Source organism: Anser cygnoides, chromosome 6 (assembly GCF_040182565.1).
Source record: "Anser cygnoides isolate HZ-2024a breed goose chromosome 6, Taihu_goose_T2T_genome, whole genome shotgun sequence".
Lineage (NCBI taxonomy): Eukaryota > Metazoa > Chordata > Aves > Anseriformes > Anatidae > Anser > Anser cygnoides.
The window spans coordinates 31339407-31411495 of NC_089878.1; the positions used below are offsets into that span (position 1 = coordinate 31339407).

Consider the following 72089-nt stretch of genomic DNA (forward strand, 5'->3'; position numbering starts at 1 on the left):
AGTCAAGTAGCCAGAAGTATGACAAGATATAATAAAGTACGAGGTAATAGGGAATAATTAAAAAAAAAAAAAAAAGAAGAAGAAACATTTTCACAACAATCTGTGTCATTGGGAACATGTAATTCAAGGCTGGATATGTGCCTGAAGAAAAGGAAGTATTGCAAACTGGAATTAAATGAGTAGACTCCTATAGGCTGTGTTAGGACATTATTTCAATATCTCACGTAAGAAGCATTCCTATTTCCCAGAACTCCATCATGGCCTTCAACTTTCTTTGACTGCTGTCTGGCTAGATGCCAGGACAGAGGATGAAAGGAAAATTGTGTTGTTTTCTTTCACTCTAGCTAGAAATCTGGTTTTGAGGAAAATATCTGCTCTGCCTTTCATCAGGCTCAGTGTTGGGCCAGTTGATGTGTTGGGACTGGTAGCACTCCTTGTAACGTTCTCCTAGAGCACTGACCCAGCAACAAGGACATGTGCTCATTTGACTGTTTTGTGGTGTCCTCTATGCAGTTTTGAGGGAGGATCAGCTCTCAGATGACCTTGCTTGTTAGAAGACATTGCATTTTCCTTTGCAGAGGTGGAGGTATGGGTTCTCAGCCCATGGTCTCGCACAGGTTCCCTCTAAGGGGTTAGAGTCCAGGATGCTTCTCATGAACAGGCCATTCACATCTTTGCAGCAAAGTAAACAAACAGGACCTGCTCATAAACAGCTCATTATCTACTCGATATTCTGAGTCATCACATGCAGCTTGGAATGGGAATCCCAGCTGAGCTGGTTGTTTTTGGCAAATCAGATGTTCCCTTGTGACTAGAAGTGACTGGTTTCTTCCCTTTATTCCCCCACACCCTGTTGAACATAATACAAGATACTTTCCACCCTCCATTGTGGGTAAAGCCAAGAAACCAAAGGGACTGGGAACTCTCTCCAGCAGCAGCCCTGCTGCAGTATAACTCCAAGCAAAGCAACGTGGAGAAAGGACAGAAAATCTGCCCTTTGGGCAGCTTGCTTTCAAAGTGGCAACAGCAGCAGAGAAGAGGCCAACTGAAGGCGGGTTGGGGTGGGAGAGATGGGGAAAAAGTCACGATGTGGGCTGGAGTGTGTCCATTAATTGTTCAAAAAAAAAGACAGTTTCAATTGGAACTTGAAATGTACTGCAATCTAGTAAACGTGCATGTCAGGGAGAAGGCTATGAGGAATTCTGGGGATTTTCTTATTTCCTGGAGGTTTCGAGAAACAAATAAGCAATCAAAGAAAAACAGCTTACAGGTCTCTGTACAAAATGTGAGGAAAAAAAAAAACCACACACTTTGTATCAATGAATTATTTCATCTCTTTCAATATAGGCCAGCTTGTGTCATTCTTGAGTAATTCCTGAGTACTTTAAATTGTAAGAGAAACAGGCAAATTCAAAATGAAGAGCTCTTTTGAACATGAGAATCTAAATGTTTCAAAGAACGCTCATTTTTATCTTCTCAGATTCTTCACTAATACACAGTGGGCACAAGTGAGCAGTGTGGTAAAGCCAAAAGAAGACTGTAAGCTTGAAAAAAAAAAAAAAAAAAAAAAAAAGCATGTGAAAAAGGAGGATCTTCATTTCTCTGGGGAAAGAAAATTACAACACTTCCACAGTTCAAAATAAAAGAGTTGGGGACAGAGTGTTTTAATCTTTCTTTGTATATCTGGAAAAGTGGATATCAGCACAACTTTTTTTTTTTTTTTTTTTTTTTTTCCTTTTGATGGATCCCACTGGCGGTCACAAGAAGCAATTTGACTAGACATAGTGAAAGAAGATAAATTCAATGGAGGAATTTCTTCCTATATAGAGCCAGTGCTCTGTCATAACATGGCCAACACCATGGAGGTACTGAAGTACTAACAATAGGAGATTCAGGCCTGCAGATGGTTCCTGGGTCACAGCTGAGCCAAGATGGCTCAATCCCATCAGAAGCAAGTAGGAGACCTGAGTCAGTGAGGAGAGTAGAAATGAATTACTACATCAGAGCCTCCCAACTGCACATGAGGAGCCAGAGGCAACACCAGCACAACTCAGCCCTTCCCTTTGAACAGACAGAGATGCTTTCCCACTGTGCGGGGGAGATGGACTGTTCTCTGTTGGATATGGAGGAACAACATGAATGTCCAGCATAAACACGCCTCTGTCAGAGCCATCGCTGCCCACCTCCTCCCCATCACTTACTCATCCCTCCCATGGGCAAGCCTGGAGATGAAATAGCAGTGGAAAGCAGTAGACAAGCTTGCCCAAATGGAAATTGAGCAGCTGTTGAAGCCTCAAGTGACATGGAATAAAAAGATTATGTCTCTAATGACAGGAGCTTAATACAAGCAAACTCTCCAGCATGATGGATATGACAGACACTGGGGCCCTCCATGCTGTGGACATACGGAAACCAACATGTTCAATTAACCTCATGTTCCTGGAGCTGGTTGCCTTGTGTGCGGAGCAGTGCAGAGGCTGGAGGGCCCTGGGGCAACCACCAATGTCTTCAAAGGAGTACATCCAAGCCTCTTTGGAAATACTCAGGGGGGAATGTTTGCTTCAGAGATTGTCCTCCAACCCAAATTACATTTCAACATAGTCTTGGAATAGTGGATGGAAAAATGATTCTTTATTATATTGGGCTCAGACTGATGTCCTAAAAGCCAAGCCTATATTTTGGTGCAGTAGGGAACGTTCCTGCTCATCATGAGGAAGAACAGACGGGCAATGAATGGAGTAACTGCCTAAGAAATGTCCTGCTCTTGTCAAAAGTGACAATCTGGGAAAAAAGGATGCTGAGTGAGGAGGCAACACCACAAGGGAAAATTCCTGTCTTGTGATTGTGTACAACCGCCACTGGCAGCAGTGGCATTCACCCACCCTACCAGTCTAGCTTGGAGTCAGGCTGCATCATATAACCTCCTTTCTTAGTGACAGTTCCAGGGTTAAAGCCTGTAAGATTTCAGTGGACCACAACAGCATCTTCACCAATGCCTAAATACTTTTCTCAGGAGCCAGGCAATGCCCAGGCACTCAAGACTGTTGAAACACTACTGCAGTGACTGGATTTTTTGGGGATGTAGAAGAGGAATGAGGCTCATGTGCCTCAGCATCTGACGCCCAGCTGGAGACAAGGAGTTTGCTGCACAATTCTCCTCAGGTTACGGTAAACCTATGCAGCTGTGATACCCCCATTTCACTGGAGGTGAAACAGGGCTGACAGTGGAAGCGGTTATAGGAAATATATAGTGAAGGGAAGGTGGTCTGAACAGTATTTTAAACTTCTGTAGGAGAGGAAGCATTACATCCAAGCAAAACTATAAATTACACTTTCTAGGCTAGCTCTAAACAACCAGATCATCAAAGAAGCAGTAATAACAGTTAACTCACCTCTTCAGGTCTCATTACCCAGTGGCTGGCAAAGTGGAAGCCCTTTTCTGCAGCTTTGTTCCCCAGATACATTTTAAAAGCAATCTGCCTTATTAATACTAGTTTGTTTTCTGTGTAGATAACATTGAAAGGCTTGAGGCTGCTCAGCCAGGATATGCTAATTAGAAACTGAAGGGGCATTTTGCAAGGCATGATTCACTATGCTTGTATAGTGAGTGATAGTATGCATTGGCAGAATATATGCAATTTGGCAGCAAAAAGGAATTTGTGCATGTGATATCTTCCCCCAAGTATTCTCAAATTCAGGAAGGTCAGAAATGATAGAATTAGAGATCTGGAAGACCGATGATACATCATCAGACAAAGGGATACAATCCAACATTGCAGTACACTTTCATGAGGACAATATTATTTGCTAACTCAGGGACCCCTGGGTCAGAGAGCCAGGATTGTGCATCCCATACTGCGGGCTGCTTCACACTGAAGGAAGATGGGTGCACTACCCATTCAAGAGAGTGCTGAGCTAAATGGATAGACTACTGCAATGAAGACACCAAAGTCAGCAGATCTTCATAAGCCTCTTAGGATCCAGGTTTTATATAAGAACAATAGCAAGCCATATAAAAAGTCACAAGCTGTAGTGGACTCTGAGCCACTGAATAAGAAATTACAAGGTTGAAGATGAAAATACACTGAACATGCCTTGTATAAAACAAGTACCTTATTTTTCCAAGTGCAAGGAAAGACCAAAAATAATGCCCAGCCAACAGTGAAATCAGCTGGAGCTTTGCTGTAGCCATCCCTGTTGCAAGATTTTCACTCTTGCTGTGGGTCCGGACCCCTTACTTCAGCAGTTGTTTCTGATCTCCAACCCAAAACCTTTCCATGAAAACTACTCTGACAAACTTTTAATCTTTTTTTTTTTTTTTTTTTTTTTTTTTTTTTGTCCGTTGCAGGCTATTGCATTAATGACCTATCTGCTCCTTCTTCCAGTGAGCTCTGATGCTAATTCCCTGCCCATAACAGCCAGAACCTTCTCTGAACTGTCTCTCTGGGTATATATGGACAGGTTCATCCAAGCCCAGACAGGGGAGGAAAATAGTAGTGCCTCCAGACAAGATATGGTGCCCTAACACTTGGGTGGGAAGGGTGTGCTATGCTGAGTAGTATTGGTGAGAGGAGATGGAGGAGAACAGTCTTAGTTTTTCCCAGAAAATTCATGTCTAATGTATAGAGACATCTCTTGCTGACAGAGCAGTTTGTGCCGCCCCAGATAGAATAAAAGCCTCATCAAGGCTGGGACATGCTCCTCCACCCGCAGCCATCTTGGAACTGCTCTCTTTTCCTTTCTGTAGCCTCACACACCACTGGAAACAAAGAGATAATCAGGAGGACAATGTCTTCATTTAGAGATTGATAGTTCCCCCTCCTTTCTGGTAAAGGCTTAGGCTTGTGGCTGAAGGTCAGCTGGGATCCAAGGGCAGCCAAGTAGCTCTTTCAATCCACAACGGGACGGAGCAGCCATTTTAATAAAAGGGAGAAAGAACTGTTTCCTCTGTGGCTGCAAAAGCTTGTAATTGACCTGGCAGAGCATGCAAGCCCTGGTTTGCATGGGAAATGCTCTCTTTTCCCTTACACACGTGCTCCTTTGTAATACTGCTGGGGGCTGCTATGTTGCTGTCTGAAGTATCCAGCTCTTAATTAAGTGCAGCAGGGTCTGTCGACAAAGTGAGACAGAACAGGAGGCTGGTGGTAAAGCTCTCACCAAAGACAGCTCAGACAATGCAGCCAAACCTGGAGGAACAAAAAGCAGCTAAACCAAGGTCTTGTCTTCTCCCCCCCCACCAAGCATGCTAGGAGAAGACTGAGAAATCCCTGGATCAAAATTGCCCCCTCCTCTGTTTTTGCTCCCCGCATAGCCTGGAAAATGACCTAGAAGAGGCTGCAAAAGTGACATACAAAGAGCTGCAGATCAAGGTGAATGATGCCTTTAAAAAGAGGAATTGTTAGTAAGACTTTTGTGTTATGATTAGCCCTTTACTGGGCTCCCCTCCTTCTTGTTTGCTAAAGGCTGCACAGACAAAGAGGTGAGAAAAGGCATCCCATCCAAAGAGCTAAGTATTAGACACAGTGGACAGGTGTATATAGTAACAAAAGGACACAGGGATAGTTTCTTGTTCTGTAGCCCTGATTGTACTGAAATTCAACTGTAATGAAAAGTTTAAGTGCACTGAAATGGGGATGGAGGAGGGAGCATAAACTCTCAGTATGGGGAAAATGAGCATGAATTACCTGGTAAAGAGACACTCTCTGTGCCAACTCAGCATTAACTGTTTACAGACCCTTCCATGGAAGTTGTTGACTCAAAGGAGGTGAATCTGAGAAGTTTATAAATCAATGTGTTAGAATTCAGCATTCATTAAATCCTGGCTTTGCTGAGTCCTTTCATTGTGGGGAGAGGCACCACTGCTTTGATTCCAAGAACTACTCAGGAATCTAGTTTCCACCTGTTTCTTCTTCCTCATTTCTCTTTCTCTGATGCCTCACTTCCTCTTCAACTCTCCTCCTATTTATTTTCTCACCATCTGTCCCCAAACACTACTGTTGTTTGCCTGATAAAAAAAAAAAAAAGATGCAAACATTGACAATTTATGCGCATGTATCTTTTCTTCCTCTCTCTTTGTGATATACTGAGTCATGTAAAACAGAGCTGGGAGAATATGCCTGCCTCAAGGCAGGATTGCCTTTACCTAAACGATTTGTCTAACTTGCTATTAAAACTGTACAGTGATAGAGATTCCACAACTTCCCTAGGCAAATCTATTGCCTAAAAATAGACTTCTGTTTAATAAACAGGAGTCTACAAACTATAATCTGTAGCAAAGGATTATCTTATGTGCTCTACAGTATCAAGGCTGGGACAAACAAAGAGGCCAAAATAATCTTCTGCCATCATTCCAGGATCGGAAGAAGTCCTTAGAGCATAATCTTATGGGCTTAGTCACAGCAAGTCTCCTGGCAGCTCTGTGTACTGAAGTTAAACTGCTTGAGCTGGTTCTGATATGTATATGCAAGGCCTCACAGTAAACAAAAAAATCAGTATCTTATTTACTAAGATTACAGTTCTGAGTTGTGGCTACCTCCCTCCACTCTCAGACATCTGCAACCACACCCACACCTTCCTTGGAGATGATCTTGGGTTTCAGTTCCAGAGGAGCAAAATCTGGGACAAGATGAGATAGGTTTTCTGGCAGAAGACTGGATTTGGTGGGTGGTTGGGATTACTTTTACCCCAACATAGACAATTAGAGGCCTTCAGATTCTTTGGCATTTCTAAAGAAACCTATTATCTGACAGTCCAGAACACTGTGAAGGGCAGGAGGCTGAAGTCCCTGCATTTGAAGGCCTGACTCAGACAACAGGAGGCATCAATAGAAACATGGTTTTGCAGAGGCTCATGGAGCCCATCTAAACTTTTTTATCAACAAATGTTATCTGCAAATATAAGAGGAGATCTCCTCTTCTCTGGGCTGAACAAACCAAGTGACCTCAGCCGCTCCTATGTCTTGTCTTGCAGACCCTTCATCATCTTTGTAGCTCTGCTTTGGACATCTGCTTATGACTTCCTGAGTCTCCTGCTCCACAGCAGTGTCTAATTCCTGACTTGAGCTGTATTGCTCAGGTTACAAGAGGTATGACCTCCAGGCATCATGGTGGGTTAGAACCACAGTATCACTGATGATTTAGGAATAAAATATGAAGCATTTCCTGCACCCAGTGTTATGGTGAACACAGTTTTTTCGAGGTGAAAACTTTTCTAATGCCTACCCTCACACCATGCTGCTGTTTAAAAGCATCAAGTCTCCATGTGCCATTGGTCCTCGACCCTTTTAAAATTTATTTATTTATTTATTTATTTATTTCTGGCCCAAGTCAGTCAGAGCTAGTATTCTGTCCTCTTCTTCTAAAAGAAGTTAAAAACAAATTCATATTTTCTAAGAAAATGACTCCAGTTCCTATGTACATGATCCATACCTTGCTTAGCCCAGGATTGTACAGCAATTCTAGAGATGCTCAGAAACATCCCCTCATTAAGTGCCTAGGTCAAATACTTAATGTGGTAAAATGAAATCAAACCCCATCCTGTTCATTAGTCATAGCTGTGAGTCTTAGACAAAGTGTGACCAATGAGATGACAACCAGACCCTACTTTATGGGGTCTTTGTTCCCATTCCATGTGCTTCACAAAGCTGTATGACAATCTATACTGTTTATGAACATATATCCATCTACATGAAAGCCCTATGTTTATTAAAGGTAATGAACTTTGTCTTAGAAACCTTGCTTTCTTCTTTGGCAAAGCCATTTAACCGATCCTCAGTGAGGTGCAGGATTGCTTTTGGCTGACTTAGAACCATAGAATCATAGACTTTGTACCTTTGGGCTATGGAATGAAGATAGGTTTCTAGGATGAAAATGGCTGACACTTTCTCTACACATATACCACTGGCTCCATTGCTAGGATCAGTGATGGTGAAACCATTGACCTCAGTGGAGTTTTTCCCATTTTTTTCAGCAGTGAATTTGGCTCTTTCTATGCATATAGAGTTACAAACCTCAGAGTGGCCTGAATTCACCTTGACTTTCACTGCACTTAAATGAACATCCGTAAAGGGAACTTAAGAGGAGTCAGTGCATTTTCCTGTCCAGAATAAATAATTAGCTCCTTTCACCCAAAGGAACCAAAGACCTTACAAGAGCTCAACGATGTCTGCCTAGTAACAACTGTAACAGATGCTGTCAAACAGTAAGGTTATTTGGAATCACAGACTGAAGTTTCCATCCAGGTATTTCATTTTCCAAACAAAACCAAAATTCAATAGATAAATAAAAGACAAGCAAAGTTATTATTCTTATAATTATTATTATCTGTCATTCTAGATCATATCTTGCCATCAATGTTGTTAAATCTCCAGCCTCCTGTCCGAACATGAGGGAAGTGTGTTGGAATATTTATGGCAGTTGTTAAGATAAGGCAAAAGGCATCCAGCTGTGAGTCTGAATGGCTTTTTTTTTGCAGCTGCACATGGCATTGCTGAGACGGCCTTGATGTGCTGCTTAGTGTTCCCAAATTAGCTCCCAGCAAAGAAGTTAAGCCTCTAAGCTGAATGATGGTGACTGTCTCAATGTTCTAACTTTTGCTTATCCTGGGAATTGAGGTAAACACGTCTGGCTGGTTGGACTGTGAAAAATACGATTTGCCATTGAAATGTGTCTGGGCTAATTATCTTGAGGCCAACATTCCTAGTTCCAGAGTGATGTGATCCTCTAAAGGGTGTGATCTCAGACATATCCCCTTCCCCTTAAAAAGAGTACTGAGGATCTGAGCCTCATATAAATAACAGTGCAGTGTCCTATGCCTAATGCTGTTGGAAGAGGCTCTTTGGTCTCTGAGAACTTGGATCCCATGAGGAAAAGTTGTCTGTTTGGCTGATATCCAATGCCAATCAAGTTTGGACAGGCTGGGAGGAATCTGGCACAGCTCATGACTGATCCTGAAGAGGAAGATTATTGCCTAGGAAAGGGTGTTGTGTTGGGCCAATGATGCATGGCCAAGTCTGATGAATTAATAGGATGAGGAGGAGCTTAGTTGAGTCCCTCTGGAATATTTCAGTCTGCAGACTAAGGTAGTTGCTTTCCATGGTGCTCTAAGCCTGTAAATTCCTTTTGGCCTGAACATTATTATTATTTTTAAGCATGTAGACTAAACACAATCCATACATTTCAGGGCTGCCCAATGAGCTATTTTCCCTGCATTGGGAAAACTGGGCCCTTTGGATTGTTTATAGCCAACTTTGTGCTTTGGATGGCTGACTTTGCAGGACCTCTCTTGTTTTTTGGTGACACGAGAGAGGCAGCAAGGAGGTCACTGCATCCCCAACACGCTGTACTTTATTCTTAGTGACTTGAATGAGCACCACACATAAACTCTGTTGGGACAGCTAGTTTCTGAGGAGACAAACTCCTATTTTGCATGGAGTGGCACAAATCCAGAGTCAATTCACTGAAATCAGCAGAATTATTTTGGAACAGGACTGTTGTCACCAAAGAGAACGTAGCCTTAGGTCAGAATCTGAGTCAAACAATCCTCAGAAGCTGCAGAGACTAGACAGTATTTACTTGGAAAGCCAAAGCATATTTGAAGATAGTCAGACTTCAGCTGTCTGACCTGGCACAGTTGAAAGTAGCACCAGTTTTTAGCTCCTATCTGACAAGAGACATACAGGTTCTCTGGCTAATTAGCAAAAACATTGATCAATTTACCATCTACACCTAATGACTCTCTTAATGGCTCTCACAGGGTCACTAGGATCATCTGTTTTTCTGCTTTTATTACTGGGGCCAGGACAGGACATTTTCTATGACAGACATAGCCTTAGGTAGAGAGACAGGGACTGAATATGGATGAATGAATAAATGGGCATATGGGTGGTGAAGAGGAACAGAAAGAACAAGAGAGTAATCAGTCCCTTCCACAATGCTTTTAAAAGTCTCTTCTTTGCATAAAGATAACCTGTCCCTCATACATCCCTTCAAAAAACAATAAACAGACAAAGAAACAAACAAAAGAACAACCAAACCAACACATCAGAGGGAAGAATTTTCCATTTTGTTATCATATGCATGATACGCGTGGAAAAGAAATTATCTCCTTTCACCTTGGCAGTATTATTTCTTTCCAAGTACTTTTGTAATATGTCTCCTATATTTGGTTCCATGTTGTTTGTGTGACTTCTGGATATTACCCCAGCTCTGTAGCTAGAAAACCTTACATAGTCATATTGGCTTCTGCAGCAGAAGACCTAACTTGGCTTCAGACAGTTATAACTCTTACCAAGGTTTGCCCTAGTTCAGACAATGACTTCCAGAGTGTAACAAAATACTCTCCTTGATTTTTTTAATTGAATGGGCTTGAATTTTTTAATTGAGTATCAGCCACATGTCACAGAGGCTTCTAGGAAAGCATTCACTTTTACACCTTTTTGTTAGTACATTGACTGTAGGGTTGATGAAATTCTTACTTGAACCAGCTCTATCCAGGAAGAGGGTGTCTATATCACTCTCACCCAAACAACTCAGGAATCTATGGCTAAGGGTGATATCTGGGGTCCATAGTGTCCCTCGTTTGTCTTTTCATCTCTGTGTTTTGGAGTATCAAAGAGTCACGGGATGTCCATGACATTAAGCAGTGTTTGGTTCAAGATGTAACCCTGGAATGATTACCAGAGGAAATGCAGCAGAAAAGAGGAGCTGGAAGCTGATGTTGTGAATCTAAAGGACTCCAGTGGATAAAATGAGGCAGAAACAGCAAGATCTGAAAGATGTGGGGTAAGCAGAAGGAGGGATACAGAGACAAATAGACAATGGTTGGTAATCTGCTATAGTATAGCAGAATATACTGCTCCTTCTAGTGTCACTGTTTGTGGTGAACAGGGTGGAAGTAGAATGCTTTGAGCTGTCCCAATTAAATGGGTTTGTTGTGTTCAATGTGTAACCGTCTGATGGCCAAAAGCATCTCACAGTTCTAAAATCTGCTTGCTTGCAATTTCCACGTTTACTCCTAATCACAGAAGTATGGGTCAGAGGGGCAACTATAGGTCAAAGGAGCAAGAATTCTCTATGCTTTTATGGACTGTCTTCAAATACCTATGGAGAACTACAGCTGTGAGCTCAGTCACCTAACAACTTCTCTTCTGTCCTATTTATCATTTCATAACAACTGACCCCAAAGACTGGTGTCATGTAAGGTAAAGTCTCCACTGTACGTGGCACATATATGAAGAACTGTTATGAACCTGGAGTAGCATGAGTCTGTCCCTCTTCTTCACAGTGAATTGTCCTAGACTATTTGAAATTAATGGAGAAACTGATCAGTAGAAAACCATCATATGTATGCATTGCATTATTAAGTTCATACAATTACATACCCCTCCACACAATACATCCAGCTACCTACCAGCAGTTATACTACAGAACAACCGTCGCTTCTTGACAACATCAGTTCAAGCATGTTTTCTCCGGCACAGATGACTTTGTCCATTAAACTTGGCCCCAGGCTTTGAGAAATCCTACATCTGTCTCCGGCTCCACCTCAGTTTTCCTGAACAACCTCAGAAAAATCATTTTATCTGCAAGGATCTCTTTCCCCATCTGTGATACTTATTCCTAGCCTTGTGGAAGTTATGCCAGGATGCTGGATGTGTGAGAGGTGTTTAGTTTTTGCAGTGGAACAGGATGCAGAGATTATTGTGACCTGGACCTATCAGGGCTTTGCAGGTGAAACTTGGCTGTGTTTACACCTGGCCTGAAAACTGCTGAACAGGATGAGATTGGGTAAATTCTGAGTTCAGAAATGGATGGCAAAGTGTTTTTCTTCCGGTAGTCCATTATGCATCCCTCAGGGCTCAATCCTACATTTTCCAGAGCTGTTCCCAGATGTTTATAAAAATCCCATGAAGTACAAAATTGACACAGCAAAGCTGGCTGTACAACTCCCTTTAAAAACCATTTTAAAACTCTGTCACTTTAGAAACAGTCAGCAAGACAAGATTACAGAAACTTTAAAAAAGATTTTCCTCTTCTCCCTGCCCCTACAAGGAATGTCTCTTTCTCAGATATTAAATATCTCTGGTTCTGGAAGGCTTGGGCTAGAAATTTACAGGAAGGAAAAATCATGTCCTTTGGGTTATAAAGTGATTAGTAGAGACAGGCAGACATCCCTTCTCATTGGGTACCTGCTTGGCTTAAAATTAAAACAAAATATTTCAGATGATTTTTAGGTAAGATGTTTTGAATGAACAGAAACTACTCTTAAAATATTTTTCAAATAATTCAAAGTAATAATTAATAATGGATATTTATTTATTTATTTATTTATTTTTAGGAACAATGCTGACCTTTTTGTTCAAATTTTGAGTGTAATCAGAAAACCTTCATTCAAGCGAAACCTATTACTTTTCCTCATCTTCTAGTGAAGTTGATTTGAACTCTTATGGTACCACTGCAAATCCCTGATCAGATCAATGAGTATTTTTTATTGTCAAATTAGGAGCATTCTTAATGTCTTAATAAACAAAAGTATTAAAAAAATGAGTAAAAACTGTCTTAATTAGAACCTAAATATCAGGTCTTTACATTTTGTCCAAAGGTTCACAACAAAATGCTTGCAGCTTGATTTCTAGATTCATACTGAACATATTCAGTACATACATCAGTAGGTGTTGGATCTTTGTAAGTCAGGCCACCTTCTGTAGGCATTCAAATATGAACATGAATGCCTACTTGAAACACACATCTCAAAAGCTATGTACTCATGCTTAAAAACAATTCCCTAGAGTCCATGTAAAAGAAAACAAACAAACAAAACAAACAACAACAACAAAACTCCCACCAATTAGGAGAGAAAAATCAAAAAACATCCAAAAAATCAAAGCAGAGTGGTGACTAATGTCAATTCTGGAAGTGCCAACAGGTAAAGAGTGATGTCCAAGCCAGAGACTTGATATTCACTCTGTTGCAAAGGTGAAGATAAAGTTGATCCAGCTTTGCTTAAAAAATATTTTAATAAAACCCATTCACTTGCTGGCCTGTTGGCTTGGCAGCCACTACTTAATGCTGTCAACTGGAACGTCTAAGTTTGGAAATAAACTCAAGTTCCCAGGACCTAGGCTGGCAGAGGGTAAGTGCATTTGGAGATGCTGCGCTTGAGTCCCTTGAGGGGGGAAAATGCCTGTAAAGATCTTCAGGGCAAGGAGATTCATGGAGTCTTGTTACAGTAGGCTCCCTTGTGACTCATTTGTCTGCCTTTCTGGCTATGGGGAATGGCATGAGTGGATTGGGCCATGAAGGAAAATAAGGGCAAGAAACTAGGTTTTATGCTGGGCAGTAGGGATTAGGCTCTAGACGTTGGGCATTTTATGCCAGACTATGGGAGAGAAAGAATAGTTCTTAAAAGAGGGAAATGAATTAGGGCTACAGATAACTCAAGAAGGACTTGTGTGTTAACCCTGTGGATCCTGTCATCACTGGAAGCACCTAATTGAAGTGTAGGTCTTGCTCTCTGTGACTGCAGGTGTTGGAAAATTATTCTGTCGTAGTGTGACATTAATGATCCAGATTTTAAGAAATGGAGGCTGTTGAATGACACTTTGTGTCAATGTGGTTAGCCATCCCTTAGGAACCCAATCAAGATTCACTACCTCGTTATGCTGAGGACTCCCTGGAGTCCTTGGGTAGAAATGCTATTGGCTTACACTGGGCATGGGGCTAATGTGAAACATTGCATTCAATTCAGCCAGATTGCAATGAACCACTTTTCAGTAAGCTGTGAAATTCTTGCTGGATTCTTCTCATGAATGGGACTTTGGTCCAACCACAAGAAACTCTCTGAAAAGAGAGACTCTCTCTGCCTTTTTCTAGGTCATCCAGCTAATTGCATTAATTTTAAACTGTGGCCCTGTTTGTAAAGAGGCAGCAAAGACAGTGATTGTTTTTTGCCAGCAAGATTTCTCAGTTTCTCTTTTAGGAGAGCCATCTGGACTCCAGTTCATATTTTCAGTGCCACTTCCCTGGTATCTTACCTATCCCCACTGCTGGGTTTCTGCGGAAGTGAAAATCTTTGGCATGACTCATAATGTTAACATTAAACCCATCAGTGGTACTTGGGGCAACCCCTTATGTCTTTCCTTCTAATGCAAATTTTGTTTCCTCCCTTGCAGTCTGAAATATCAAAGCCAATGTACTCCAGCATTTCTTCAGAGAAATATCATTCTAAAAGGGCTGGAAACCACTCCACCTTCTAGTACTGATATTCCAGGGTCACTCATTATCTCTTTTTTTTTCTCTCTCAGTGGTCAAATAAGAGTCTGTAAAAGAGAAGGAAAGAATCCCAATATCCTTTGATGCCAACTATAAAAAATAAAGGTCAGTTGCATCCAGATATTTCCCTTCCTATCACATTCAAGGCCTCCCTTGCACAAGGACCTAGCCTTGCTCTCTCTGTTTCTGTGCTCGTAACCCACAATTACAGCCTCTGACCTCAGGCCACTCAAGAGAAATGAAGCAAGAAGGGACATCTTGCCTGAAATTTAGTAGCATTGAGGTTGGTGGCTTGGGGCCTTATCGGAATGTCTCAAAAACATCTCAGCTATTTAATAGCAGAAGCTGAGTTTCTGGGGTGGGTGTGAGAAATAAGACACTTTCCTATGAAAGTCAGCCTCTGAGGCAGAAGTCAGGAGATGGGATGGATCGTTTGTAGCATTATGCTGTAGGATTTGGTGGGGTTACCCAGAAGGAATTGGCCTCAAAACTGGCCCTGTGCTTCTCACAGAAAGATTTCACCACTAACACTTTGCAGAATTACATCTACCAGTTATTGGCTGGCATTTCCTAGCAGAAGTAATTTATACTTTTCTCCTCTTCTAAAAAAAAAAAAAAAAGAAAAGAAAGAAAGAAAAACCACTGCCTTTCTGAAGGAACATCGGAGTGTTTAACCAATAAAGCATTTTCTTTCCTTCAGGGGAAAAAATCACCCTTCTATTTCATATAGATTTTACATGCATTTTTAACCTTTCCAGGCTTACATTACAGGGCCTGCAGTCCTACTATGATAAAGCTGACTTGTATCGTGGAGTAAAGGATAATTCTGTAAGACTAGGAGCTCTGAAGTCCTTGACTCATTTTGTTGAGGTTAATGAAGTGTGTCCCTTTAATGTCAGCTCAAGTATGGCTAATGGGGAAACAATAATGTCAAAATTAAGCAAATTACAGGAAGAGTGACATTTAGTAGCAATGTGAGACTTATCCTTGAGACAAACATCAATACCTGCTGTTTGCCATTTATGCTATGTGTTATTTCAAGTTGTTCTGAGATAAGTACATGACCAGACCAGATTTTTCTATACTCTGTCATAACAGGAGATCAAGCCTCTATGTAAATCTTTCATTCAAATACATACCCCTAACAATTGTAGTTCTATGAGTCCACTCAGGACTGTGCTTATGGAAAGACAGGTCCAAATGAGGCATATTCATCAATGTGTGAAAACCTTGTATTCTAAATTCTGTCTCACGTTAGCTTGTCCTTGTTATTGTTTCAGCAAGGACACAGAAAGGGTGATCTGGGTATTGGCAGGTCCTATTTTTTGAGCACTCTGCAGGTTATATTCTTTCAACATACCTAAACTAGAGTAGCTGTGTGAAGAGAAAGGTTTTAAAATGAAATAGCATAAAGGAGAGTTCCCAACATTTCCCACAAAGCCTCAGCAGATGGCAGAAGTCAGGTTGCTCTCGATGCATCAAGAAAAAGATGATTGTCATTTTATTTTCCAAGAGATTCCTCCTTATTTTCAGTTTACAGTGAGCAAGTTGGATTTATCCAGGGCCTCTCTCTCTTGGATGAGTCATACACATGGATTTTTTTGCATACAGTTTTGGATTAATCAGCAATTTCACTTCGACTCACTCTCTTTCTGTTCTCTCTTCATTAAACATTCCAGCAAATGACTTTGGGTTCAATCCTGTGCTTATCCAATCCCACAAATTTTGACATTCTCTTAAATGGTGAAAAGATGAAACCCATTTCAGGCTGCAAACAAGTTAATTTAGAGAGAATGCTTATGAAGATTGAATTTAAAATGAACCATGTGGCCAAGCTGCCCAATCAGGATGGATAAGTCCCAGCAACAAATAGCCCATGAACAGGCTAGGGAAAAGGGTCATTTATTTGAATGACTTCACAGCTGGACTCACACAATACGTATATTTAAAGGCAAAAATGAAATATAAGTCATCCAAGAAACAACCTGCTATGAATCATTGACAAAGAAATGCATTTGCAACAAAGAGTCTCAAATAGCAAAATTTTTGCACTAGGCAGTGTGTTGTAGATTCAAATCTTACATGAGACCAAGGCTTCTGAATGGACCATGAATCTAAAACATAGAAAAAAAGCCTCTCCCATACCTTTTAGCTGCATTGTATTTTGGGAAAAACTCAGGTATTAACTCATTCCTTTACATGATCTCTCTGGTGGTTTTTTTGAAACGTTGGCGCTTTTGCAAAAACAATGTCCTTTTTTCTACTTGGGAAAGGCCTGGGCATCAATGGCTGATGCAGTCCAAGAAGTGCAAGCAGAATGACTAAAATCCTGTACATAGCTCTGAACACATAAACTAGACTCTAAGTCACTGAGCTGGCTTGCCAAAAGGACACAAATGAAAACCAACTTCAGTTCCTGCTGGCAGCAAGCTTGGAGGAAAGATGATCTGTTTAAGTCTAGTCTCTTTCCTTGGGCAGTCCCTTGTTCAAAATAAAAAAATTAAAATAATGTCACAGTGCCAATATGTTTACTGAAGAACCCTGCATGGCGCAAGCACTGTGCAGTCCAGGTGACTATGTGCCAGAGTCTGCACTCAGAGCCGTGGCAGGCTATTCCAAAACCTTGCTCTCCCTGCACACTCCTCTTCTAGAGTCTCTGTACTTCCACAGTCTCTTGTGCTCCAGTAGGAATGGCCCTAATGACCTGAAAACCTCCAGTTTAGATTTCAACCAAACATATTTCTCCCAAGAAAGCAAAGGAAGGAGCCATTCAAAACCAGTTTTTCCTTTTTAGTCCACTTTTAGAAAGCAATCTGTCTCTCATGTGCAACCTTGATCATCTTGAAGGAAGGTTAGGGTTGAGGCTGGGTGTCATTTCAGGTCCATTTCTAAAATCTCATGGTCACTGGGGAGCCCAGTATACATTTATTTATTTTTTTGCACTGGGAAAATGCAATGTGTTTTTTTCCCAATAGCTTGAGGATTTTTCTGGGAATGAGAGGGTGTTGGGTTGAAATGTCACAGATTTCATGGTAAGTTACCCAGGTTTTCTTTGTTAGGGATATCTGATGTATTTGCGTGTCTACAGAATATTTGCCACCCTCTTCTATGAGGCATTGAAGCCAGGCTTCCAAATGCTGAGTAAATCTTTATTCCTTTTTTATGCCCAGCTTAATTTATTCCATCAGCACTGGCTACATAAAGACATAAATCTTCTTATGGAACAGTACAAAACAACCAGCATCAATTTATAATTTCTAATGATTGAGCTGCAACTGGCAGATGGCCAGGAATTAGTGCACTTCAGCTTTTCCTCAGGCTTCATATAATAAAGTGAAATAATTGGGGTAATCAATTTTGAAAAACAAAAAGCTGCACCTGTTTTGCTCACCCACCAGTTGGACTACGACATCCTGGTCACTAAGAGGCCACGATTTAGTTGAAAACAAAGAGAGGTCTTGAAGTTCATGGGGAAAGGAAACATCTTGAATGTTCAGCCAGGTCTCCAGAGCTGCCCTCAGTCATTTGTCACTGGAGATCTGCAGAAAGACAAGGTCTTTCATGAGGTTTCCAGCTCCACCAACTGGGTAGTGAGACAGAAAAAAAATAAATAAAAAATTAAAAAATGAGAAAAGTCAGGTGTCATTCTTTCTAGCTTTGATCTTCGAACTCCGTGTAAGTGCTAAGAACTTCAGCTACTCCAAACATTTGCTTCAGTGGAGGGTGGGATTTGATGAATTCAGGATGTTTGAGGGAAGAGACATTTCTAAAATAAACATCTTCCTAACAAAAGTTCTCTTGAAGTAGTCTGGATTACCTTCTACCCTCTCCTCTTTCATGCCTCCCTATGAGAAACTACACCAGAGGGAACAAGCCTATATTGGGAGTGGCTTCCTCATGGTATTCAGACGGTGGCTGTGGGGAAGCAGTAGCTTGAAATAGACGAGTCTCTGGTTAACATGCTGAGGAACTAATCCAGAATGGATGTGAGAACACATTCAGAGCCTCCTCTCCTATACTGGCTGGCAGACTCAACAGGCTACAGTAGCCTTAGGTCTTTAATTCCTCTAGGTAAGTACATGCTGTTGGGGGTGGGAAGGGTGCGCATGAGTCTCCTGCATCAGTTAGAGAGCCCACTACCTTTGAATGTACATTGCATATCCGCTGTGTGAATTGGAGGTGCAACTGGCAGAGGTAGCATGCTGTTACTGTACAAGAACAGATGGTTAAAGAGAGATGCGATACATTTACATCTCTTTGCTTGCCAGCAAAAATATACGGATATTCAAAATCCTGGCTCTTCTTCCTGGTTCTGGGAGGAAACATGGCCTAAGCCAGTACACTCAACATGATCAATCACTTAGATTTAGTATGTAATCTTTCTAAAAGGCAGATTGTCATAAAAGGGATCTTAGCTCTGTATACATTTCTTATAAAACCTTTCCATAAACTTATTTTTAAAATGTATAAATGGGTTCTTATCTGCCTCCTCAGGCAGTGATATAGGGCTGCCTTAAATAGAAAACTGCAAAAATGAAGAGTTGAGACTAATAACCATGACCTTCACTTAGGCTGGCAGCTCACTGCACTTTTTTTGTATCTCAGAGAACAAACACTGCTGTGACCACCTATATTGCTGTTGTTTGCAGTTATGTCTTTCTGTTTAGGGTTTCAACTTATCTGCCTGCCGCATTAGAAATTTACAGTAGAGACTGAAACATTTCAGACACAATGTTCAGAGATTTTAATGCCTGGGTGACATTCAATTTTTATAAACTTTAAGGACCATAAGAACATTGCCATGTCCAGGGGTTTAACCCCAACATAACAGCACCTTCGTCTTCCCCAGCTCATTCCCTCTCAAGTTTCTTCCTGAAAGCATTAAGATTTCAGACTGTTTCCAGAAAAACAGTTAGGGAAAAAAATGTCTGGTTTAGAAGAGTAATTTATTTCCTTCCATTTCATTTTCAGAAATGGCCAGACATAATGTTAAAACATTAATTAAAAAAAAAAAAGGAAAACCAAAGGAAAACCAGCCTGAGTCACAGCATAAACATGGAAAGTTTCAGTCCAAATGGTTAAAATTTGACAAAGTAATAAATCCATGAAAAGAAGACCTTACACTGGAGAGTGTTAAGAAAAGTTTAACACCCATATTGTTATTCTCAGAGTTAATTACATAATGCATTAATAAATGGGTAGAGGTTGTTATTCACAGAGGTGTGTTTGGCCAGTACTGCACTTAATGCCCCTTAGGAGTTCACTGTCTTACAGCAGCTGCTGGAAGAAATGCTATCTGCTGGGCAGACACTGCTGTGTTGTTTGGAACTGTAAGAAAGGAGTAAGATCCCATGTAAGGTTATGAACCCCTTTTCACCTTGCGTTATGCATCATCAATCTTTAAACATGATGTTCCTGTTCATAGTCAAGCAAATACCATACTGCTTTAAAAATTTCTTAAAAAAATAATCATCAAACCAGTTATAAAGGTAGTGAACAGAGAAGCCAATTCATTGTAATAAGCTCAAATGAGAGATAATGATCTAAATACCTCCACATTTTAGGAAAATGTGCACCTGGAATCTACCCAGGGCTTTCACAATGGGCTGAACCAGCTCCTTCAGACTCTGGGAAAGTTCAGACCCACATTCCCACTCCCTGGCTCGGAACCATCTCAGCTTTGATCTTGTGTATATTTCATCAAGTTGCACACCACTGGTTCCCAATTGTGGCTCGGGTCAATTGCATCATTTAAGGAAAGTGCTACAGAAGGTGTGGGGAAAACAAACATTTTTGGTCCACACTCTCTACAAACATCCTCCCCCTCCTACCCCCCAAATAAAATAAAATAAAATAAAATAAAATAAAATAAAATAAAATAAGAGGGTAAAGAAAAGAAAGAGAGAAAGAGGGAGGAGGCAGCATGTGATATCATGTGAACCATTTTCAACCAAGCTGTGTTGCTGCAAGGGTGAAAAAATGCTGCCTCCTTAAGAACTATTCATTCCCAGCCAGAAGTTATGGGCCAAAAGAGGGGATTTCCCAATGAAATTCTGTGGCTTGTGTTATGCAGGAAGTAAGACCCTATGAGTTTTAATGGTCACTGAAAGCTTTAAAGACATTTCAGCACGCTTGCAAGATACACACATAGGAGTTTTACTGAGCAGGCCACTCCAACCTACGTTCTGGCAGCTGGATAATTTCCATTGGCCTCACATTTGCTTGAGTGAAAATAAAGATTTGTGCCTCTGATTCCCAGTTCAGACTAGAACCAGCTTGAGTCTGTGGTGTTGTTTCCAACAACACATTTTTTTGGTTCTCTCCATGAGTTCAGCCCACATACTGGTGATTTGGAAAAATGAGCCAGAACGAATGGCCCAGCTTGGGAGTGTTTTATAAGTACTGATATGACACACAGGAACAGGAGTTTGCATGCCTGGAGAAGCATTGGCACCATAAGAGATCTTTCAGCAAATTTGCCTTCTATCTGTTCAGGGCACTGTGATTATGTTTCATGGGGCTTCTGTCAAGTCCTCTAAATTGCCCAGTTAACCTGGACATAATCCCACCAGAAAAACAAACAAACAAAAAATAATAAATCAATTAAATTTTAGAATTCAAATATTTCACATTTTGAACTCAAAAGAAGGAAAAAGAGTTCAAAGAAGTGGTTTTTAGAACCATCCACCCAGCTTGCTATGTCACTTCAAGAAATACTTTTGGTCATTGTTTTCAATAGACAACAGAGGATATGGGCCCTTCAGTGGTACGCACTGATCACTATCTGTCTGTGCTGTGCTTCTGTTTCTGAAAATGAGGCCATGAATGCTTACTAACATCTAAGGAGCTTGTGGAACTGCACTGGGAAGGGCCACAGTGAGCAGACCTCTTCTTCCTCATTTCATTCATCCGGATCCCATCACAGAGCAATAACTGTGGGCAGTATGCTCCCTGTGTTGTTATTTCAAAGGAAGGTAGCCCTACGTTCATAGTACAACCCAACTCTAATGACTCCTTGGTAAAAAAAGCAATGGGAGTTTCTTAGTGGTAAACAACATTAATCACAATTTCCCATCGGTGCAGACTATTATGAAGCGATTAAAGACTGTTACAATGAAGGAGGGAGGGTGTCATGGGGGTGGTATTTGTTTTGACAACCATTCATTTCCCAAAATCCCTGGGAACCATGTTCATATTTAAGTACATGGAAATCTCTGAGGTCAAAGGACTGAGGCAAAATATTAATAGTTTCTCACTCCCTTGTGTTACAATCTTCTTCCTCTGTCTCCATTAGCCAGTGTCAAAAAGTGACACTGTTAAGGGTCTTTCATAGACCCTTAACTTTCCCCCAGAAGGTTGTGTCTGTCTACTGCTGGGACCCCACAGCCCATGGGAAGCTTTTGGAATTTGGGTAAGCAAATGGTTTCTTCAGAATTTGTTTGCCCAAGTGCATTTAATTCTTTTGGCTTTGGCACGATCTTGTATTACTGCTGTCATTCCTCTGTTACCTGATATAAACATTTTGAGACAGTTTCTTTGTCTAATAAAATGCCTACAGACACTGCAGGTTGTTTGGTTCATGCCTGGCAAGTCTCCAACAGCTAACCCATGTCCTGCTCCTTTTCCAGGAACCTTCCTCAAATAAAATTAATTGTTGCTTAGGTGTACTTTTGTCATCAAGCCAAAGCTATAGGGATCAGAGCCAATTAATGATTAGAAGTAAATAGAGCCACAGTGATTATTAAGTTCATTCCACTGTTGTTTGGTACTTCCTGGTTGCCACAATATGGAGTCAGGGATTTCCCACCCTTCTTAGCCCTTCATATTCTTTTCTTTTTGCAAATACTTCTTTAGCCCTATAGTTTTTCTAATAATAATAATAATAATAATAATAATAATAATAATAATAATACTTAAAAGCACAAAATTGCATTTTACTTCTCCTCCAAATATGGAATGTATCAGTTTGGGTGTGGTGATATTCAGCAATTTTACATGGTTTTGGCAGTAGTGGTACTTAGCGGTGCTTGCAAGCAACTTGGTATAAGGAAGACTCTGTATGAAGGCTATCCCACTGTGGTATTAGTAAGTAATTAGTGTAAGTAACTTTTCACTGTGCAGGAGATGTTGTATTACTAGACATGCTGGGGGAAGCGGGGGGGGAGAATAGAGGTAAAAATATTATTTTCATCTCACAGAAAGGCAAACAAGACAGGAATGTGATATAAAATGTCTGAAATGGGGCTTAGAAATCAGAGTTAGAGCTCATGAAATATAGGAAAAGGCATGATCCACATATGTACTCTTCCTCTGGGATCTCCAGCCAACAGCAGGAGTTGAAGATAGTCAGCATATTGCAGGATTTAGCTCAGATTCTGTCTTCCAGAAAAGTAAAGGGGATTGAATATGAAATTTGTAATACATGTTTTACCACTGCAGGAAAAGTGCAGAGGACACTGCCATGCTATGTTAATTCTAGGTCTTGCAGAGAGTGCCAGCATCTTGACTGTAGAGGAAAAAACATAATTGTGAATAGGTGTAATACACAAAATCAGGAACAATTAGCTGCAGGGGCAAGATTTAATGGCTTTTTAAAGTTTCCATCACTCAGTCATAGGGAGGTTTTTCTAACATAAACCAGTGACAAATTGCTAGTGAGAACAGAGCCAAAGGAATGGTTCTGTTTCAACATCAGGAGTTAATCGACCCAGCATAATCACACACTTTGGTTATATTTATCTAATATAATTCACTGAGAAAAATTCTTGAGTCAAAATAGCAGGTTTCCAGAGTCAGTCAGGGAGCCTGTTAAATAAATACCATGTTTTGAGGGGAAATATATCAAAAGGAAGTTTCACGTTTCTCAAGCGAAAGGTCTGAGCCCTGGCATTTTTCTCTCTGCTGTTCAATTCCACAAACATCTGAAATAAGACAGTCTGCTTGCTACTGAAAACTCCCAATGAAACCTGAAACTGAGGGAATATCCTACAAGGAAAAGACTGGATGCTCTGGTGTGAAAAGCTGTCTTCAGCTTGAGGACAGCACAAAATCTGCCCCTTGCATGGCCTTCTTCTGATTTTCTGTTCTAGGGCAAATTTCAGTTCTGAATTACTGAGTTTAGCCAGTTAGGCCAAACTAAGGGCATGAAAAAAGCTTCTAAGAATCAAATGGCTTAGACAAGAAAGTGTGTTCTTTAGATACTTTTTCTGTTTTTATAAGTTTTTTTCCCTAAATGATCTACTCTCACCATCTCTGCTTCCAGAGTTGTTTCTGAGTGAACCTGATTAGATACTGGGAGAATTATTGCAGGGGTTGTAAGAAATTCCTTGTGATAATTCACACTCTTTTTCTGAGGCACCTGAGCTAGCATGAATATCTCATCCTGCACCAGATGAATATGTCTGCTTTGAGTCTCCCAAGTAGAGATATATGACCCATTTTCTGCCAGGCACTTTTTCAGATACATTTATCTTCAAGAATTACTATCGAAAGATGTAAAAAGAGAAGGTTCTTTCCTTAATTTAGGTGCGCAGTATTTATTCTGAGAGCATTTTTGGTGGTTGGTTGCTTCTTACTATTTAGAATTTACAAAAAATTACTCCAGTGAAGCTGGCTTGTCAAGATCACTATTTCATCAGTCCCATTGGTGTCAGTGGCTGAAAGGGCACAACCAAAGACAGAAACACTCCATGTAGCATCTCTGTGTTTTAACTCCTTTCATAAACTCAGATTATGGCCAAATTCAGAGATGGGATTTAGGAGTCGTGGACCTTTAACCTGGCCATTTCTAAGTTTTTATGAATGATATATTTCTGTGCAGGATGACAGAGGAAGCTCTTCTGCTGGGATTTCTGAAATATTTGACTGTAATCAAGATGTTTTTGCATAGGTATTATTTGAAAGATTCCCTGAAATGTATATCCTCCACCCTGAACCTAAGGTAGTGCCTAAAATTTCAGACCAATTTCCTCTGCTGGAAAGTATTCACGTCCAGAATAAATACGATCACTTGTCTGGAGGCTTTTCTAGGAGCAATGCAAGTGAAAGCTGAGCAGATGATTATTTCCAATGGTGTCTTAGATCTTGTACTAAACAGAATAACAGAGTGAAAGGAATTTTGGAGAGATTAGGAAAGAGGTACCACTAAAGGCTCCAAATGAAGACAAATGGAGTGGGGAAAAGCACTATCTGGGAGACTGACAAGGATACCAGAGGGAATGGAAAACAAGAGAGACAGCCAAATCAAGTAACAGAGAGAGTGTGCTACTGATGATCCAAGGGCTTTGTTAAAAGGTTGCCAAGGTCAGAGAGACCTGGAACAAAGGGTCTAAGGGAGACCCCTCCAAATCACTGACAAGAAGGCAGAGAGGTCAATAATTCAGGGAGACACTACAGGGAGTCTTGCCTTGGACTCCACAACAAGGAATACAAATGATGTCCAGGTTATTTTAAGAGATGCAAGAAACCCTTTTGGAGGGGAGAAGAGAACTGTGAAAAAGGTTTCTCAGGGGAAAAAAAAAAAAGTGGTATGAAAGGAAATGGTTTTGTTAAATGCATCCCTTGGCAAATTTGCATTTGAGAAAGATCTACTCAGAATGTTTTATCTCTTCCAAATTCTTGCACAGTTCCTGAGCAGCAACCAACCGGAGGGAATACCTTCATGCCTCTTGCCCATCAGACTTGGAAATAAATGTCTCCTTCAGTGGAAACAAAATGTTTTTTTTTCTCTCCTTCTCTGAGTTATCTCAGCAGGTTTATTGTTATGAAGGGACTGAAATATATGCCTTTTCAACTTTTACTGAATTTTGCACTTGTTGTTTGAGAGCTTGTTGCATGAGTAAAGGAGAACCAAGGAGCTTTGACCCAGGCTTGGTCCTTTGCCCTTTTACTCATGGTGGAGACCTATGTGGTGTGCAAAGAGTTACCTAGAGAGAGGTCTTTGGCTGATGCAAACTCCTCCCTCAGCAAATGCTGTAAAGGGTTAAATGCATAATAAACCCAGTGGGGAAGGAGAAGAGAAGAGAAGGCTAGCCAAGCTGTTTCTTGTGCAGCAGTGCCAAAGCAGTTATTTATAGCATCCTGGACCAGAGGCTGCCATTTTCCCTTTTCTCACTCCCTGTGAGGTGAGAGGCATTTTCACTCTCCCCTGCTCCCTCTCTCATAATTTTGGCAGCTCTGCTCCTTGAACTTGACCAAACGCAGCCAACCTCAACACAGCTGTTTGATAAACAGAAACAGGGGCAGCAGGCTGGGCTTTGAAGAGGCTTTTGCAGAGCAATAACTGAAGGTTTGAATAATGGTGCGCAGTTGGCTGAAAGCTCCTCTAGTTTGGAAGGACATCAGGCAAAGCAAGAGTTCGTCAAATAATTAACAAAAATTGAGAGGAGAAAGATGCCAAGACAAACAGGGGCCTTTGAAATGGTGCTCACTTCATGGCCTCTCTTCTAAACATTTGGTTATGCACATGCACACACACTCATGCTGAAGGAATCGCCTCATACATGTGTGTTTAAACAAGCTTGGTACCATGGTGAGACCTCAGAGGTTCTTGACGGACTCTGTCAGAGAAGAAAACATGACACTGGTGAGAAAAATTGGCTCTTTACACAGAAATCTAAACATTTCACCCACCTTTTTGCTACCACATTTTCCCTGCCTTCCCATGCACAACCTACAGACACAAAATGGGGTAACGGTAATGAAGGGAAAAAATGAGAAGGCACCCAAAGTTAGAGGGAAGTGAAAAAAATAAATGACATGCTAATACTTACAGCCCTCTTGGAAATAGGAAAGATTGTTAAGAGGATTTGCTAGCCTACCCGTGAGTATACATGTTCCCATTCTCTGATGTGGGGAGTATTCAAGAAAAGGAAACGTCTTCCAGTGTGATGGGCAGGGGAAAGTATGGCTTTATTTTTTTAAGATATTCCTTTCATGAGCTGGGCTTTTGGGATTACACCAGGATGTGGAAAATGTTTAAGAGGAAAGGCTGATGCTCTCAAGATGGGTCAACACCTATATTCTGGAGCCTTTGGGACGTTTACCTCAGAGTTTAGTTCTAATTTGATAAATTGGCTGGCCTTTTGTTTTAGATCTGACCTTGGACATCTGCTTCTAAGTGAGTTTCAGCCCCATTCATTTAGACAGCATTATTTAAAGGTGAAAAAGATCTGATGAAACCCAAAGCTCATGTTAAGCCATATTACCCCAATGAAAGCTTGTTCCTAAATAAGCACTGTTGTACATTGCCTGGTCATTTTTTCAGTATCTCAGGAAGTGGGCTTCTATTCTCCCCTTTATAGCATTTCCCACTGATCCAGGCCCCGACACCAGAAGCTTTGGCAGACTATGTTTCCCCCTATTCACCTATAATTTTTTTCATTGGAGGGTGCAGGAGGAATGAAGGAATAACAGACTATCCCAAGGCTGTACTTTTTCCTCAGCTTCTAGCACACGCAGGACTTCACAGTTCCACAAGCAGCTAGAACAATTGCCTTCTGTGAACTCAACTGGGGATTAATTTTGCACAAGGTGTTTCTGAAGGCTTGCAAATAGTTCCTGAATTTCAGTGTCAGTGAGTGCCTCTGGCAATAGGTTAACAAGAGTGTTAAAGAGAGAAGGCTTGTCTTTCCTCACCAGGCTGACAGAGTACAGTCGTTAGCAGGGCCTGCTCTCCACCTACACAGCCCTGCTCTGGAGTTCTGTCTCCATCACCCGATCAGCCCGTTTCTTTGAAGGCATTTATTTCTGTACTCACACTGGGACGTGCCAAGTGGGTAGAACTCTGTCCATGGTGCAGACATTTTAGTTAGGACCCCTCTGGGTTATACTAAATGCTTTGCCTGCTGAGGAAGCACAGGCACATGTTAATGCACAGCAGAACCTGGGATCAGGCTCTGCACAGATGAGAGCCTGGCAGCTAGGCTTCCATTTGGTCCAACCAGTGATGTTTAAAAATGTGATCAGATCTTGCAAATGTTTGGGACCCAATGGGATTCTGGGAGACTTGCCTCTGTACTGTTTGCTCTGGCAAGGGAAACGCAGCACCTGCCATCTGCACTGGTGGCATGGTGCCAAGAAAGGTTTTTTGGGGTGTCACCTAAGGGAAAGATGAAGTTTTACCCCTTTCTCAGGCCTCAGCATTGGGTGTGGACACAGGCTGTGCTGACAGAAGGCAGCTTTTACTGGCATAACAGGTAGTGCAGACGAGGCCTGACACTGGCAGAAAAGATCTGAATTTGTGCCAGAAACTGGTGTTTTTTTGGACATTCATCTCAAAGGAAGGGGACCAGAGACCAGTGATTTGCCAAGAAGCCCTCAGATGCTAACCACTTTCAACACCTCTAGGCATGAGCTGGATTTAGTCTGGCAATTTCTGAAGTAAAGCACTCCAAAACCCATTACCTCCTCTCTTCACAATCTCATCAATAAATAGTAACTGGAGGTGCAGCCCAGCATGAGGGACCAAGCCTGTGACATGCAAGAAGGGGCTGTTGTTTCATGACAAGTCTGATAGTGCCATGTTCTTGGACTGACTCCATTAACTTGATGAGGGACTAGCAAAAAGGATGTCTAAGTGCTTTCCCTCTCTCCCAGATTTATCCTGGGGGCAAATTTTTTCATCCACAAGAACCTTGTCTATGAAAACATGTGAAACAAATGTGTCATTTCTCTCTTCTCTCTCTCCCCAGTCTCCTCACTGTAGTCTGGCAAATGTCTTTTTATGAATTTGAAAAAAAACATTGGTGCACTTATTTCGGCATGCTTTTATAAGCAGTATTCCTTTCTAGGGCAGTTGCCATACAGGGTAGATTTTTCAATGTGATTTCTTCTTGCCCTTGTCAAGGGGAAAATTAGACTCCAGGCACCTACAGAGGTGATGATGTGCTTTCTTTACAGTGGATAAATAAAAATCTTTCACAAAATTTCCATTCAGTGGTTACAAGACTGAAATGAAAGCCTAGTGTTGAACCAGAGGGGGCTCCAGTGTGGCTTAGAGTAAATAAATGAGCCAGTTGGGAAAATTGATTGAAGAGAGTGAATTCACAAGCAAAACAATTGCTTGGAGCTCTTATCACTTACTTACATGTGAAACGTGCTGGCCTTTGAGCCCTCTCAGCAGGGAAACAAAGGTAGACACCTAAAGCATACTTCTCTAGGGAGGTACATTGGAGCACCTATAGAGGACTGCCAGCCCTGGAGGATAAGTGTAAAAAACCCCACCTGTCTGTAAGTCATGAGGTGGATATGTGATATTCAGCACTGCCAGGAGACAAGTACAAGTGTGGTTCTCTGTTTATGTATGTTAACAAACAGCAAACGGAGTCATAAAACCATGAAAACATAAAGAGGTTCAGTCCTTGCCCATGTGTGATCTAGTAGCTGAGAGGTAGAGAGAAGACCTCTAAGTCTTTAACTGCCTTTCCCCCAAAACTGTTGCAGCTTCTGCAAAGTCACCATTATTGACAGAGCCTAAATCACACCTGCATTTGTGTCCCCAGTGGCTAATGGCTAAATGTCACCTAATGGCTGAGACAGTTGTTTTGGAGGAAGTGGTGCTAACACGAATTCACCTGCTTCTGGGCAGCTCAGGAGCCTGCTGAGGACCATGGCAGGGACACCCTACCTCTTTCTGTCTCAATTCTATGACAAATTTCTCTGAAGAAGACGTGACACAAAATGTTGTTATGTGCACAGGAAACATTCTATGGGTATATTCCACTATTCCAGGTTTAGCCCTTCTTAAACCCAAGCATGGGCATTTCAGTCTTGACCTGCAGCCAAGAGCGTGGTGAAGCTATAAGCTATAGACTGCTTAATTCTCTTCTCAAACTGTCTTCCCCCTGCGGTGTAACCCTAACCTGCTTACAGGCTGTTGTCTCAGAGCATCTGCGGGAGAATCCTGGGCACTGATGGGCTGAAGAATTTTTGAAACACAAGGTGTGTGTATGGCAGGGGAGCAGCAGAGCAAGCCTGGCCAGACTGGTGCTTCCTTCAGGTCAGCGTGGGGACTGTGGCTGCAACGCGTTGGAGGCCCACCAGCCAGGCTGTCAGTGACCGGTTGGAAGGAACAGAAGGATCTGAAGGGTTTGTTCATGGGGTTTGTTGTACTGTGGAGCTGCTGGCTGCAGAAACAGCTGGCCTTAAGGCAGGGTCATCCAACTGGCTGTTCAGCACGGCCAGCTCTTGGAGCAGAGGTTTCCTCGGAGAGCAACCCTGGCTAGCAAAGTCTATCTGATACTGCTTGCTCTGGATAATCACTGAACCCAGATTTCAGGTTGGATGATGTGTTTCCCATTAAATTTGTTCTGTCTTGTGCTTTGTTACATGAATGGCACTGCAAACGGTACCTCTTTTTCTTAAATGCCTTTCCAGATTTGCACCCTCCCACCCCTGCAGGCAGGCTGCCTACTCATATTTAAAGGCACAGCACTCAGAAACCTGAATTAGAGCTGTGCAGCCCCCGCACTCATGTCTGCAGGACAAATATGTGCATCAGTAAAGTACAGAAGGCAATGAATAACTTTTTTCCTTCCTTTTTTTTATTGTATTTTTTTTTCCCTTTCAGGTGCTATGTGATGAAATGAAGATATCTAAGAACCACAGGAAGCATTTATTTTAAGTACGGGCTAATGCCATGAATGTTATTTGCATGACAGCCCAGTGAACCGCAATATGAATAAAGAAAGGAAAAACTAGTGTTTTCCTGACCAGTAAATCTCTCTGTTGCTTTCTCAGGCTTCCTATCAAAGCCAATTTGCATTTCTTTGCAGACCGTTAGTTATGTCAGTAAGTTACAGACAACATCAGTGAGGGTTCAGAATTGCATGAGGGTTTGTGAATAGATGCTGACATATTTCTTGGGGGGCAGGAGCTGGGGGGTGCTGGAGCTGGGAGAGGAGGTGTTGGTCTGGCTGATATCTTTCCCTTGATATATAGCTGGTAATTTAAGCCCATCAAAGTGAACTCAGTTTTGATATCCTGGAAACAATGCTCTCTTTGTTCAGCTGCAAAAGAAAGACAAGCAAGCAGAAGCAAAATATTCTAGCACAAATATCCTGCTGGTTATCAGGCTGATAGAGAGAATCAGGCAGAGGATAACCTCTGTCTGAAATGGTCAGTGTCCTGGCAAATATCAACAGAAGTAACTCAAGTTCATCAGCCTGCACTTAGAAACGGATACAGAAAGCCCTACCCAGACACAGAGTGTAGTCTTGCATTAAACTATTAACCACCTGAGTACCTCAAGTGAAGTGTGATTAAGTGTCCTGCTGACCAGCTGCTCTGTCCAGCTGAGAGTAAGCTGCTTTTCAGTAGTGGGTACAATCTCTTCTGCATAATGTCAGGTAGGCATCCTGCCAGGAAGCTGAAGATAACCATCCCTCCTTTTGCTGAGCGAGTCACAGACCCTCTCTCAGCATTTATGGCTGGGAGGCTTGCTGGGTCTTGCTTCTTATCTGAAAACTACCGTCAGCCACTGCTGGTCTAAGGATGTCATAAGCTCCTATTCTCACTGTCTAGGTTTTCCATGAAGGGTTGTCTGGTTGTTTGCTCACACCTTGCCCCAGCTTCACTCAGCCTATACTAGCAGAGGGAATTTGACAAGATCCCAAATGGCTGGTGTCTCTGTAAGGATCACAGAGAAAGTGAGCCAAGAGTGGCCACCAACTCTACTAGCTCATTCACAGCAGGTGATTTGGAAGGCCAAATGGTACTTTTCATGTTGAAATGTCAAAAAACAGATGATGAGTTGACTCTGTACAGGATAGGCATGCAGGGAAGTAAAAAGGCACCCCTCAAAATGATGTAGGTTTTTTCACATGAGCAAGAATCCCTACAAAGAAAAGGCCACCCACAGAGAAACAGAAGGCATCATTTCCATTAACCAGAGTGCTAGTTTAGTCTCTAATGTTCAAATTGGTTGACAATTTCTTCTGCATCCTAAATTACAGAGAGGATGTAACTTCTGGAGGAACTGGATTTTGACATCCCCACCCCACTGCTCACCCCTTTCCTCCAGGCAAGGAAGACAGCAGCAAGCACCACACAGGTCATGCGTGAAGGGTCATCCGATACGAGAAAGGTCCGTAGCTGTGTGAACGTGGTTTCTCTGGTATGAAAGACGAGGCCCATTAAGATTCAAGCCAGTGTCAACATGACTCATTGGCTAATACATCCTTCACTGCAGGGCTCAGGAGGTCACTGTAGGTTCAAGTCTCACACTGGGACTTGGACTAGTGCTTCCTGCTGTGGGGAGGGAAAGGGAGGTGCTGCAATTCTGGAGGTGCTTCCCATTGGAGGAGAGAGAGATTTTAATCAGATAGCCCTGCTGGCAACTATTCCAAAGGGGAATTAATTAGACCAGGACAAGTTCATCCCTGGTGGAGGCTCCCTTAGCTTCAGTGGAGCGGTGTTGGAAATGATTGTGTTGGTATTTTGGAGAAGGGCTGTGTACTATTTCTCTCTTTTTGTTGTTGTTGGTTTGGGGTTCTTTTTTTTTATTTATTTTTTTTTTGAGTGACCTGGTCTTCTGGCTTGTGTCCCCCCTGGCAGACAAACAGGCTCAAGCAGCCAGAGTGTTTGTATGAGCCCTTACCGAATTGCTGCACAAGCTTCTGGCCTGGATAAATTACCACTTCATTGCTTTGTAGACCCCTTTCCTTCACCTTTCTGCTAGGACCTGGGGACCTGGGGTCGTGGGGAAAGGGGTATACTGTCCATCTGTCTCTTTCTCCATTTCCCAGACATGCAAACCCCTAACATGGATGAAGTGATGGGACAGCCACATATGTCTCCTGTTCCCTGCACAGCCAGCTCTTTCATGCTTTCCCATCAGCAGCTCTGTTTTTAACACTGCTCTGTCTTTGCAGAGAAATGCATGAAGTTGCAGCATCTTGGGGAACTGTGCACCAATGGCCGTGGGCTCAGCAGGGGATAATGTCTGAGCAGGTATATCCTTCTTTCCTGTAATTTCAAACATCTTGCTGGAGCTTGGTTAAATGTTTTTTTGCAGAGTGATGACAGCTGAGGAACACACAGAAAAGACAGAGTTCTTCCGCAGCCAGCTTCTAAAGGCTTAAGTCCCTTTTTCTTGCTGAAACATAAAGGAGTATTCATCCCTTATGATCAGCGCAATTGGCAGTGAAATACAGCCACCTCTGTGGTGAAAACAGAGCACTGTGGACCAGAGAGGGAGGAGAGTCCTCATTGTGAAGAAAAACTAGTAGCAAATTTAAGGGAAGGTGAATGTCAGTGTTGTCTGAGCACAGCTGGGCTCCTTCTTCTCTCAGAAAGAGGCCTCTGTGGAGGTCTTTAATTCCAAAAAGTGTGCAGCACCTGGTCTGAGAGCATCATCTAAAATGTAAGAAAAGTGGAAGCTGTCAGAATCTCTCTTTGTGGAAATATTCTGCAGTATGAAACAGGCTTTCTTACAGACACAACATCTTGGTGTAGAGTAACCAGTAAAAAATATCCAGCCTATAGCTCCTTTTGCTTCTCTCTTGTGAGTGGCCCCTTTTATCTATCCCCTCTAAATGATCTGAGCAAGCTGCTTCCATGATCACTTTGAATTTTCTTCTCTCCCGTTTTTCAAGCAAAAACCATCCACCCTGGCTGTCAGTTACCCACTAGTAACCTTGAATCTGTCTGCTGATCAAGTTTGACAGAGGGTGAAAAGCAGTATTGCATTCCTACTGGTATTGTGAAAATAGGCAACTAGGGCAGAGGGAAGAGAAACCTTCTGAAGGGGAAAGTTACAGCAGGGAAAACACTATTTTTAAACACCAGAAAATCCAGCCAAATAACATTATGCCCCAGAGTCCACACTCAGTCTGTTCTGCTCTTCACAGGACTGATTGTTTCTGAATCAGTTGCACGGCAGATTTGACTGGTTGCTGCCTGTCTCATTCCTCATCTTCCTTCTTAAAATCACTTTCGTAGGACCAGGGAGAACAGAAGTAGTTCAAGAGAGCAATCCAAGGGACTACCACTTTGGGAGAGACCTTGTGTTAACCTGGCTGGCAGCTCATTTAAGGAGACAATGAAGTGGGTCAAATCATCAGCTCTGAGGTCATTTGAACGGGAAGGAGTAAAGATGGGTCGTCATTTGTTTGCATTAAATTTGTCAGCACATACAGGTGATGCTGACTGGATAGTTTTAAAATCTCCCTTTTAAATCATCAGAACTGAAGGTACATAAGCAGCCTGATGATGTTAGTGTAAAAAGACTCATTCTAAGGCTTTGGCAGACCCTGCTGTCCTGTCTGATTTGCCACAGTATGGATAAAGGAGGATCTTCAGCAAGGCTTGTTCTGAAAGAGTTAATGTATTTTACAAGGAAAGCTGCCATCCCTCAAGGTCATTTTATCTCTTAGTTACATGAATTCTAGGAAAGCAAAGATTCCTTCCAAGTAAGTTGCTGGTTTATCCAAGTGATGCTGTTACAGAAATTGTTGTATAAGATCCAGGTTTTTCCAGGGTATAGCGAGCATGTGTGGTGTTTAGATTTAGGCTGTGTGCTGCCAAGCTACTGACTCCCTTTTTTCTTCCCTTTTTCCTCCTCCCACCTCTCTGCACCAAATCACACGCTTAAGAATAATTAATAAGAATAATAAATAAACAGATCAAAGTGGAAACATTCCCAAAACCTGTTATCACACACGCAGTTTCAGCCCAGACCATGCTAGTTTCACATCAAGCCTTGGAATTGTCAATTCTCATTACTTGCCAGTGTTGAGTGCGGGAGGAGAGAATTTCGGTCTCTGTTTTCCAGAATCAAACCCTCTGTTTAATGCGGTGGGGAAAGTTGAGATGAAATATAGGTCTCAGGGGACTCTCCCTGTGTGAAAGCTTATTACAGCTGTAACAAAACCTTCTAATCGGAACGGATTCTGTTACATGCATGATATTCTGGTCTTGGGTGCAGGGGGTTGGGAGGTGGACAGGGAAGATGAAGAAAAGAAGACAAAAAGCTTTAAAAGCAAATAAATGAGAAGTGCATTCTTTCCCTTCCTCCTCCTCACTGCTTGCATTCGCTGTTTACACAGAACATTTTCTCTTCTGCATTTCGCCAGGGGTCTTGTGAGATCTGTAGGAGTTTTGCTGGGTCAGGCTATTGAATGGTACTGTACAGCAAAGCAAAATTTGCAAACTTGGATTCACCTACAGGAGTGGAAAATAGTCTAGTGGTATTTAAAATATAGAATCCATATTATCATAGCAAGAGAACCTAATGAGTTATCAAAAAACAATATTAATTTACAGCTGAAGACAGGGAACTACTTAAAGTGTGTCATGATATCCAATACAATAATAAAGTTGCAGACAGAATAAACCCAAAGGTACAGTCCCTGCCCAAAACAAAGTATCTCTGAGTCTATCTTGGCAATATATAATGCTTTCTCAGTTGTTTCACTAAAGCAACTGAGACAACAATTAGTGGTAATCTCTAATGTAGACATGTACTAGTTATTTTCCCATGGTTTGCTTCAATAAATACATAAAAGAGATGCAGAGAAAGTGTGAGAGGAGAAAGAGGAAGGTATAGAAAGATGAAGTACCTTGCTCAAGATCTGGGATTAAGCCACTGTTCAGTGCTATGTCCACTGGCTTGCACTACCTCAGAGCATCAGTTTCTCATTGCTTGTAATGATCTAACAGGATGATGCCCACCTGACAGATTACTTCGGGTATCTTGACATGCTGTAAGTTCTCTGAAGCAGGATATAGTCCACAGATCAGAGATAGCTTGTCCTCAGCTAGAAGAGTGTGGAAAGGGACTGCATCACGTAGGGACTCCTGTTAGGACTTGGAGAAAAGAGGTGTTAGACAGACCCTTCACTTCTGTACACCTCCCTGTCTACAATTTGCTGGATGAGGCTGAGCGTACTTTTGCTTGCTAGTGGTGAAGTAACTACTCAGTGGTCACAATACAAGGTGCTGGTCAATTTGAACACCGTGGGAGCACTGGGTGATTGGAGCTGGATTAAGGATGTGCTTTTCAAATTCCGTTTGTACCATGCTAGAGGCTTGGTGAGCCATTTCAGCTGGTGACAGAGATTCTGAGACAAAGATGTCTTAGCACATGAGTCAGGGTTTTCTCTCCACAAGCCAGTTGGTGTGTTTCCTCTGGAAAGGCTTGTCTTCATGGGACAAAGGCTGGCATAGACTTTGTCACTGTCAGATGCCCTTTCAGAAGGGGCTTGCATTCAAGTCTTGTGCTGAAGCCTTAGCAAATAAGAAACAAGATATCAGGCTTAATACCCCTAACAGTTTTCCTTCTTCTCTTATTTGGCTTAATGTGATATTTATCTGAATATTAAGGATTTTTCTGCAAAACTTTCCTGGGGCATTTCCACCTCCCTGCTCTTTCTTTGTTTAGACATTTTATTGGAAAAAACCATACCACAACATAGTGAAGTTTATCCCAGCAATGAAATGATGTTTCCTGACTCTTAAGATTTGTATTCCCGTCTGACCCTACTTGTTTGTCTATGGTTAGCTCTTCTGGACATGGATCTTCTCTTGGTTCTCATAGGTCTATTGGTTTGCATGAATCTGGGGAAAGTTTAGGAAGGTCCCTCTCCAAAGGGTTCACGTGACATTGCCAAAATAACAGCAAAAAGTACTCTGGTTTCAAAAGCAATCTTGCAGTGATGGTGATCCATGGGGGAGATCAGAAAACATCTGATCCTCCTTGCTATTCATGTCAAGCGCTGTTTACATGCTGTGGCTTGAAGGAAGGGATCTCATCTTCAGTTCTCCCATGAACAAAGCTTCATTTTAAAGTTGCTCTCTGCTGTGAAATGAAGCTCAGATAATGAACCTTTCCAGCCCAGCCAGAGCACTTTCCAAGGTATATTTTTAGCTCTACAGTGCCAGAGATTAACTGTACATTTGTCTTAATGGTATCACCCTTTAGTGTTAATGGAAGCTATGTGTGTAAATCCCTGACCATCCAAATGAGAATACACTTTGAATGATCACAATAAATCAAAGTAAATGGAAGACCCCTGCAGGCCAAATTCATCCCTAGAGCAGCTCCTGAGGCTTTTAGGAACCTCATGCCAATCAGGCACAGTAGCACAGCAAGGACAAACACAGTAAGTCATGTCACTTGCTGTATGATTTTAAGGTAGTCATGATGATGATGCTTCTAGCTAAAGTACAGTAATTTACCCTTTAAAAATGACTTGCAAAGAAAAAAGTCATTGATTTTGTTCATACATGGAGAAACAGACTTAGTTGTTTCTTTTTGAAGAAGTTTTGTTTATTGGCATGTTCATACTTCCCAAACACATGCTCTTTCTGGTCTATTTTCCTCTCAAGAAAGCAAGATTATGGCAAGATTATGAAAATGAAGGTATCAAGAAAGTGACGCCTACTGAAGAAGGGAAAATATGTTTACTTTCAGCTGCTTTGATATCTTTGGACTGATTAAATTTGGTGAAAATGTGTCCATTTTAAACAAAAAACTTATTAAATTCTCAGCAATAACTCCAAAACTCCTTTCCAAGAAATACAGGGAAGAGAGACATAAAAGAATAAAGAAACATAGTGTTCCTGAGTCTGTAACGTGAAACAAATACCATACAATACAATATATTATATTTGTGCTTCATTTTGCCACTATAGAATTAAAGACAGACAAAACGTTGTCCTTTCATTGTCCTTTTTTAATTTGCAGGCCTTTTTTTTTTTTTTTTTTTTTTCTTTTAAGGTACAGTGCAACTTCAAGGACACTGGTGGAAACAGGAAAAAGTGTAAGACAAGAAAGGAGTTTCTTCGTCCAAAAGATTCTGCAGCTATCCATCTGTAGCAATGACATAGAATTATATTTCAGACATCATCAGCAACTCTTCATTTCTTGAAAAATACATGAATTCCTATTGCCCACAGTTCCCAAGTAGAACTACTTGAACAGAAAAATGAGAACTGGGAAGTTAAATTGGCTTCTTGGTTTTCATTGTGAAATACAGCAAAATGCAGAAGGGAAGGCAGAGATCACTGTTAGCAGAAAAGTGAAAATATCAGTACTTAAGTTGTTTTATGCAGACACATAAAATTGTCCCCTTTTGAACAAATGACTCAGAAGTCCTCCTTCAATCTGTCTGGTGTAGTGACCTCTCTCCCTTCCTATGTCACTTTGGTCTTGTTGGCTTTGAGTATTGCTGTTCATCTTCTGGGAGATGGTCAATGCTTACCATCATTCTCCCTGTGTTGAGGAGGACACATCCAGCCTGGTGGCAGCATCCTTAAATAATTATTCATTACAGTTTTGCAAGGAAGAAAGAGAAAAATCTGGCTCTGAAAATCTCCCTCCAAGTTCTTTTGGATCTTGTAGATCAGATATAATGCAGGTGATTAGATATTGATTGGAGCTGATAAAGGTGGAAATCCCCCAGAAACAATCACTTTTCTTGTATGCATGCTTCCTTTCAAAGCTTTTGCTTTTGGTAGATGGGAAGGGAACCTGGTAATCAATTTGATAGTTTCAGATCCAGCATTCTGTTGAGCTGTCCTTCAATGTAATTCTAAAATTAATTCTTATGTTACTGACTGCTCTTCAGAAAGACTGACCATTTTCCATTCCTGGAGCTTCTCCATTCTTGTTTCTTGAAGAACTTCTCTGAGCTTTGTGCTGTGAAATCCCTCCTGTTTCACGTAGAGGGCTTTTATGCAGTTCCTTATTCACCTAGGCAAACCTGGGCCGCCAAGCAGTTCATGACTATCTGAATTTAGAAGAAATGAAAAGTTTATATCAAAAGTGAGAGGAAACCCTTTCACACTTTTGAACAATATTCCCTGTGTGACATCACCACAGAACTGGAAAAAGCCACTGAGTTAAGATCTACATCTAAACCATGCCCACAGTGCAAATTGTTCAAATCTGACCTACAACTCAGAGATAAATAGAAATCACTCCCTCCAATACCTGTTTCTGGAACTCAAAGTATTTTGTTAGTCTGTAGTTGTTTCTGTCCTCTTTCTCCACTCTCCGAGTGCAACCAAGACTGAAAGCCCAAGAGCCAACAGCCCAAAAGGGCAGTTTTTGACCCAAGTGACAATCAGGAAGAGCCAAATTTGTCACAAGTCTAATTAAATTTCCAACCTGTTCTACAGTGGTGAGAGGATCTCAGAAGTCAGCTGGGACTTTGACAGGGACCTGCATTTAAACAGAAAGAGGCTGTGCCAGAAATGAAGCTAGACGACTGCTGTTAGTGTCCCTCTGTTGACTTCATTGGCATTGAACTTTAAAAAACGGACCAACACAAAACTCTTTTCTCAATAACCCAAGACCTCAGTGACAATGCCAGGAGAGTGAACAAACGGGTCTCTTTTGTGCCCTCCTCTGAAGAGGGCATACAGCTAAAGAGCAGCTCTTCCATCCTGCCCTCCCCCTTCGAGCTGGCAGCCCCACCTGTTATGAGCCAGGAGTAATCAGAGAGACGAACAGCACAAGCGGTATTTTTACAGGATGAACCCACTGGGTCAGCTGGAGGCCTGCTGTAACCCAATATCGAGTTGTGACTGCAGACAGGCACTGTGCAAGGCTTGGGGGAGGAGGGTGGTGAAGGATGGGTGGAGGGAAAGCGGGGCAGTCCCAAGGGATGCAGAACTTAGCTTAGGAGACTTCTGGTTCTCTTTGGTGCCCCTGAAAAAATAATAGTGGTGATTGTTGATGAAATGCATGAGCCAGGGCTTGTTTGAGGGGGGAGGATAAGGGAAAACAGTGGGGCAGGGACAGGGGCAATGGTAACACCACTCAAATGAACAAAGAGTGCATGTGTACACAGACACTCTGTGCCCAGCCCATGCAGGAAGGGGATAAAGCAGAGACACGTTTCCTTAATTCACCTGCCTTTTTTTTTTTTTTTCCCCTCTCTCCTTTTGTATGTAGCAAACAGAGACCCATATCAATTCAGACTTCTCCCTCCCCACCCCTCCTGGTACTGTCTGCACCGGCTCAGCCCAAGACTTCCAGGGAAGCCTATTGTCTGAACATGATAGAGTTTACCCCTGCCTGCCTCTCAAGCAGTCACTGACGTGCTGCTGAAGGGGCTGCCTGGGGAAGAAACACCTGCAAGGAGCCACAGCTGCAGTGGGAGCTGCTCTCCTAATGCTCTGTTTAGGATTACAGCACTCCAGAGCATCACATTACCCCAGTGGCTGCACTGAAACCTGGTATTAATTCACATTAGCAAGGATCAGATTTAGCATGTTGGGAGGGGGAGGACTGTTGTTATTTTTTCTAAAACTGCTGGAGCAAACTCCCAGGACTAGTCTTTCATTAATCCTGGCAATGGCCAGAGAAGCTTCTTTGTTCCTCCACACCACTGGCCACTTTCCTTGTCTCCTCTTTCACAAATGCTTCTAAACACAGGCACTTGTTTCATGATGGGATTACTTGCTTATTTTTATTTTTGATGCACCAAAGTTAGTAACTTTCAAAGAAAATTTCTGATTGTTGTGGAATCACTTTGGATTGCATTGCAACAGAATGGGATCTTCCAATATTAGGGAGACAGCTGCGATATGGTAGAGGATCACCTCTTGTCCCTGCTCATAATGGATTGTCCCATGATCAGAAAAAAAAGAAAGAAGATCTAAACAGTAAGAACACTGCAACTCTGAGACAGATTTTCTTAGGGAGTCTTCATCACTGGATAATTTTAAGAATGTCTGTACAGTAAATCTGATCTTGTCTTTGGGTAGGAACATGCCACATGCCCTTTAAGGTTCCTTCCCCCCCCCCCCTTTTTTTTTTTTTTAATGCAGCTATTGTGAGAGTGAGGTGGAATTTATTGTAAGATACTTCCCGTCCCCTTCTGTCCCCTCACAACCTGTTCATTGTGTGCTGTTAAGGCTGCTTCCATCTGAGAAGCGTAGGCATTCCCCAGGCTTATCTGTTGCACCTAGAGTGGTGTGTTTAGCTGTCCCTTCTAGGGCCTTGTGACACCATCCTGGTGTTTTTCCAAGCTAAGGGCCATTCCACATACATATAATTGACCCCTGATTTCAGCTGGTGCCTGTTGAATCCACAGCAGCAACAAACACTGTTCAGTACAGCTAGTGTTAAATATCATCCAAATGCCCATGTAGAGCCTTGGAAAGGATATGAAAAATGAAGTGAAAAAGAAAGATTTGAACTGAAGCCTTCAAAGGCTGCAAATCCCAACCATGTTTGTTCATTTTATTTACAGTTCCAGAATTACTTTGAAATGTCATTCATATCTTCTATTCTACAAGATTTGGAAACATTCAAATGCTTAGCTAGAGAGGGGTGGACTAGAATGGTGTGGCCAGAGATGAGACATGAAGTCTGGCACTGTACGCAGTGCCAGGAGTGATGAATGAGTTAGTAGCACATCATCTACTGACCCTTGCATGACATTTGTTTGTGTAGGGGAGAGAATATTTCTGCCGTTTGTTAGAATGTCAGCCCTGTGCATGGAAATCTTCTGCAGATCATCCAGATTTGTAAAGCCAGAAGAAGACATCTGAATATAGGATTTCACCTCCTGTAAAAATGTAGGCCATCAAACTTCAGCTTATTACTGAGCCTGAATATTTTGTTCCAGAAATGTAGCCGGGAAGTGAGAAACCAAGTGCTTTGTGTGGTTCTTTATTTCACTTAAGCTGCTGATTCCCTTTCCCTGCTGCTCTGGTGTGGTCCCACACTGTCCTGATAAGAACTGTATGTGCTGCAGGGGAAAGTCAATCTTCATAGGTCTTATTGGCATCTCAGGATCAAAGTACTGTAAGAGCGACCATCCATCTTATCTCATACATGCCACACTGCCACTCGCAGATGGCAAACATTGCAGGCAGCTTTGTCATCAGTCAGTTTGGGATCATGTTTAGGGAACTGGAGTGATGGACTGTCAGAGCCTGGCTCCCTCTGGAATCAATGGAGAAAAGTAACTGCTGCCTGTATGTTAGTGCATCTATGGCAGACAGCTCTTGGTCTTTATTCCTCTGGTAGATCTCTGGAGCCATAAGTAGATCTTCCACTGAAGCTTTGCTTTCACCTTTATTGCTTTCTATTTCCTTCTGTGTTCTCACGCCCAAATTTATTGATATTCACTTTAATTCTCCTTGGAAAAAAAAAAAAAAAAAAAGGAAACAAAAAACCCTACCTTCAATATAAACGTGTTTTTTTTTTTTCTGAGAAATCCCGGGATTGTACTGTAGTTTGTGCAAGCTGAAGGCAAGACTCCGCCAAAGTGATTTATCCCTTCAGTGTGTTATCACTCTGTGGACAACTTGACTTCATACGGGACAGAATTAACAGGCTCCTGGTTTGAGTCCCACGCAATGCAGATTCTCAATGGCCACTCTGTTTGCAAACTCTGGATATTTCTCAAAACCCCTGGAAGTAATTAGATGACTCCAGGAAAATCCAAGGAGGTAGAGAACTCTGCTGGGGCTGTCCAGTTTTATTCTTCTAACCTGGGTTTGGATACATCCGAAAATGCATACCTACCCTTCTGTTTTGCAGGCCTAGCAGTTTGAATACACTGTTTGCAGGGCAAGGAAGGGCCAACAGAAGAGGTTTAGCCATTAGCAGGGAGTACCTTTCTCTCAGTCAACATCAGACACAACAGGGCTTTAAACCATCCTACTTGTCAATCTGTTTGTGAGAACAGAAAGTATTCCCAAAACAGAAAGGGAGGTTCAGCAGAGAGCACTGAGGGAGCTTTTGCGAAGAGATGCAACTGCAGCTCCAGTTGCTCCTGATCATTTAGGATCAGTTGACATTTTCTGCAAGAGAAGTAGATGATCAGTGTCTGGGTAAGATTCTTGTTAGATCAGTTACTTTGATTCTGCTTTAATTTTCTGCTTTCACTGTCAGCAGCAGGAACATGAATTTTCTCCTTCCTTTCCTGATCTTTTGTAAACATTTGCTGTGAAACAGCCACTTCTACTCCTCCCTAAATTTCATCAGGGAGCAAATATCTCCCTGATATGGCTCTTGGCTGCATTTTCTCAGAGTCAAAGGTGTTGATACATTGTCTCATACCAAGCAATACTAACAAAGAAAACAAAAATGAACTGTAAAAAGCAGCATAGGGAAAGAAAATCACAACAAAAACAAAAAACTACTACTGCAGAAATTGTGAGCGTCATCTAAAAACGAAAAACAAAGAATATAAAGAAAACAAAATCAATCTGTTCTTTTTCATCGGGACATACACAATCAAGTAAGTTGCCTGACTGTCATTACGGCATAGAAAATCTGACATCTGTACAAGTGATGAAATTTCATAACCTCCCCTGTATAACCTTGCTTGATTTTGACACTTGTGACTTATGATAGGTTTAGAGGTCAACCCTGAAGCGTGAGTATTGTTTCAATCATGCTGCTCCCTCTCATGAATTACGTTTGCAAGGGCTTGGTCACAGTTATCTATGCAACAAAGAAATATTGTAGTAGAAGTTGTAGCATGGTAGGATAGTTACTGTGGTGATGTAGTTAAAATGCCCGGGAGAGAGATTTTCATTGTCGAAAACTCTACATAATAAAGTTTAATGTAGTCCATGGGACACTTTTTTTTTCTTAGGATTTATGAGTGGAACTTGGTGAGTGATACATATTTTGGTCTGGTCACCAAAATGGAAAATCAGAAGGGAAAAAACAGTCTCAACCAAAACAATAATCTTCTGAGGTTTTGGTTGAGAAGAAAGGGTTGATTTTGGATCTGACTAAATGTTTCATTGCACTGAAAATGAAAGGCTTTTTACACTTCTTAGTAACTTAGATCTTTTAAATTTTTTCCTTTGTTGCTTTTAAATGCAATGCCTATTATTAATTGTAGAGTTACATTTTAAAAACTCTCTGACAGTTTTGTTCTGAAAATGGCTGAGAAATCTTGAAAGATGTCAACATTGATATGTTCCTTGGTCAGAAGTATTCACCACACTCTGCCCATTTTGGTGATCTCTTTTAGTCCTACTCTAACACTGTCTTTTGGCATATTCACTATTATTATTAATAATAATAACAATAATATCATCACCCAGCTGTGCTTAGAAGGCCTGGGCACCAGTCCCAGATCTGCTATGACAAATCTTTTCAACTCTCTGGGCTTCTGTTTCACCTCCCACTCTTTGGCTCTCTTATCTAGTTAGATTTAAAGTAGTAGGGTCAGGAGCTCTCATATACCGAGTCTCTTATTTACACACCAATGCTTGGATTACTGCTTTTAGCAGCACAAGCAGTGGCTTTTTTGCTCTGTGTTCTCCCATCTACCAGCTCATTGCAGGGAACTTGGAAATGTCTCTGCCTCTTAAGACAGCTAGCTACATGGTAGACGCTAAAACAGGGAAATGAAGACAAATAGGAAAGTTTTTCGCTTGCACTCTGCATGCAGAGATTACATTGTTTGTCTGGAGAGCGTGTAAAATCAAACTGTGACCATAAGCACTGCAGCCAATTTTTGCTCACATGTGATTAATTTATTCATGGGATAGAAGACCTGAAACTGTATAATATACATCCAAAATGCTGGTTGCAAGCAAGACCAGCAAAGATCTGAGGGGGCTGGGTGTAAATATGAGAAATAAAACTGAGAGAATGGGAATAAAAATGGGCCTTTTTTTTTTTTTTTTCTTTCTCCTTCTTCTCCAGGATGCTGGTTTTGAGAGGCCTTACCACATAATAGCATATCTCTGAGTGGAGAGAGGGACTACCTGCATTTTTTTGGACTTGAGTCTTTCTCCATATATATATATGGCTATCGTCGAGGTTGGGGAGTGAGATATATGGGAGAGGGAACCAACATTAAACAACACTTAGCTTTAGGATAGCTTCAAAAGATGCCTGACTGCCTCATCTCTCCCCTCTCTACTGTATGACTTGTCAATGTGTTTGCAGAAGGGGCTTGGACCTGCTGCATAACACACTCTAAATCAGGATGCCTTAGCAAGAACATGCAAGAAGTTTTTGCAGAGCAGGAGAGTCTGTGTTTGACAGCAGGCAGCAGGGTTGACCTGCCCTGAGTCTCAGGCCTTTTTTTCCTGACTGTGCTTCTCAGAAAACAAGATTAAAAGGATGGGTTTTGGTGCCAAACCACATGGAGGGTCCATTTCAATGGGTTCTGTGACTTATCCCAGCTGCCTGGAGAAGCGGCTTCTGAATCCTGCTTCCCATATTGCCTCGGAAGCGCCGGACTCTTAAAATGAACAGAGCTCGTTTATGGATCTTCAGCACTGGCTTTGCGGGGGAAGAGGGAGGGGGCTGCCTCTCCAGAAAGGTTGCTGTCCAAGAGGCTGGGAACGGAAGCAGGTTCACTGTGGTGTGAACAAAGGCCTGCAGGCACACCAGAGAGCATCTGCTCGCCAGCTGATGGTAGTGCACCTGCTGAACAAGTGCAGCCGTGCTGCTCCCCTCCCCAGCCCTGCTCGCTGCCGACCCAAGGCCAGGCTCCCCATCCTTCCCTGTGCTAACCCTGCTGAGCGCCAGTCCCAGCAGAGCACCTGGCAGGAGGCAAAGCGGGGGCTCTGTTGTCAGCGATGTGACAATGTGGTGAGAAACTGTTCTAGCACAGGGATAGATATCCTTCGGATATTTGCCCTGATGAAGAGGTTTTACCTGAGCATTGGATAAAGCTTCTGCATTCATTCTGAAGCCTAGACCTCAACCCCACAGTGTCAGATGGTGGCTGTCTATTAATTGTTCGCAACATTCCTCCTGTGACTGGTCACCAGGCCTGGCATCAAAAGGGTGATTTTGAGCTGAAGAAAACTCTTTCGTGGGTTCTGTGCTAACAGTGACTGAAACTTGCTACTGGTTCATTTCAACCCTATCCACCGAACCATAACTCACTACTGCATACAAGTTCAGCAGGAACATTCCCAAAACCCCCGTAGAAGAAATTTACGGTTGCTCAATGCTCTGTTACTGGCGGCCACAACTGTGTGCACTCCACATGTCTTTGTAATCACTTAATGACTCATTTCCTTAATCTCTCATTTCCTATAGCCTTATTACAAGCAATTCATAAACCCAGATCCATAGCTGTTCTCTGGCTGTAGTCAGGAAGCACTGAACCGACTCTGCATCTGGTTGGCTGGCCGAAGCACTCCTCTCTATTCCCCTCTGAAACTTTCCACTGGACCCTGTCTTTTGCTGCAGTGACACCTACTGATGAGGTAAGAGTGTATTAACTACACGTTCCCTTGTTGCCAAACCCAGCCAGCAACCACTTCCTGGCTCTAGCCAGATGTTTCTGCTCTTCTGGAGCAAATTTCACACTACACCGGGAGAAGTTTTGCACGGTCTTGACTTTAATGCGTCGGTGGCCAGCGGACCTGAACAGAGATCAGTGCAGCAGGAGGAAATGACTCTTCATGTCCAGGTTTTCCCATTCAGCCCTGAGCGAGCCATCAACCAACTGATGGCCTTGGAAAGCAAGACTTGCAAGAAGGCGTTCCCTGGCATGTTGTGTGGCATTGTCATGGAAAACATCAGGAAGAACAGCCAGCATGCCTTTAGTTTCCTCTACAGGTTCCTTTTTGTGAAGAAACAACTACTTCCAGGAAACTCATACCCTTGATGCCTCCACATAACACTTGTGATGACTAGAATATGGGGATTGATTATGAAATCAGCCTGAGCTCCACTACTAGATGCAACCAAAGTCAAGGATATCTTTTTTAGTGAAAAACATTTTCCTTTCAAACCCCAATCTCTTCCATAAACAATTCTTTGTAAAATTTCAGCTTAAGTCAAAACACTACAAAAATGACCTGTAGAACCTGAAGAAGAGATGGGATAAGGTCAGTACTCCAGCTGTGTGAGAAGAGAGTCAAAGAAGGGAGGAAAGAAATAAAGACACTTCTCAATGTAGAACCTGACTTTAGCTCAAATCATCATGAAGTTTATCTGTTCCCCAATATGTCTAGGCATTGATTCAAGGAGCAGAGTACAATAAAGGAATTAGGCTAACCTAGGGTAGGAGGAAATGACAATACATTCCCCAGTCTCCTCCCTGCTTTGAGATCCCATCTAACATTCACTGCAGGTTTTTATCTTAAAACTGAAGCAAGTCAGCCAGGGCCAATATACAGGGGTTGTGCAACAGTGCTGTAAATCCATGATCTCTGAGTCTGTGTGTGAATAAAAGTGTTACAGGAATTGTAAGAAGGCTTTGGGACATATCAGGTCTGCACAAGAAGAGGGTTAAATATGAGGCTCTGTATCTCACTAGGAAACATGGCTACTTTATCAGCCATTGCTTTGTAGGATCTGAATGCCTGAATACCAATTTTCATTGTCTTTTTGATGGAGGAGCAATGTATCTCCACCAGCCACCTCCCACTTCACTATCAACACAGCACAAAATGGGCAAATACACTAAGAAGAAAAAATGAACTATCCAATGTCTCCAAAGAAGTTTGTTGAGCATTATAAAGCAAAGCAGATTCTGTCTGCCACCCAGCTGTAAGGCTTTCCCCTACAGGTTCTCCTATTAGAAAGGACATCAGTTACTTATTACTCTGAAACTGGCTACAGCATGGCAGGTGTTGTATGTAGCACTACCTCCTCCTGGATGGATCCTGAACACCTCTTCTGCGCACTCTTCATGGAAATTCAGTGTGTTCTGAGCACAGGGTCATTCATCTGAATTCTTGTTGTTTTGTTATTGTACCTTGTTCTGGTCACTCCAGAAAAGAGGCCCTATCTTGAAGACTTGAACACTTCTGAAGATGAGAGGTGTTACTAAATAAGGGAGATTGCAGAGGCAAACTTTGTCATGTTGGATGATGGCAGGAAGCTTCACGTTGAGGGGTCTGGGGACAGCAGTTTGAAAAGGTCTTCAGCTTTTTAGGAAATTCTATCATGGTTGACAGAGACATGAGCCACACTGACCCATAGGGCTTCCACAGAGCCCATAAACATAGTCAGCAAGATCCTTCACAGATACCAGATTTGTCCCCAGTAAATCTGAGCTGCCAGAGTTCAGGTAAAGAGAAAGATGTCCTTGGGGCAGTACATAGAGATATGCAGAGATATGCTCAGATAGCTGAGCAGTTTTCCAGCGTCCCGTTTGTTAGAATAATGCAACAAGACAGATCATGTAACATGAAAATCTTATCTAACTCCCCCTGCACACAACCTGACCTGGAGTTACAAAGAGGTCCAGTGTTGCCAGCTGAGAAACCACAGTGTTCGCACTGAGATCTTGCAGTTCCCCAGTGCAGGAAGCCATGGCATTGCAACAGATTATCTGTGATTCCCAGTTTTTGCAGGCACAAGAGGTCAGTGCCACAGCGCCTGCAGGGAATGTGACTTTTCAGCTGTCTCGCTCTCCCCAGTACTCTTTGACCTTTGTGCAATCTGATATCAAAGAACCAATTATTCTCAACACTCATATATTTTCTTCCATAGACTCAATGGCACATGGTTGCCGGGGGCAAGACATCATGCTAATCAAGGCAATAATTCAAGAGAAGGCAGTGGGGGGCTGACATGATCGGGAGCCCTGGGTTCTACGTCTGCCTCTCAGCCATGAATAAGGACTCAGTCATGCCTGCTCCTTCCTTCTCTCTCCCCACAGTCCTCTCCCCCTAGTCCTCTCCTGATGTAAGTTATGGAGGAATCAAAGGAGATACCCCAGTGTACACTTACTCTTTCTTGTTATAGTCAGTTTCCCTACCACCCATGAGTCTTCTCTTGATAGAAGCACCACTGTCCAGTTCTTATTTCTCTTTCCAATCCTCAGCACTCAGAATTACCTCCCCTCTATCCTTGTAGCTGTGTCTACTGGAGCCACTGGAAAAGTGACACTAGGAAATGAACACTGGTTTGGTGGGATGGGGGGGAAAAGAGGAGGCTGCAATTCTACAAGACAAACCCATGCAAACATCCCACTGCTCATCCAGTATCTGCAGCCTGCTTTGACCTCACCAGCCACCACCACATACTGTGAGCTCTCAGCAGCAGGACTAATGAAAGATCAAAGGCCCTTCAGGCAAGGATCTTGCTTCCAATAGCAGTCATAAGGAGCTGCCTATCATTTTTTCCACCCATCAAATGGAGTTAATGTGTAAGAAAACTCATTACATGTCGCAAAGTACTGACAACTTGGTTAACCAGAACCACCAAAATCCTAAAGCTAAAGAGTGAATGCATTTCCCAATTGCGCTGAGTGTCAGCCCAACCTCGGGTTGTCTGAACGTATCTATCCCAGGTTATACCTGAGCCCAAATAGATTAGATATTAAGTTTAAAGTAACTCAGAGACCCACTCTCCAGGGCTAATATTGTACCTCGACATGACCTCAAAGAGGATACGAGGAGGCAAACCCACCTTGTCAGCTCCTAGAAGGAGCATGTTTTACAGATATTTTATATGTTTTAGTAGTGTTGACTGTTCTGTCACTAAATCTCAGGGGCTTTTTCAGTGGCAAGTGTAGAGTGCTGAGTGAGTGTGCTGGAAATTCATTCATCCCCTGCAGACAGGTGGGGTTAATTCAGATTAGCACAAATCTAATTGGGGGATGGAGGGTGGGGGGTGAATAAACATATGGAAGAAATAGAAATTTAAAGACTTACTGCACAGTTAAACTAGACAGGTAGGACTATGCTTCCGTATAATTTGTTTTCTTATAATTGTTTCGGATTTCTTTTTTTGCAAGCTAAAAAGAAAAAATACAAGGGACCTACAAGCTTCAGATTCCACTTGTACTGCATGGAGGTAGTGGCTGCTCTTTAAAAGAGATCAGGGTTATTTGGTGTCATATCCTGGAGTGAAAATCAGCTGAAATTTAACCGTAATCACTATTGGTTATTGGCTCAGTTCAGTCTACAAGAATAAATATGGAAGAGTCTGAAAACATTCAAATCTTCTCAAGGAGGAGAAGTCTGAGGCAGGGATGGTTTGGCTAAGAAAAAAACTTCTTATTTCAGAAAAAAAAGATGAAATGCTCAGATTATACAATGTTCAGATGTGTATATATAAGCATAATCTTCCTTGTTCATAGAAAGATACAAATGTTTCCATCTTTCTGCTTGCAAACAGAAGAGACAATTTCAACCTCAAAAAGTCTGATTTCAGATGAACAAAAAGTCAGCATTTCTCTTCCCCAAAAAAAGACTTGGCAAAATATGACAGCAGAATAGAAAAACACTAAAACTAAAATGCCTGTTTGTCTCCTTCAAAATTAGGGTCCTTAGAGAGTTAGAGCTGCTGTACACAGAAAATAAAAACACTACATACCAATGCTTTAAAAAAAATAAAAATGGTGGAGAAAAAGGCTGGTGTGTCTTCTTTGTAACTGAAGCCCTGAAAAGATAGATACTTGATAGTTTATGAGCAGTGGGCACCACCAAAACAACTTTTTTTTAAAGTTTTTTTCCAATCTGCTCACTTTCTAAAAAAGAGATGCCAAAAATGATTGCTGTGGGACTCACTGCCACCAGTTACTGTGGAAATCAAAGGTAGAAGTGGATTAAAAAACAAGTGAGATATGTTCATGGAGAACAGGTCCATTGGTAACTAAAAAATAAAACAGTCTATATCCAGCTTCTAGTTCAAAAGCTTTCTAAACAAGTGATTGCTGAGAGGATATTGTGGGGAAAGTTGACATTATATCTGACCTGGTTTTATGCTTTGCCTTTACCCATACACCATGGGTCCCATTGGAGACAGGCTGATGAGAGGGAGTGTGCTGGGAGAGATGGCTCATCTTCTTACCTAATGACAACAGACTGGATATCATTTCAGGGATGAACCCGCACTACAAATCAGGTACTTTGATTGCATGGGCTAAATATTTAGTGAGGTTTTCCCAGCTCTACTTTCTCTGGATCTTGGAGAAAAGTGGGGAGGAAAAGAAAAATGAATTTTGTGTTTTACCTTCAAAATGTCCTCCTGGAAGAAGAGGATTCAAGTTGGAAGATGGAGTCCAACTTTCAGGAGTCTGAATTCATGATCCTTGTGGTCCCTTCCAACTTGGTATACTCAGAGATTCTGATTCTGATTCTAGTCCAGTTCAAAATGGAAACTGGGAAACTAACTTCCCAGTAAGGGAAAACTAACTTCCTCTAAATGGATGTATTTAGGGTTAGGGGAAAAACAAACAAAAAAACCCCATGGCCTTCTACAGGGTTTTGTTATCTTGGTATTCTCATGGACTCACTACTGCGATATCCGAGAAACTATAGCTCTGGCTGCTAGATCCACCTGTGGAAATGATGATATGCAGTAGTTGCTGGGAATAGCAGGAGACTGGGCTTCAGTGACAAAAAGGCTCTTTTAGTCTTCGCTTCTTCATTTAAACACAGCTAAGGAATTTCCTCACCTATTATATTTGTAGTCAGAGATATCCATTCAACATGCATGGGATTTACTGGGGAGTGACATGGGACTTGTCCCTGGGGATAGACATATATTTCAAAACCTTTTGTAACTGGAGGGCCCATTTTTCTGAGGTGATGCAGGTTCTGTGCTTTTTTCATCACTTGGCCTCTGCCAACTACTGTCATTTAGGAAAAAAAAAAACACACACACACACACAATGTTTTACTTTGCTCCACTTGGCCTTAGCCCACCAACCCATTCCAGAGAGAGTCGAAACCAGCTGTCAAGCAGTAATAGACTTTTTTTTTTTTCCTTTCCCTGATCATTCCTGGGCTGAAGCTGAACTGATAACCTCAGAGACTGTCTTTTCTGGCTGGCTCCGGACCAAGAATGTCATTTCACAAAGAAGTGCTGAGGTTTCAGAAACAAGGTTTCACTGCAATGTGGAATGAAGCTGGGATGTTTTAAACACTGTCAAGAGGCAGTGAGTGCCCTTCCTGCCTCCTGCCCCTTGCCGAATTCCCCACCTTCCTCCTGGAGAGCAGAAGACCAATTCGCAGTTGTGGAAAACACAGCTCTGGAGTGGGTTCCTGCTCATGTATAAAGTCTGCATGACCCAGAATTCATTGGACTGTGGAGCAGAGGGAATTAAATATCTTATTTCTCACATTCCAGTAAAGATACAGCTTTCCTTTGGTAACAGGAGTGAGACACCCCTGGGATAGGGGCACCAGCGGATTGTCCCCAAGGAAGTTACCAGCTGCTTTAGCTGTCTCTGGCCCCTATAACTCATCCTGCAGTGACTCTGCCACAGACTTCTGCCTCTTCAGCTGTGTTTATGCTTTATGTGGTCTTGTTCAGCTGAGGTGGCGGTGCTGTCTAGCAGAAACCATCAGTGAACAGGGTCTTCTTCTGAGAGCACCAAGGTAAGTGACCCTGGTTTGCACACAGAAAACAAGTGAAATACAGCCAGAATCTGAGGTTGAACCTCCCCACTTCAAATGAGCACCTACTGTCCCTCCTTTCTTGACCACAGCTGCCACTGTGTGTGAAAGACATTATTTTTCCCCTTAGATCAGTACATTTCCACAAAGGCTTTCTGTTTTCATAACAGAAAACAACAACAAAACTGTAACAAGATCCCAAACAAAGTCCACTGTCAATCATGGCAAGATGTGTCCACCACTTCCATGGAAATTGCTTTCATGCTGCTAAGAAATACCCTCCCTGATGATTAGTTAGCTACAAAGCCACTTGGGCCCCAGTGCAAAGAACTGGACTGAGATGCAACTCAGCCTAAGAACACAACAGCCATTTATAAAGCTAATAACCTTCCAGGGGACATGCAGAAAATCCCCAGCTGTACTGCTCCGAGACCTGGATGTCCCTATGTCTCTCTCAGTACCTCCTGTTTCTTCTTGTACTCCTTCAGATGGTCCTCAAAACTTACTTTTTTCTTTTTTTTTTTTTTTTTTTTTTTTGGGCAGGAGACAAACTTGCAACAGAGCACAGTGCAACCTGCTTTTGTGTTAAGTTACCCAGATACACACACTCTCATCTCTCCCCCCCTAGTGCCAAGAGGCACAAGGGAAAAGCAGAACATTGTGGATTACTAGCTTAATCAAACAGAAATGCTCCTGCCTGTGCAGAGGGCTTCTCTACTCTCCCAAGTATGGTGCAGCTGAAGAAGATCTTGAGGCTGCGAGAAAGCCAGGCACTGAAGGGCTTCCATATTTATCTGGACGCATAGCTGAGTGTCTTGCATATGTTCCCTGCTGCTGATCTGTACTCTATTAGTCTGCTTAGCCGATCTGCACAACAATAGCCAGCCTTGCGTGGTATTGCCACATTTCCAGACAAATAAAAATGCAACTAAAACTTTGAAGGTTTGTTTATAGCTTGAATTTTCCCCCAGTGCATTTGTTCTTTCACTTGTGTGCATGAGAATGCATGTCAAGAAGGAAGGGAATGAATCCTAAAAGAAATCAAACAGTCTGTGGAATGATGTCTGCTGTTTTATCTACAGTAGCTCATCAGTCCCAGTGGAGACACCCAGGTCTACATGGCATGGCATACTTGGGGGGGTTGTGAAAGAGAGGGAGGAAAGAGAAAAAAGGGCAATATCATTCTTCAAGTGGCTCATTTCCTTCCTCTCAGATACCAAACAAAATTTTAATGATGAAACCTGCTAGCACCTGGGGCTAATTTGGTGGTTATTTTTATGGTAAAAGCTACAAGACAATAAAAGGCCAGCCCCAAATGTGGCTCAGTTCAAGCGCTTGTCCCAAAAGACCCTCTAAAATAGTCGTGATCCGACCTCCTCCATTCCCATTGCGTCACCTCTGCCTGGTAGCCGTGTGTCATGGGGATGTGTGTGACCACACGCTAGGCCTCTCCAAAGGGTGCAGAGACCTCTGCAGCTCCTTGCTTAGCAAATTGCAAGGAGTGGTCAGGGCCTGTAGGGTTCATCTGGGGACTCCCTGGAAGTTATGTCACTGCTTACATCTATATGCTAATAGATTTTGAAAACTTTTCCGCTTTGCTGCTGGTTGGCCCTTTCTATCCAGGGTCTTCCTCCATCTAATATCCCAAGGCTGCTCAGGGCTCATGGGTGTTCCAGAGACATTTATTCCTGTAGGATGCAAGGCTATTGCTGTGTAATGACACAAAATGAGGCTTTGTTAAGGGCTGTTTTTTTAGGTTTTGTAGGATTACCTTCATGCAGACCTCAGCTTGGGGGATTGGTAGAGCTGGGTTGTTTGGTAAATCAGATTTTCTAGCCCTTACACTAACTATGCCCAGGCTCCCCTGGAGAACCCATGGTGGGGAATGGAGCAGACCAGGAGTCCCACCAGCTGTCAAGGGGGTCCCTCACCCCAGGCGCTGCCTTTGGCAGTGGGGAAGGAACGTGACAGACACAAGCTTAGCATTCTGGGGCTGCTTCAAGCTTAAATAACCACCATAGGTCATTAAACTAAAGCCATCAGCTCCGGGGATAGAGGAGGGCACCAGCTGAAGGGCAAAGAAAGCCTCCTTTCACAAGCGAGAACCAGCGCCTCTTGCGACGCTGCCATATAAAATCACGCAGCACCTGTTAGATCTTTTCTCGCTTCGCTCTCAAGGCGCAGGAACAGCTTGGCTCTATAAAAGACCCGATGTGTTTGTTTTCATTCTGAAGAGCTAATCCAAACCCCTCTCTTCCCAAAGGACAGGGAAGGAGGGGCTGGGGGGGGGGGGGTATTTTTATTTTTTTCCTTCTGCTGGGGAAACAGGTTGGAGCTGTTAAAATAATTGGCAGCAGTAGATTCCTGCAGATTTCTTTGGCTGCATTTTAAAACGGAGAGGTTTTCTTCTCCCTCTCTCCCCTTGTTTTTTTGTCTTCTGATTTAGCCATAAAATTGCCACTTATGACATTAGCAGTTGCAGAAGGCAGGAGTTTTCCTCATTAGAGTGGCTCTGCTTGCGGGCTCTGGTAATATCATTTGGTGGGAAGAACCTTGCCAAAAGGCTATTAAACCAGCTGAGGACTCACACGGCAGTGTCAAGAGGTTGCTTTCTTGGTTACTTTGGTAACACACAAGCAAAAGCTTCCCTCTCTTTTCAGGACAGGGAAATGGATTTAGTTTTAGATCTACCTCCATGTCCTCTGTCTTGTGAAGCAGTTTGCAAACAAACCACTGAGGGGAACACAGGAGGATGGGAAAAGGCCCACAGCTTGTGTCTAGCCCATCTCCAAAGGCTGTGGCTTTTCGCGTAGCTCATCTTCTGCCTGCCTCCTCCTGAAGTACATCGGGGGCCGGCAGCATGCAAGCCTACAGCTTTCCCAGTCCTCGGAGAACACACATCACACGGGGCAGCCCCAGATGCTGCCCAGCTTAGTTAGAGAGTGCCACCTCCCCCAAGACCAGGCCCTTTCAGTGGTGGGCAGTCAGCAGGGGTAACCCTTTTACCCCAATTAGAACATCAGCAGGGACCTGGTCGTAATAGGGTTTTCTTTAGCACTCCTATTGCTCTTTTTCTTTAACACAAAGGACTTGAAAGGGCATTTCAGCCTCCAACATGTGTTGCTAGAGGCGATAAGAAGCATTTTGACATCATGTTTCTCATGTCTCCTGGTAGATGTGCCCATCTCTGATGAGACCTTGTTCTGAGTTGATTGATTCCCGCCTTAAAAATCTCCACTCAGCCCTAAAAAATAATTCAGGCAAAAAATAAATAAATAAATAAAAGAAAAGAAAAAGAAAGGCAAGAGAAGGTCCTGCCTGACCACACTACCAGCGTTCTGAAACTCTTTCTGGTGAGTTGAACATGCCTTGTAAAGCTCAGGGAAAAGACAAGTCTGGAAGCTGATGTAACATTACAACTTCTGCAAATATGTGCCCTTGTCAATGTTGCTTCATCAGGTGCAGATTTAGACTGTTGGGGCCACAGGAAATTGCTGGCCAAGCCACTGGCCTTTCTGCCTTGCTTTTTACCTCTGTCGAGTACAACCTGGCCAGTCAAATGTTTGTATTTGTAGTCGAACAAATCTTTCTGAGAAATGGACTTGAATCTGACTCTGGGAGCTGAAGAAATCCTGATTTGGGGCCAAACATGAGTGAAAAACCATGTTCCTTAGCCAGCCCCCTTCCTCCATGAGGCAATGTGGGGCAAAGCCCAGGAGCTGCAGGTGGCCAGAGCTGCAAAGCTCAGAAAGGCTTCCACTTAGTTCCTTGCTTTGAAATTCTAGGAAATCCCTCACTGGAAAATACAAGGCCTGAGAATCTTCATTTAAAGGGCAGCTAGGTACTTGCTCACCACTAAAGATGTCACAATGTGTTCAGTGGCTGTGTTTAGAGCTGGAGCACAACAAGCAGGTGAAGGGCAGAGAGCTGGCAGTATTCCCACAGGAGTCAAACCTCTCCCTCCCAGGCTGGCTGTAGGCAACATCATATCAGACAGTACAAAAATGACTAAAGCTTCCATTCTGATGCTGCATCCGGCACAACGGTTGTAATCCTCTACTTTGTTATAGCCCCTCCAGAGCCACTTGTCACAACAGCTCCATGAGGTCACCCATCCAGTCAATATTCTAAAAACAGGGATGTAAACGTTACAGAAAATGGGTCAGGAAGGCTGGAGAGTCCTGTGCCCTTTTTCTCCATCAGCTCCTCCTACCCTGCCTTGAACTTTCCTCCTCTTTGGCAAGAAATGTCAAGAGTCATTTCCATGGCTTTATGGACAGATCTATATAAAACAGTGACTCAGGCTGAACTCAGTTACTGGCAGAAATGTATCAGCTGCAAGCCACTTCAAAATAGTGAAATAGAATAAAAACAATTAAAAAGAAAAATACAACATTCTGGGAAAAAAAAAAAAAAAAAGCTTTTGGATGTAAAGTCTTCCAGACATGTCAGCAGTTTTTGCCATTTAACTTTAGAGATGGGTGAAATGAGTCTGTTCTCCCTCAGAGCCCAAAGAATGATTGGAGGAGGGGATTCTGTCTATTTCACAGTAAAATCTGGTGGGAAAAAAAAGGGGGAGAGAGAGGGTGCAGGTGAAGGTGCAATGTACTCAATAGCTCAGCACCAAATTCACATCTGCAAGCAGGATGATCCATTAAGGTTTCTGTTCTGAATGCCTGGAGGACATATTTCTGATCATTGTCAAAAAAAAATTAATCATTCTTGGTCACTCTAAGTTGCAAGTCTCAGGAAAAAAATTAAAAAAAAAAAAAAAAAAGAAAAAAGAAAACTGCTAGTGATTTTAGATGCTTTTTTTCTCCTCCCAGAAATTAAAACCAGTGCCTGGACTGGTGCCTTTGAATTTATTTATCTTTTTAAAATTAAAACAACCACTTAAAAAAAAAAAAAAAAGGCAACAGCTACTGGCTTTTACTTTAGCTAAAAGTTTCTGGCAAGTGTAATGCCAGGATTTATTTATTTATTTATTTATTTTAGTATGGGAACTTAGGGGCAAGCTGGTGTGAGAAACTTTCCTAAAGAATCTGTGTAAACCACACCAAAACCCCACAAACTCAACCAGTCTGGAGATGTCCGGGAGTGAGAGGAAGGCACATCTGCAGACAGGCTGGGGACATCAGGGGTTTTCAGCTGGCTGCCGGCAGCACTGACCGACAACTTCTCCATCCCCTCAGGAGACAGGGGCTGGATTTGGGGGCACTGGAGCCAGCACAACACCTGGTCCCGGCAGCCTTTGTCTTCTTCCCGGGGGAATTAAAGGGAGCCCGAGGAACTGACGCACTGCTCTGTTGCGGGCAGCCTGGGCACCTGACTCCTGCAGGCCGATGGGGAAATCCCAGCCAGCACTTCTTAATGTTGCAGGCAGGTGTCCAAACCTTCAGGCCAGAGGGCAAGTGAATCCTTGAAACTTTAGTTTCAGGAGAAATCCCCATGGAGTATAAGACTAGAATATCTCTGCAACCACCTGTGAAGAGGTCTCTGGAGGGAAGAGGACAAACCGGGACAAGCAGCCTCAGTGATGTGAATTAGCAAGGAGTGGTGGCATTGTTGGAGAGCACAGTTTTGCCATTAAAATGTGGTGTGTTTGGTGTTTTTTTGTTTTTGTTTTTGCTTTTTTAAAGTAGGCAGTTCTCATAGGATGTCTACTTGCTGCATGCCTTTGGACAATGCACTGCCCTCTGCTCTGAGCTCCTCTACCCTAGTCATGGGAACAGGGGCATTTTGTGCCAGCACTTGGTGCGTTATTAAAGAGCCTTCCTTCAGGCTTGTGCAGGGTGTTGAGTGCCTCCACTTGCCCCTGCAAAGAGTTTTGAAGCTTAAATACCCTCAATGTTATTCTCGTAGGCACCATCACTTGTATTTTCACCCCTACTCCAGGCTGGAGAGGTGAACGCAGTCCTATCTGCTCGTGCTATGGCAAGCCCCAGTTCACCACCTTTCTCTCAGAGGTTGTGGTACCTCTACCCAAAGCCAAACCTCACCACTGGCTGCCATTTCTCTCTCCTCCCCCTCTTCCTCGTTGGACTTGTTTCCTCTTCTCAGATATTTGCGGCAAATGCATGTCTCTTGCTTTGTCCTGTAAACTCTGTGTGACCATGGGAACGGTTGCTGACCCAGCTGGCAGCCCGCATGCTCTTCTCATTAAACTTTGGCTCTCGCCTCAGCTGGATCTTTAGGCAACATCCAGGTGAGCACAGCTGGGAAAGCACTTTCATACATCTCGAGGATGCATACGGCATGGCTTCCCAGCCAGCCTTTCGCTGGGGGAAGCTTTGCCCCTTGTCTCTGCTAAAACGCCACCCCTTTCCCCACTCTCCTGCACCACCTCAGATAAGTCCTTTTTGTAAAACTGCCTCCCCAAATCCTTTTTTTTGGGACGCACACTTAGAGCAAAACCAGAGGAGGTCTGCAAAGTGGTTAGTGCAGGGAAAGCCTGTACTGAATTACAGAAGGCCAGAATTTACAGTCAACAGCATTTTGTCGAGCCTGTGCTTCCTATGGAACCTGTCAGAGCACCTGAAATATTTTTGCCAGCCAGAACTAGTGGTGCACAGGGTCCCGTTCCTGACTTTGTGTGGAAACCCTCAAAGCACCGTCACGTTCCTTAAAGGCCACATGGATCCCATCTGTTTCTTAGCCCAGCCAGGTGATTTAGTGCCCCACAGACATCTCCCAGCATCAGCTGGAAGCTCACAGCCTGAGCGGGCAAACAGCTCCACCTGTGGTCAGCACCCAGCTCTTGTGCTTGGCACCCACATGGGGACAGGAGGAGGGACTATGGTTGCTGGTGTGGTGCAGGCCCCACCTGTGCATCTCCCAGCCCACTGTGATGGCACAACACCCATGCCGTCCCAGCAGGAGGAGGATGGGGAGAGAGGCAAAAAGGCTCACAAGCTGGCCCCGTGCCATGGTTATACCCGAGGTTTGGCAGAGGTGTGGGGCAGCCCTCAGCCCTTCCTGTGAGTGGGAAGCAAGCCACACAGCCCAGCTGAAGGGAGCAGTACCAGGTCACTTTGGGACCCAGCACCACACTCCTGAGGAGCTATGGTCAGCTTGTGATTTTTTTTTTCAGGCACCTCTGTCATCCAGACCCCTGAAGTACCTGGTGGAAGTGGCTGGTGGTGTCAGGAGGGTGGACCACTTGGGAACCATTGTTTTCTGGCAAAAACAATGGAGAGGAGAGGAGCTGGGTTATCTGCCTGGTCCTCCCAGCCTACTTGGTGTGTCCAATACAGAGCTGCAGTGAATAAACAGAGTAGAAGATTGCACCAAGGCAATGGCTTTGACCAAGGATATGTATACCTCTTGCTGCTTTCAAAGAGTGCTGGCATCAGACCAGAGGAGGGATATGAAACAAAATAGGGGCTGGGAGATCCTTTTTTTTTTTTTTTTTTTTTTTTTTTTACCACTGTATGGGAGTTGTTGTAGAATAAACTCTCACGGCTGTCCCTGGGGAAGACTGAGTGGAGGACTGCAAAGCAAGCGGCTGTGTGCACATGCACGCGCGGGCATGAACAGAGCAAATTGCAAAGTGTCGATTGCATTTTGAAGAGCATGGTTTAAGGCCATTCTGGGGATTTCCCGGCTCCAAGAGAGGATTTAATTCCCCTCCACAGGGTGGGAAAATTCAGCAGGGGATTGCTCAGGATACTGAACCAAGTAGCTACGGAGTGGAAGCAGGGTCTGCCACTTGTAGTGGATGAGTTGGGTGCAGCCATGCCAGATATTTAGGCACACTGAGTGTACTTCGGTTCCTGGCTTCTGTGGGTTTCACCTTTGTGGATCTCATCTTGACAGAGGTGGAGTCAGGTCTGTATACTTTATGTGCAGCAACATCCCCCAGATCTCATCCTAAGGAAGGAGAGGGTGGGAGAAGGTCATCTTCACGGGTTATGCTGGAAGCACAAGAGCTTTCACTAACAGGGCAGATGACAAGGCCGAGCTTGCCAGACCTCTACCAATTTTTAACAGAAGAGAAAACATGCTTTTCAAATCAGAAATCTTCCAGATTTGCAGTGAAAACAAACAAACAAAAAAAACCACACAGAAAATATGCAGGGGGGAGGGAAAAAGTGTGTCCTAACTCCATGAAAAATAATTTCAGAAAAAGAGAAAAAAAAGAGGAGAGGAGAGGAGAGGAGAGGAGAGGAGAGGAGAGGAGAGGAGAGGAGAGGAGAGGAGAGGAGAGGAGAGGAGAGGAGAGGAGAGGAGAGGAGAGGAGAGGAGAGGAGAGGAGAGGAGAGGAGAGGAGAGGAGAGGAGAGGAGTAAACCTCAGAACATGAAAAATCCCTGGCACCAGTTCTTACAGACCAGTCCGTTGAGTGAGTTCTGAAAAGAATCTCACTTTGTTTGCAGAGTGAGGAGATAATTGGAGAGGCTTTGAAGAGAAGGGTCTGTCCTGGTTCGTGCACTTTAGTGGCCTAGGACTGTAAGATCTCCATACTGTTCTCTGTCACCAGTGTCCTGCGTGACCTTAAGTAAGGAATTTAAATCACCTATGCCACAACCTTCGTTGATACAATAGGTGATAACTGGAAGACAAAAGGGTTTTGGTTTATTAGCCAAGCTCAAACATCAACATTAAAAACAGGTAGACTGGGATTCATCTAAAATATTTCCATTAAAGCAACAACAACAAAAAGCAGTTTGTTTTATTTGGAGGTCTAATATAAATATTTAATCCAGCCCAATATAAGAGGTTTTGTTTAATTTTCAAGTTCTAGAAAGAGGTGGGGAGAACGGTATTATCTTTATTTAAGAAAAGTTAATTTTAGGTAAATATAAAAATAAAAAAAAAAAAAAGAAAAAGTGGAAGATAAAAGTATAAATTATTTTGAGATGTGAGACTTTATTTATTTATTTATTTATTTATTAACCTACAAAATTCCACATTGGCAGCATGGCAAAATGGAACAAGAGAAAATTAATAAAGAATTATATATACTGATAATAATTTATCACTGCAAAACCAACAGCACCTCCTAACCTCCTAACCTTGCAGGAGTTTGGGGAAGGTAAATGCAGGCAGACCTATGAAATCCTCTGAAACTATGTGACGAGACGCCAGATAAGTGTCTCAGAAAGACAGGATTTGATTGTCAGGGGTCTGTTCTCACGGAAAATAAAAGGCTCCAGTTTCTGTACAATTATGTACAGACAAGACATGTGCTTTCACTGCATGGCACCAAGCCTGGAGTATATTTTTTGCTCCTGATTTACAAGGAAAACTTGGCATGAGGGTGACCCACACAGCAAGAAACGGGCAGATTTAAGACAGATGCATGGAATATCCTTTCAAATTCATAAACCTTTAGTGTCATGCTTAGTTGTTTTCACATTGACCCATCTGCATAATAGCCTCCACAGGAAGGTTCTGAGCTCAGACTGGGGTTTTCAGGTGTTACCACCTTGGATTTATAAAGGGAAAACAATCTGTCTTTGTGCCCTTTCACCTATACCTGGGATTTTGCATTAGCAGGGTTTTTGGACTACCACGGTCTGCAAGAAAAGGTGAGGTTAGACTGGGAAGGGAGAGGATTCCCTGCTTCTGCCTGTGATGACATTGAGGTTTGTTCTTTGGGTACTTTTTCACATGCGCTGCCTCCACTTCCTTCCTTCCAAGGCTTCAGGAGCAGGGAAGTGGGAGATGCTCTTACTTCTCAGTCCTGTTTGGGACAGTGGGAATTCAGAGAGGTGGGGATTAATTATGTTTCTCAGCAGTACCTGCATGCCTATGCAGCCCCAACAGTGATTCAGAACAACTGCCAGGCCGGTAGGTTGTCAGAAATGAAGTTTTAAACTTCATTACACTGGTCCTCCCACTTCTGCCTTCAATGCTGAGTCCTTCAGGACATTTTCCAGCTGAGTTAGCCACATCACAATCAGTCCATGACCAGCAGCACCTCAAGGCCCTGACAGCTCTTCTCCCTTGCAGACTGGTTCTTCGAGACACGCTGCAGAATGTTTGCACCACCAGCCTTTACGTCTGTGGACCTCCACTGGCAAGCAGCCCATTCACCATCTTTCATGAGTAGTAACATAACCAACACAGAGAATTAATGTTGCTCATTTAAAGAGGAGGTTGGCAGTTAGTACCAGGAACAGCTGTGCCCTTTTCAAGATTTAATCAAGGTCTACAAACAAGCCAGAAGAAGAGACAACAGCCTTTAAGTAACAAGCTGACTAGGCTCTGACATTTTCCTTCTGTACTCCCAAGGAAGACCCTTCCCTCAGGAAAGCAAACAGGCACAGCTACTCGGAGCTGGAGATTTTACTTGAAACCATAAAGTGGAAAAGCCGCTGTTTTCAAGCAGGTCTCGAGGTGGTCTTTGCTTCTGAATGCCACACAAAGCAATGTCACAGAGAGATGTGTCCTTAGAGAGGTAAAAACATCAAGTCTGTCTCACTGAGGACAAAAAAAAATCCAATTTATTTTTTGTCCCAAAACATTTCTAATAGTAGCAAGTCTCTGTCCTGGCATTTGAAGGTTTGAAGGACAGCCTGACAAGTTTGCTTGTGTGCATTGAGGGTGACCATGGGTATGAAGTATCACACACATAAGCACATATCTATGTATGTATATATATATATATACACACATATATACATACATATATATATTGCAACTGTGATGGGCTGAAAATTCAGGCCGTCAATATTTATAACTTTGGCTCATATCCCAAGCCAAGCAGCCCTATTGCAGAAGCTCTATTTGTGGCAATGGGATCTACACACTCCATTTTAGTTCTAATCCTAGGCGAGCTGGCAGACATAAGGTTTTATGGGAAGCAGAACAACTAATCCATGCTGAAGTGCAATGCAGAAAGTTTCCTAAGTATAGCGTCCCCTCAAAAATATGAGGGCTCAAATTAACCCCCTAAATCCTCTTTATCAAAGTCAGCCAAGCTTGGGGATGGTAAATTGATTACGTGGCAAACCCCAGCAACCAAGGCTCTTAAAACAGTTGGAGCACATGTTGGAGAGGGCTCTGAGGGAAGTTTAGAAAAAGGACAGAGCTAGCAAAACTATTGACACGGAAATCTCCCAGAGTTCAAAGTTTCAGGGCAGTTCTGCTGAATCCACAATATTCACATCAGAATTTGGGAAGACTTGGGTCTTGTGGGGAGACTCTGATTCTTTTGGATGAATAGAAAGGTGAGTCCCTGGCTGAAGCAGACCCTTGGGTTTTTCCTGAATGTGAATTATTATGTCCCTGAACTGTTGTTTGCTACCCCTTGGCATTATTGCCTAATACAGTGTGTACTCTTTGGCCCATGATATTCCCAGCCCCACTCTCCCATCTGAAACCATGGCTGTGTCTAGCTCCTGGGCTGCATTAAACAATCAAACAGGGATTTCATTTTGCTTTGTGAGTATTGGCGGAGAGCCAAGTTTAGAGTGGAGGTCTGGTTACAAACTTTCTTACAACACAGAAGTGTGGCCAGATCCAGGCTTTATGTTTGGACACATCTCTCCCAGTCAAGGAGAAATTTCCAGTTGTTTGGATGCTGAGTCAGCAGAAATGTTGGGAATTAGCAAAGTTTTTTTGTTTTTCTTCCCCTTTGAACTTTGAAACAGGCTCAAATCTTGTTGCAGCTTTGGCCAGTGGTTTACATGGCCTCCCAGCTGAGATTTCTAATAGGAGATTGCCAACTGTACTGAGAGTTTTCTGTGACCCTGACAATTGGCCCAGAAAGAAGGGCACTGAGACCCATCATGCTCATTTCATGAGATCCTGGAGGGACTTACAACCAAAGGTTCGTCTTACCAAAGTGCAACTCAGAGATGCAAAGCAGCAAAGGAGGGAGAGGAGCTCAATAAAAATATCTTATGTGGAGGAGCTCTTCGATAATATTTCTCTGCTGAACAATCAGTAGTATGTTGGATTTCTTTCTTTTCTTTCTTTCTTTCTTTCTTTCTTTCTTTCTTTCTTTCTTTCTTTCTTTCTTTCTTTTTCTTTTCTTTAATGAGTAATTTTGGGAGAATGGCTATTATCTAGAGGAAATTTTTCTAATAATGCAAAACACAGATTTTGGCACACAAGTTTAGCCTCATGAACCCTAAAGTAGGAACAGGTTCACCAGCTTCTCCCTTCTTAATGGCCACAGAGTACAGAAGGAATACTGATGGCTACCACAGGATCTTCTGCTTCTATAGCACCGATTCAAACCTGATCCTGAGAATAGTCATTCTGACAAATATGCCTACATACCTAGTACCTTTTCTAACTTGGAGCTACAGTGAAGACCCAGAGTAGTTCCAAACTCACCTAAATCAGGCTGTCATCATTTAAAAGCTAGGAAAAAGATGCATTAGGGTTAAATGCTTCAAGGAAATTAAGAGTCTGTCTAGTGGGTTACAAACAACAACAACAAAAACAACAAAAGCAAAACAAAAACAAAACAAAACCAGAAAAAGCCAGCCCAAACTAACAAAATATAGTACATAGGAAAGAACCTTCTTAATCCACTTTATCAGTGATCCCAGAAAAAAGCTCATAACAACTTGTTTCTGAGATCTGAGAACCTAAATGTGTAGGGACACTGGTTGTAATTTCCTAATTTCCTCCAAACTCAAATAAGCAGATTAAAAAAAAAAAAAGAAAAGGTAAAAACTTGTATCCCTTTTACATTCTTTTACCCTTATTGCTTCCTTCCTTTCTTTTTTCACATGTGGGACTTTTCAAGAGAAAGTGTTCTGGGAACGGAGGAGTAGTTGGGGCAAAATACATCGTGAAGAATTTCCCAAGTCTCTGGTGGGGTGGAAGTTTTGTGAACTGCAGCCCAAACTGTTTTCATGCACCCTCAGAAACCTATAAATGTTTTCAAAGAATATTTACTAGCAACCTTTTCACTAACATTTGCCAAACTCATTTGAAAAGGGGACCAAATTCCAAATTTTCTGTCAGAGGAGCAATTCCTAGCAAGGAAGCCACAAGCCCCTTTGAGCTGCCATGAAAAAAAAAAAAAATGAAAAGAAAAAGAAAAAGGAGGAGGAGGGTGAAAACGCATCTGTAAACCATAGTCTGCAATTTTGGCTTTGGATCTCAAGATAATAAGACCACTGACTGACAAATTCCAGGAGTATTTTCCTATTTATATTAGCTTGTATTTATTTGTTCAATATGTGAGGATGTGATTCCTTGCATTAATCATTAACTTGGTAGAGCTTTTCCTGTTTCCTTGCCAAGATTTAAAAAAAAAAAAAACCTCCAAAGTTTCCATGTCGATATAAGTAGCATTGCATGGAACAAGCCCCCCCTGTAGGAAAGGGCAGGACAAGTTGTCAAGACTGTTCTGTAGTCTACAGTTGTATTGGGTTTTATTTATATCATTGTTGCTGGGAGATTTGTGAAAAGTCGTGCAAATAGTCTCCTCAGGGAAAGAAATACGCCATTTGAGTTGGATTTCAGAGAAGGCCTGGAGAAATCTCACTCAGCCTTGTCAGCCCTGTGCTAAGTCCTCTGTGTGGAAAAATTCAGGTTACCCCTTTGGTTCAAAGGGTAGGTTGTTTGAGACCCAGCTTTCCAACCTGGACCACAACAACAGCTATGATCGTGACACACTGTGTAACTCACCTGTCTTCCACACCTATAGCAGTTTCTCTGGAGATGTCCACTAGCTTAATAAGATGGCTAATACCATACCAGCAGGATCCTAAGGCCCTGAGGATACTGGGACATGTTCCAGTGTATTGGGACACAAATCACATTTAGACCTCAAAGTGTTATATTTCTATGGAAGAATAGGTAAGAGGTGTCATAGAGTTGGTTTTCATTTCATGAAGAGTTCGGCCTTTCTGTGTTTAGTGCTGGAATTAATAAGTAGGTCCACCCACTGCAAACACAAACAATTGCTTCCAACGGTTCCCAGCACCAGTAGGAGAAAGTGAGCAATTGGAGAAATGCCTTCCAAGATGCTGTAAAGAAAAGGGAAGAGAAAAGTGAGGGTCCTGTAGTTGAAACAGTTTTTATGTTGCCTGAATAACAGTAGAGTCTTCAAAGAAAGGAGATTCTGCCTTCCACCTAGAAAAAAATCACAGTCCAGGGATAGAATCAGGTTTGGATTAAATTGTCAAAAGCAGTATGTGATCTAGTAGCTAAGGGTCAATCAAAAGGTGGGGTTCATCTGGGTTGCATAAGCAGAGATGATTCCTCTCCTGAACAACACGAGGCAACTGCAGAGAGACAGAAAGGAAGACCTATGAACTATTGGTGTGACTCGGTCTGCTGAATGGAACAGCTTTTGAAAACGGTTCTTGGGGTTCTTACAAATGCCTTTAACACTGCTAAAAGTTACATCCCCAGTCTTCATAAGCACTGAACTAGCTTCCTCCCCTCCATTCCTACTTATTTTATGACTTCATACAGAAGGCCTCTTTTACCCCATCAGCTCTCAGGGCCAGAAGGAGGGAAGGTAATGTTTTCCATGTATCTTCTGTGTTGCTGGGTAGGGGTGGCTTAACAACTGATGATTCCTTGTATGCTTGTGGAGCAGGTGAAACAACAGTACTCTCTACGCAATGAAGTCTTCCCTTCCTAGCAGAGAGAGACACGTGTCCTGGCAAGCATTGCTCAGGCAGTTAACCCACCAGCTTAAAATTCATCCTGCACTTTGAAGTGAGTCATCCAAGTGGGGAATGGAAATCTCCAAGGTACGCAGGCCTTCTCCCTGCCCGTGTGGGATAGCTCACCGCAACATGTTCTTCAGAAACAGGGCCAGTCCAGGGCTGTGTGACTCAAACAATCAGGTTTCCATCACCTCCCCTGGGAGACCAGTCCAATCTTAGGAAAGTTTTCCTCAAGCTAATTTTTCCTTTGCTCAGCCTCAACCCACTGCTCTTAATTCTCTACATCTTGCGTTAACCCCCCTCCACCCTGGACCTCCCTGAATGACTGATCTTTCTTCTTGGATGATCTTCAGATATTTGCACATCATTATTCTTCTCTCCTGCTAAGTGGTCTTTTAGCCCATAGTAATGCTTTTGTGTCATAATGTTTTGGGTCCTGTGTTTATCTAGAGTCATTTTCTCATCTTCATTTTAAGAAAAAAATGTCAAAAAACGTAAATGGAAAGCAAAATCTACCAGATTTACTCACAAGTCAGGATGCCATCTGCCAAAGTGTCTTCCAGAGTGCTTTAATTTATGGCTGACTTTCAAAACTTTGCAAATGAAGCAGCATAATGGAAATGTTGGCACCACCTTATCTTTTTCTACACTAATGTAGAGCCATATGAACACACTAGGGATTCATGGGTGTAATACTTTGACCCTATGGAAGCCCAGCTGGGAATAAACAAACACCCTTTTGTCTTATATTTTTTTTTCTTAAAACTTCATTGGGTTCATTAGTAATCATCCTCACAATTACCTTACGTATCTAGAATGTCAATCAACCATCCCAAAAGATTCTTATGTCCTAGACACAATCCATCTGTTGTGGTGGTGTTTTTGTGTGTGTGTGTATGTGTGTGAGTGTGTTTGTTCGTTTGTTTGCTTGTTTTAATAAGAGCAACAAATACTATATCAGAGGACTCCCACATCCCATTAGCAAATATCAGCTCTTTGAACAGGAAGGTGCATTAACAATAAGGTGTTAAAGATCATGACAGGGCCAATAAAGGAATCTCCAGGGAAATATTTTGGAACGGGTTAGACATGTATGTTTAGACAGGGGAATCACCTTCTGAAAGTGACTTGTCTCCACCCCTTGTAAACAAGTTTGGAAAACTTACTTAGCCTGCAATATCTTCCTTGCAGACATCTAAAATTAGGGTAGGAGGAAAGACTGAAGTGTGAGAGTTATACTTCAATTGTACTCCACAAAATGGGAAATTAACAGCAATGCTTACTAGGAGGAGAAATATCTTACAAACCTGAAATCTTCAAGTACTTCAGACACTGAGGCCATAGAAGTAGTTGCATTAGATTGACAGCGTTACATTTCATTTCCTCTTTCTCTCTGTGGTGCTTTTAACTTAAGTCATTCATACCCAAAAGGTACGATGCCACTTATAGAAATGCTACATTCCGTCCTCTGGAAGGGGTCATGATGGTTATTTCACAACAAACACTCAGGCTATGCAGAAGCTCTGAAGCACGGTGCTGCAAGTAAAGGTATGTGATTTTCAGTCTGGTTCAGTGGATTACTCCGAAGAGGGACATGAGTGATGAGTACAATGACATAGTTCATCTCTGCCATAAAACAACACAAAACAAAACAAAACCAGAAACAAAAGCAAACATTTCTCATGCGACATTTCTAACGAAGTCAATGCCTTCATTGGAAAACCCATAAAAGAATCCACAAACTGAAAGGCACTTCACTACTGTAGGAGGGGTGATGAGGTGGCAGTGAAATGGAAACTGGGCAGGATCTAAAAATTAATGATGCTGACAATTTAGAACTTCAGTTTTCAGGAAGTTTGTTTTTCTCCGTTTCTCCCCATTGGCTGCAGTGGCCATACCCTTAGCGTAAGGCTCCAGACCTCAACTACTTAGACATTATCGCTTGCTGACGCTTTTTCCTGAAGCATATTGCATTCTTTCTAAACATCTGTTTGCACAGAAAGATGTGTTTAAAAGACTGTGGTTATTCATTTACTCTCATTTTGACATGGCACTGCTGAATGATTATATTAGCAATGCTGATGAGTTTTCTTTACAAAGGGAAGCCCCGTGGAACCACATGAAATAGGCATTGCTGCAATTTGCTGGAAGGAAAGAGGGAAAAAATTCAGACCCCAAAAAAGCCTCAGCTCACAGCATGTCTCCACCCAGCAACAGAAAGGCAGGCCAGAGATCTCTGAGCAAGTCCTAATTAAGGCAGTAAGTTCACAGAGCAACAGGCAGTATCAAGGGGTCAGGCTTCCTGGTCTGAGAGCAGCATGGCTGAATCAGTGCATCCAAAGGTGTAAAACCCTGTTTTTCCTTTAGAATGGAAGTGCCTTGGGCACAGCACTGTATGACTGCAGCTGGGTTTCTTCTGCACTCACACCAGATAGAGGGAGAGGCTGTGAGTCATGCAGTAACCTGGAATCCAAGAAGCCTGTGTTCAGCTCCAGGTCTGGTAACCTATTTGCTATATGCAAAAATAACAGCTGTATGAAAAAAAAAATAAATGTATTCAGCACGTCAGTCTTCTCTCCTGCACAGAGACAAAGGAGGTGATTTAAAGCAAACTGCTGAAGATCTTATACTGTGAGGATCTTCCAGCCACAAGTAATGCAAATGGCTTGTTTCACTGCATAATTGGCTATTATTTGGGGTCTGCAGACTTTCTGTGGCATCTCTAGGACACAGGCTTTCAGAGCATTCCTCCTCTTCTCTTCTCTTCTCTTCTCTTCTCTTCTCTTCTCTTCTCTTCTCTTCTCTTCTCTTCTCTTCTCTTCTCTTCTCTTCTCTTCTCTTCTCTTCTCTTCTCTTCTCTTCTCTTCTCTTCTCTTCTCTTCTCTTCTCTTCTCTTCTCTTCTCTTCTCTTCTTTAGAAGAGCTTTGTTTCTGCTGCTTTCATTGTGAATTTATTGCTCATGAAAGGGACTAAGCTGATAGCTCCAACAGCTTTGTTTCATTTTCAGAAGAGCAACTGTAGAGGTGGGCATTGGCTGATCCCCCAGGGCCGGGCTCCAGTGCTCCTGCAGAGAGTCAGCAGGTGCCCATCCTCACCACAAAGTCAGCTCTCCTTCTGAGCTGGCAGGCTGGTCTGGGACAGCCACATCAGTGCTACGTGCTGTGGCACAAACAGGATCATATTCCCTGCAGTTGACTCCGGCAGGTTTATAGGGAAGGGCTGCTTTATTTTTGCTGAACACTACTTCAAATCCAGTTCCTGGAGGTCAGGTGGCCATTCAGGGCCAAAATCTGAGTCCCCATGAAGCCAAGACTACCTTGAAAGCTTGTCCCCAGTTCAGCCATAAGTCTCCAAATTCTTTTCTGTTCTGTCCTTGGGGGAAGGGGTGGGGTGGGGGGGGTGCACTAAATCTGCTCATTGGGAGCATTTCAGGCTAAAAACCATGACTTGCTTGGGGCCGGAAGACAGACTAGATATCTGCTGGCTTTCAGAGGAGCGAACTGCTACCTCCCCACGGCACCCCACTGACAATCTCTGTAGAGATTAGTGGTGCAGACAGATGTGCCCTCTGCCAGCAGCTGTGCTGATGGGAGAAATCACTTCCCTTCATACTTGTCACACCTCTCCTGACAACACAACCTCTCCCATTGCATGCTCCCTTACCCATTTCAGCCACAACAAGCTGGATTATTTAATTACTGGAATTAGGATGTTTTTGCAAACTTTGGCTAATACGATTGGAAACAAGTTGGGGAACTTTCACACAAGCAGCTCTACTGTCGGGTGGCTCTGATAGAGAGCATGTATACACTACTTGGACACCTTTTCTCCTCCAAGGTGCTCATGTTCAAATAATACAATGGATATTGCTCCCTGGGAAGTGCATCAGGAAAGAGCTGCTCTGTTGCTGATTGCTTTGTTTCTTTTCCAATGGCTAAAATCAGAAGGCTTCACTGGACTGCAGTTCTTGCTCTCCCCCCTTTTGGAGATTGCCTGAATAGAAAGGTTCCCTGTGGAATAAAAATAATGATATTAAAAAAGGTTGCACTAATTTGACCACCTTTAGAAGGTGGCTTCCTGGAATTTTCAATATCTGATTTTTTGTTTTATAAAAACAGAAGATCCTCCAGGAACAAGGGCCATCTAAGGCTGCAGAGCTTCAGCACAGTCTATGTGTTGAGCTCCTTGCTTTCTTGTGGAATATTCCACTTACAGAAGAAGCACTGAGCAGGAGGGATCCTCTACACACACAAAGGTGCCACATGCAGCACCATGCTTCATGCAGCTGCGACAGCAGGGAAACGTATGAACCAGTGGACAGTGCTCATGGCAAAATGTAAAACACCAGTCTGTATTTGACACAATAGTCTGTCCTTTCCTTTATTCTGCCCATCAGGCAACATGTGACTGGGACATTGGTTACACAGAGTCCCAAGCCGGGAGAGAAACCATGTAACCGAGGGTGTGCTAGCCAGCAGGACCCTGGCTCATGGGATCTGTTAAAAGCAATTTCCTCCCCCCCTGTCATAGCACCCCAGTTCTTTCTGTCACATGCCTTGAAAAAACGCTGTTGCATGTGTCAAAGTGGAGCAATTATTCTACACATATATTCATCTACAAGGACAGCTTGAGTCACTTGAGGCTTCCCCAAGGCACTGGGTAGCAGCTAATATCTCACAGAAGAACTCCAGCTTGTAAACACAGAGCCGGGCAAGTCAATATACTCACGCCTCTTGGATACATGTCAGGAGCTCACTGCTTTGTGAGGCTTGGCTAAGGCTCCCAAGTTCTCTCCCAGGGAATTCATCAGAAGAGATAGGATCGCTCTTCTTTGTGTGTGCAAGTTTATGTTTTGCTTTGGACCCAGCATCCATACTGATATCGTATTTGATTTTTCACAAACCCACCACCCCTAGGTGAATGGATGAACCAGAGGGAAGCTAATCACAGTATTTACCTCCCTTTTCTCCTCATCTGTCAATCACCTCTCTGCTTTTGTGACCCAGAGTTCAGTTCTCTCAAGGTTTATTTTTATTATAATTTTTGTGTTAATTAAATTTGGATTCCAGGCTTAACAAAAGCAAAAATGGTATTGCTGAGGCTGGGAATCAGGAGTTATATCGCTGTTATCTGAGTCCAGCCAGGGGGCAAGTGATACCAACTTTGCCAGAGGCTTCAACAGGACAAATAAAAAGGGAGAGAGATGAAGAAAGAGAAAGACAAATGGAGAGGGAAAGAAAATGCAAGATCCCTATCACCTTGCAGTTTTCATAGCATGTACGTTCCTTTTGGGGGGGAGGAGGGGATCTCTGTGTGCTCTGGCACTTCGTAAGTTTTTCTTAAATCAACTTATGTTTCCCCACATCTGTGTCTATCTTACTGTCTACATGCCAGCATAACAGGAGAAAAGCCATATGTTCACATCATTGGTCTACTGTCTCTTTACATGCCCATGAATGTAATACTGGGTGTGTGAGGCGCAGAAAAGAAGTGGGAGAATATGACCAAACTACTCTTTTTGGGTACTCTTTTTTTTTTGTGTGTGTGTGTGTGTGTGTGTGTGTGTGTTTGTGTGTGTGTGTAAGCAGTTAGAAGAGCTCGGTATGGTTTGGACCCCTTGTGATATGTGTTCTGCACACACAGCATAAAGGTTAACTCCAGACGTCCACCTTGCAAAAGTGCCTACTCACCTCACCTTTTTTTTTTTTTTTAAAGCTTGTCATGATAGATTTACAAGTGGTCTGCCACTGTGTTAGGTGCTGCACAACCTGGAGTAAAAGGGCAACTTCTGTGCAAGAATTACAATGTAGATTAAAGATTTTTATTTTTATTATGGGGGGTGGGGGTGGGACAGGGAGGTGGAAGGTTATAGGAGCCTTTAAACCATCAGAAAGTTGGTGGTTGAACAAAAGCTCCTGGCTGTAGGTTCTAGCTTCTTACAGCACAACCTTCTCTCTGAGCATGTAAAACATACACGTCTTCCT

General features: G+C 42.7%; 1 long non-coding RNA gene across 1 annotated transcript; it reads left to right on the plus strand.

Annotated features, from left to right (window-relative positions):
• The first annotated feature begins 16963 nt into the window (after positions 1 to 16963).
• On the plus strand, positions 16964 to 37276 carry LOC106045902 (uncharacterized). Its single transcript, XR_001212985.3, has 5 exons — positions 16964 to 18341; positions 29839 to 29892; positions 31223 to 31353; positions 32141 to 32219; positions 36988 to 37276. It is a non-coding gene; the product is annotated as an uncharacterized lncRNA (long non-coding RNA).
• The last annotated feature ends 34813 nt before the right edge of the window (positions 37277 to 72089 follow it).